This window comes from Helianthus annuus, chromosome 13, assembly GCF_002127325.2.
Source record: "Helianthus annuus cultivar XRQ/B chromosome 13, HanXRQr2.0-SUNRISE, whole genome shotgun sequence".
Classification (NCBI taxonomy): Eukaryota; Viridiplantae; Streptophyta; class Magnoliopsida; order Asterales; family Asteraceae; genus Helianthus; species Helianthus annuus.
In genome coordinates this window covers 141,578,366-141,650,454 of record NC_035445.2, presented here as the reverse complement: position 1 = coordinate 141,650,454, position 72,089 = coordinate 141,578,366, and the positions used below count along the sequence as shown (strand labels likewise).

General features: G+C 37.3%; 4 protein-coding genes across 4 annotated transcripts; all 4 read left to right on the top strand.

Annotated features, from left to right (window-relative positions):
* Nucleotides 1–20,827: 20,827 nt before the first annotated feature.
* Nucleotides 20,828–23,359, top strand: LOC110899555 (ubiquitin-conjugating enzyme E2 28). Its single transcript, XM_022146440.2, has 5 exons — nt 20,828–20,981; nt 21,084–21,162; nt 22,356–22,483; nt 22,587–22,691; nt 22,994–23,359. Exons 2-5 carry the CDS (start codon nt 21,093–21,095, stop codon nt 23,135–23,137), a joined length of 447 nt encoding a protein of 148 aa, XP_022002132.1. The 5' UTR covers nt 20,828–20,981; nt 21,084–21,092; the 3' UTR covers nt 23,138–23,359.
* A 3,757-nt stretch (nt 23,360–27,116) lies between these two features.
* LOC110899557 (SUMO-conjugating enzyme UBC9) lies at nt 27,117–29,901 on the top strand. Its single transcript, XM_022146442.2, has 5 exons — nt 27,117–27,141; nt 27,235–27,318; nt 28,687–28,814; nt 29,189–29,293; nt 29,555–29,901. The coding sequence occupies exons 2-5, from the start codon at nt 27,249–27,251 to the stop codon at nt 29,696–29,698; spliced, it is 447 nt and encodes a 148-aa protein (XP_022002134.1). The 5' UTR covers nt 27,117–27,141; nt 27,235–27,248; the 3' UTR covers nt 29,699–29,901.
* A 3,978-nt stretch (nt 29,902–33,879) lies between these two features.
* Nucleotides 33,880–37,320, top strand: LOC110899556 (ubiquitin-conjugating enzyme E2 28). Its single transcript, XM_022146441.2, has 5 exons — nt 33,880–34,021; nt 34,151–34,229; nt 35,628–35,755; nt 35,902–36,006; nt 37,000–37,320. Exons 2-5 carry the CDS (start codon nt 34,160–34,162, stop codon nt 37,141–37,143), a joined length of 447 nt encoding a protein of 148 aa, XP_022002133.1. The 5' UTR covers nt 33,880–34,021; nt 34,151–34,159; the 3' UTR covers nt 37,144–37,320.
* A 2,170-nt stretch (nt 37,321–39,490) lies between these two features.
* LOC110899554 (SUMO-conjugating enzyme UBC9) lies at nt 39,491–43,875 on the top strand. Its single transcript, XM_022146439.2, has 5 exons — nt 39,491–39,581; nt 39,645–39,734; nt 41,370–41,497; nt 42,793–42,897; nt 43,474–43,875. The coding sequence occupies exons 2-5, from the start codon at nt 39,665–39,667 to the stop codon at nt 43,615–43,617; spliced, it is 447 nt and encodes a 148-aa protein (XP_022002131.1). The 5' UTR covers nt 39,491–39,581; nt 39,645–39,664; the 3' UTR covers nt 43,618–43,875.
* Nucleotides 43,876–72,089: the final 28,214 nt, after the last annotated feature.

The window sequence follows — 72,089 nt, the reverse complement described above, 5'->3', positions numbered from 1 at the left end:
AATGTCTATCAGACGAATCCCTGGTAGTACCTCTTCAAGATGTAGAGGTAAACGAAAAGCTGAAATTCAAAGAGAAACCTTTACAAATAGAAGACCGAAAAGTTAAGTTTCTCAAACACAAGCGACTGGTATTGGTGAAAGTCAAATGGAATTCAAAGAGAGGACCGGAATACACTTGGGAACTGGAGTCAGAAATGAAGCAGAAATACCCTCAGCTGTTTCAATGAATCTCGAGGACGAGATTTTTCCTAAGGTGGGGAGGATGTAACAACTCTCATTAAAATTAATAATTAGAATGATAATTAGTCGATAAGGAAAACCTAATTGAGACACCCAAGTAATTCCGCATTAACCCTAAAATTTTCGGAACAATCGGAATTAGGATCAGGGCCCCTAAAACTCAGGGGGGATAAACCCTAATTGATATTTATCTATTCAATTTGCTGTCTAAAATTCGTTTAAGAAAAATGTTGAGTCACCCAAGCTAGTCCCGAAACCAGCTAGGCTAGGTAAATAGACTGCACCCTTTACGGGCCGTAAGGGTAAGTCCTTACGGACCGTAAGCCTACCGGTTTCCTTACGGACCGTAAGGGTTAAGTCATACGGTCCGTAAGCATGACTATTTTCTGGCTATAAATAGCCGACATTGGAACTTGAATTTTGGAATGAAAACGATGTTGATACGCTCTGTGCACGTCGAATTAGCTCAGTACATCATAATTAAACACACACTGTATTCGAATCGCTGCCGCGGAACAGGGTAATTACTCGATCGCTATTACGATTCATTTTCCGAGATCAATATATCCAAAGAATGTTTAAGTGCCGCTCACATTGGGTTATACTTTGTCGTTCGTCGTTAAATCGATGAATGTTTAAGTATTGCACTTTGTCGTTCATTGTGAGAATTTGATCTCGTGAGTTATCGTAACTGCTGTATTGATCACTAACCCTGTTTTGTGTGTATTATTGTTGAAATTAGGTTAACAGGGCTAAATCATATTCTATCCATACTAAATCTGCAATGTGAGTCATTCCTCTTTTATAAACTCTTTTCTCACAGTTTGTGAGTCATTCTCTCTTTTTATCAAATATGTTTTACAATACTCCAAATCATTTTTCAGAGTTATAATTAAAGTGATTAAGTTTATGTAATCACCAAATTACAGCCGGTATGTGGGGTATTGTGCACATTACTATTGTTTTAATCACATTAGGTGGGCGAGCCTAAAAATAAGTGATATACGTCACTCATTGGGACAGCCAATGGTGATATGACCACAGTCACAGAGCTGGTCGTGTGACAAATACCTATTCTTGAAAGTTGGTTGATAATAAACATATGTAAAAACCCTTAATACTGTGAATTATAACAAAAGTGTCGTTTTAGTAAATAGAATGATTCACTCAGTATTTCCCCGCTGACAAAACCTTTTTCAAACATGTTTCAGGTGATCTACTGTAAATCAGGAAAAGTGCTGAGGAGCATTTCAAGGCTTAAAATAGTGGCTCATTATAAAATAAAGAGATATGTTTCGAAACAAGGATTTATCACTAAAACTTATGTATTGTAAATTATCGGGGTTTTATCCCAAATTGTAAAATAAAAATAATCGGGAAAAGTTTTTAGCTTTACAACGATCCTGATGTTAAAATTCCGCTGCTAAAATCACATAAATAAATATCACGGGATTTCTGTCCCGCGGCTCCTGAAACGGGTAAAACCGGGTCGGGGGCCGTGACATGCTGACCCAGAAGACGTGAACTACTTGATCAGAGAAATACATGAGGGAATCTGTGGCATACATGCCAGACCAAGAATGGTGGTAGCAAAGGTGGTGAATGTCGGGTACTACTGGCCCGGAATGCACCTAGACGCGGTGAAGATTTTGAGAAAATGCAGTGGCTGCCAGAGGCATGCACCAAAAACGATGCGCCCCAAAAATGAACTAGTCCCAGTAACGACGGCATGGCCTTTTCAGCAGTGGGGGATAGATATGGTTGGCCCCTTCCTAGAAGCCCCAGGCGCAGTCAAATTCATAATAGTCGAAGTTGACTATTTTACAAAATGGGTAGAAGCAAAAGCACTCGCGTCAGCCACATCTACCGTAGTCAGAAGGTTCATCTGGGAGCAGATCATATGTCGTTTCGAGCTGCTAGTACGAATCATCACCGACAATGGGACGAACTTTGCTGCAGAAGATCTTCAACGATGATTCAAAGAATTACAGATTGAACATACCTTCTCCTCGGTTGCGCACCTGCAGGGGAATGGGCAAGTGGAAGCCATTAACAAAAGCATTGTCGACGGTATCAAAGCACGGCTTGGAGAGCAAAGAAGGGGTCGGGTTGACGAATTGCCAAGCATATTATGGGCCCATAGGACAATGCCCAAAACAAGCAACGGAGAGACACCGTTCAGCTTAGTCTATGGGTCCGAGGCTGTCATACCAGCAGAGATCGGATTGTCGTCACCAAGAGTGCTCTCCATGAATATGATCAACAACGAAGAAGAAAGGAGGTTAGACCTTGACCTCCTAGAAGAAAGGATAGAGATGGCAACAATCAATGAAGCAAAATACAAAACAAAGCTGGAAAAGTATTATAACTCCAAAGTCTGAATCTGCGCTTTCAATTCGGGAGATTACGTCCTGAGGGATAATGAGGCGTCTAACGCCGAAAAACCCAGAAAATTAGCTCCCAAATGGGAGGGGCCTTACGTGATAGACGAAGTACTCGGAAAAGGGGCATATAAGCTACGCACCCTGGACAACAAAGAAGTCCCAAGAACCTGGAATGCTCAACAGTTAAGAAGATGCTACATGTAAACAACCAAAATTTTATGTACTTGTAACGGCCGCGCGCCAACACATTTAGCACTAATACAAGAAGTGTTTGGCTATACTTTTTCCATGCGAATTTCTTGTCACAACTGCATATATTACTTCGGGCATACACGAAAACATCAATGGCTCGACCTTAGGAAACGTTGTAGACCTCCAAGGCCTGTCACAAACGAGTGCACAAGTCGGGTCAAAAACACAACCAAAGCCTAGAAAACGCCAAATAAATACTTCGTGCCCATATAAACACGAAAACATCGAACACACAGTCAACAAACATTGTAAAGACCCCCAAAGCTGAACATAGCTGGGTCCACACAATAACCTATAACTCGATCACTTCGTATTCACGAACCAACATGCGCATACAAACGACAGAATAAATGTTGTAACTAACAGAACACAACCTGTCAGCGCCATCATTCATTCGTGATACCTAATCAAAGTAGTTACACATGCACATATTGTAACAACGGAAAAATTCACAACAAACAAAATGAAAAGGATGAATAATAGCACAAAAGCAGCCAAACATGGCTAAATATTCACAAAACAACTACAGGCAAGTTGTTCACAAAACATAAAGCAAATTGTTAGTAAGATTGTCAATTACAAGGCTAGCAAGGCCTATACGCGGCACGCAGGCTGGAAACCTTCAATCCTGATGACTAGGGCCAGCACCCCATGCCCCATGCCCTTCGTCACCAAGAGCTTTCTTTAGAAGTTCAACAGCGTTGGCTTTCCGAGACAACTTTTCAACAGCTTTCACAACACCAAATTCAATAAACTCTTACTCACGACGTTTGGTGGCATACTTACCAGAACAATCCTCCTTGAACAATTCAAAATGGTAATCTTTCTCACCACTCGCCGCAGCAGCCCTGCCCTCACTATAACCCTCCTTGCGACCGCTATTATACGCCGCTTGACCCAACTCAAACATGTAGGTGGCAAGCTCATGAGATTTCACAATACGCTCAGCAATCTACAAGAAACATTCAGAAACATAAGAGAAACAATAAACACAAAACAAAAGTGAACATGTATAAGAGAAGTTACCAAAGGGACCGCGCGAGAAAAGAGCCATTTGCGGTCAGCAGAAATTTCCTCAGAAAGGAGTTCAGCAGCTTTACACTCCACAACCTTCTTTTCACCAAATTCCTCCAACCTAGCTATACGCTGAACATACTCTTTTTCCTTCTTCTCATATGCAACACGCGCTTGCTCAGCTTCTTCGCTAATCTTCTTCTTTTCCCCAGATAGCCTGACGATAGCATCGCGCTGAGATTGCATTTCTGCATTATCACGCTCGCAAGCAGCCTCCCGATCTTTTTGCTTCTGAACATTGACCTGCTTCTCTTGCGCAAGTTTCTGCTCAGCATCCGAAACCCTCCATAATAACCCCTTCTTCTCAGTATTAAATTTCTCTCTCTCCTCAGCAAAAGCCTTCTTCTCATTCTCAAACTCAAGAGTCTCTTCCCCCCATCGACTTCCATTCGCGGACAATCTCCTGGGAGGTGGCAAAGAAGTTAACCCCAACATGAATGTGATCATCTAAGAGATCAAATCGGTTACGCTTTTTCTGGAACAACCTCTCAGTAGGGGGAAGAGACAAGTTGAAGAATTCCTTATAGTTGACATGGTCATTCATCCGGGAACCCTGGGTTAAATGCCATCGAGGGGCATGCGGTAAATCATCACACGCCGGGTTATGGGTATCCCAAGACCCGGCTTGAACGTGTTCAAAATCCTGACCATGAGGAACCCCAGAAGTGCCACCACCACCAGGGGCCGGATGACGTCTGGTATAAATGGTCTGACGGTGCGTAGCCTTACTAGACTCCGCCTCCGTTACAATACCTTTACCTCGGCCACCACCAGCATCGTCACCGGCACCATCAGCATCACCACCACCACCCTCCCCTACCTGCTCTACTCCCACAGGAACCTGTTTCTCTTTCTCAACTGGAACTTCAGGAGGAGTGGACAAACCAAAAGTCCTCGAGGGAGGAGAAGAGGGAGGAGTAATCTGAGAAATATCAAACCTCCGAGCAGCCTTAACCGGCTTCACACTCACTGCAATACAGACAAAACAATAAAAAAAGGGCAAAGAAAAGACAACCCAAGCAAACAAACAAAAATTTTGTACCTCTAGAACCGGAAGCCTCATAAATTTTCTCCAACAAGTTCCCATGAGTAGCAGTGAAAACCCCAAGATCAATCTCAGACTCAGAAGGGGCAGGAGGACGCAAGCATAGCAGCAGCATGCTCATCAAGCTTACGTTTCTTATCTTCAAGAGCTTTCTTCCTCATCATCTCCGTCAACGTAGCGCGGTCATCAGGATCAGACCCACGATGTTTCTCTCCGACCTCTAAACCAGACAATGTATCAGAAACGACAACGTAATCTAAGACAGGAAGGGTAGAGGTAGAGGGTCGCTTACAAGGAGTCTCAGTGGTTTTTCCCTCAACCCTCTTCTCCTTCCCCTCTGGCTTGCCAGCCTTTGTCTTCTTCCTCGTTTCCAACTGAGCAGTAGTTTCAACCGGAACTTCGACATCATCATCAACGGGCTCACTAACGGGCTCATTAACAGCCCCTTGCGCCGGACATGCACGCGCGTAACGAGAAGTTAGAGCTTCAAGAGATCTGCCAGAACTTCCACTCGAGAGAACAACAACTTCCTCTCGGGTGGGATCAATAGCGTCATCTTCATCAGCTTCACCTAGAACAACGTTGGCATAAGCAACAAAACTCTCGTTCGTAGGATGCAAAAAACGGGGGCGAATCTGATCCAACCATGTTGGTTTCCCATCTTCCTGGATCGCTTCAACCATGGCACTAGCGGCCTTCGGGTCCAAAACATTTAACAAGTTGTACCCAACTGTGAAAAACAAGAAGATAAGGAATGACACACACAAAAAAAAATAATAATAATATAATAATAATAATAATAATAATAATAATAATAATAATAACAATACACTATGAAACATTACATACGTTTGCCTTGGTAACCATAAACAGGAATACCCAGAGGGTTCTTCGGGAACCACCGCAAACTCATACCAGCGCCAACCAAAGCCATCTCTTCCAACTGAGAAATAGCAGTAGCTTTCTGCGTCACCTTCTTGTACCACTCCTGCTTTGCAAAATCCACCAACACGTCTATCTTTGGGATCCCTTCACTCACTGACCGGTAATGCATATCCACAGGAATAACACCACGACGGATGTAGAAAAACTTTTGCTTCCAATCATGCAAGCTTTTCAGATGAGTAGAACAACAGGGGATAACACCACCAGTCCGGGAGTTAAAAGAATAGAAACCACTGGTGTAAGTCACAGTGTAGAAAACGTTAAACATTTCAAAAGTCGGCTCAACACGGTTAGCTCTGCAAACAAATTCAAAATGTGTAACACGGGGAAGCCCAATAGCGTTGATTTGGGAGATATGGAGCCCATAATTCCTCAACACCTCAGCAGTAAACTTGGTCATCGGAAGTCTGAAGTTACCCTCCTGGAAAAAAGCAGCATACAATGTGAGATAACCGGGAGGTGCGTCCATGGCGGTAGAACCAGGAGTCGGAAACTGGGCACCCCAATCTGGAAGGAAACCCATCTCCCTAACCAAGTTATGGAACTCTTCATCTTTCCACCCTATCGTGGCTTGATCAGGACCCGGAAGGTTTCTGCCTTTGTTCCTTTTCTTTTTTAACGAAGGATTCGCTCCGGACATATTGAAAAATCAGAAAGATACTATGAATATAGTCAAGAAAAGGAAGAAACAAGATAAAGGATCAAGAGAGAAAACAAGAGTTCAAATTTTGAAAAGTGAAGGAAGCCAAGGAAACCGCCTTATATTTATACCCATCGCATTTAATGCAAGGGTAGTGGGTCGTCAAAAATTCAGAAGGTCATCTAATAAGAAGGAGACACATTAGCAAGGAGAGAAACCGTCACCTCTATTCATGGGAGCGTGGGCGGCACACACCTGACAAACGTAGAAAAAAGTAACTGACACCACTGAAAAAGCGCCTGTTCACCTCCGATAAGACAGGGACATCAGACAGTCACATCAGTTGTCCTTCTCCCAAGACAAGAAACTTCTTCAGAAGAAAAAACCAACACGCCACGCGCCATGCATCCAGTTGGCTCAACTTTACAAGGTACCAACAAACCATGCGCCATGCGTCCAGTTGACTCAACCTTGCCAGCACGCCATGCGCCATACGTCCAGTTGGCTCAACTTTGCAAGGTACCAACAAACCATGTGCCATGCGTCCAATTGACTCAACCTTGCCAGCACGCCATGCGCCATACGTCTAGTTGGCTCAACTTTGCAAGGTACCAACAAACCATGCGCCATGCGTCCAGTTGACTCAACCTGGCCAGCAAGCCATGCGTCCAATCGGCTCAACTTCGCAAAGATAAGTAAGACACAGCAAACAAAAACCACTCACTTAAAAGTCCAGAATCCCTCCTAGATGATCAACTCAACTAGAAGGCACACTGGACTGGGGGGACTTGAAGAGGTATGGTCCCAAATCCTTGCCTACATGGCAAGGACCACACCACTTTTACATCTTACATGGCGCACACATCAGCAAGCGAATCCAGAAGCTTCTAGAATATGGCAAGGTGGCACCAAAGATGCTCCCTCCGACCAAAAGGACAAAACATGTCACCATTCATCAAGCGCCATGTAGGCCTGTAACAAATCAAGGAGCAGACCGACATCAGTAGTACGATGTTCCTAGCATGAGCAAATACAGGTGCGCCACGTGTACCACTACCCTGACCACGGCAGAGGAGACCAAGAGGATATTCCCCTTGGTCGGACAGCTGGCGCCCTATAACAGCTGGCAACACTGCTCCTCCTTCTTCCAGCATCCGGCTATAAATAGGACCCTTCATCATTCAGGCTGAATCATCTTACCCTCTATACTCTCACACTTAACACACACTGTTTATTCCTCTGAGAACAATACTTATTATCACGCCAGAGCCTGGTTAAGAGGGAAACCCCCATATTCCCCTCTTAACGAGACTAACGGTGTTGCTGTTTTGCAGGATCGTGGCCATTTCACGAGTAGAGAAGGAGATTGAACCCACAGAAGAGACAATCCCACATATTAACCTTAGTGTTAACCTGTGTTTCGTCAAGGGTAAATTACACTTTTCGTCATTTATGTTTGTAGCAGGTTGCAATGGATGACCTTTAACTTCAATAATTACAGTCACATTCTTTTATTTGGAAAACTCATTACACTCTACGTCCTTTGACCCTAACCAGGTTATAATTTTCATTTAAATCTATTCACATGTGGGTAGTTTTGTAATTTTATCTATTTAGTTAAAAGATATATTTAAAAAAAAGGAAAAAACAAGAAAATTTATTTATATTTATAAACCAGACACTTACATTCACACAATCTGAACTCTCTCCCTTTCTACAACTCTCTGTAACCTAAGCTCTCACCAACACCATGCTTGCTGCCGACCACCACCACCACTACAACTACCACCACCATCACAACCAGCTACAAAAATGTACCACACCCTCCTCTCTATCACCTACACAACAAGGATGCGTCAGACGAAGATCTGCAACAACGAAGATCTGCAACATCGAAGATCTGCAACAATCGAAGATCTGCAAAATCGAAGGTCTGCAAAATCGAAGATCTGCAACAACGCACAACACCACCTCTTTGTCACCTACACAACCACTGCCCTAGCACCACCCCCGCCGTAAGCACCGCCGCCGCCACATTTGTAGATCTGCAAAATCAAAGAACTGTATAATCGAAGTTTTTATTTTGGTTGTCTCCCCTTGATTGTGTTTATTTTTGTTTTTTGTGATGTCATAGATCGGTGTCTGGTCCTGCCGGAGGTATGCTCGTGTTCAAACATGCTCTATGAGATAGATTTGTTGTAGATTTGTGGTGGATCTTATTGTATACATTTGATTTGTGTTATGTGGAGGATTTAGGTTTTAGGACATGTGGATGTTAGGGGAAAAATCATGGCCTCTGTTGCATAAACACTTGTGATCCCTGTTCAGTTTTGGTATTCCACAATGAAATTTGAGTTATGATTTAACGCTTTTGTTGTGAATCTTTCTTCAGTTTTGTGATTCCATGTTGGTGGTGGTCGGAGTTCTCGCCGGAGCAGGCAACTCGCCGGCTCGAGAGCTGTGGTGGTGGTAGGTGTTACAAATGAGGGATGATTTTATTATAATATATTTATTTGATGCGCAAAATGACTAGAATACCCTCACGTGCAATGCACATGTCATATTTAACGGAAAATTGTAACCTGGTTAGGGCCAAAGGACGTAGAGTGTAATGAGTTTTTCCAAATAAAGGACTGTGACTGTAATTATTGAAGTTAAAGGTCATCCATTGCAATCCGCTACAAACATAAAGGACGAAAAGTCTAACTTACCTTTTTCTTCTATAAGTTTCGTTCGTTAATTTTTTTTTTACAAAAACTAAACGGTGATATATTTTGTTTGAAAACGGATAAAAAACACGTGTTGACCACCTTTTGGACTTGTCATGGCTTTATTTTTTTAATTTTCCTATTTCAATTTCTATATCGACTATCGGCACCTATCATGATGAACGAACCAATGTCAACCGAATTCCTGCTATTAACGCTATTATCGCCCCCGTCGCGAAACACGGATCTAAACTCACTAGTTTTGCACTATTACACAAAAAAATTAATATGATATCACTAGTTTGCACTATTAGACTATGGGGTGTAGGGCGTCAGTTTTGGCGTTGAAGGGTGTTTAACGCCGGCTACACCACCCCGCGAGCAATGACCCCAACCCAAGCTAGGGCTGTTCAAAACGCTCACGGCTCGGAGCTCGCTTGGATTTAGCTCGGAAAAAGCTTGCTTGATATAGCTCGGTTTGAAAGTGAGCCGAGCCAGCTCGGATCAGTTAGAAAGTGAGCCTAGCTCGGCTCGGCTCATGACGAGCCAAATTGGCTCGGTTTGGCTCGCTTGGTAGCTCGGCTTAGCTCGAATTATTTTACTTATAATATATTTTATTTTTATATACATATAATATATTACAAAAAAATGATTATTATTTACATGTATTTAGGCTTGTAGTTTGATATTTATGACATATTTAAAGGTTGATTACCGTGCTAATGAATAACTATTGTATTTACTTGAAATATAAAACTTATTTTGCGTTGTTGAACGTGATTTTGGCTTGTAATATATTAGGTTGAACTTATTTTGAATATGTTCTTTTGAAGTATTGAATAATATTTTAGAATACTGAATTTTGAGAGCTATGTATTAATTTTTATTTTTAAAATTGAGTCAAAACAAGCCGAGCCGAGCCAGCCCGGTTTAAAACCAAGCTAAACCCGAGCTTAGATTTTCAGCTTGATTTCAAATCCGAGCCAAGCCGAGTCAGCTCGGCTTGACTCGTGAACACCCCTAACCCAAGCCCCTCTACACCTCGGTGATCTTAGACAAAAATTTAAGAGTGAATTTCAAATTTTGTCATTTATCTTTATACCTCTTTTCAGGCGGTGCCCTTTATCTTTAAAATTGCCGAGTTTTGTACTTTATGTTTTCAAATTTTGCACGTTATGTCCTTTAAGCCTAACCCAGTTATTTTTTAACGTTAAATAAGATCATGTGCTTGTCACATGAGGGTACTTTTGTAATTTTGTCTATTTCATTAAAATATATGTTAATTAAAAAAATTAGAATATAAATAAACCCAAAACTCTCAAGATCTGTCAAGCCCTTTCTCTCACTAGTCACCACTAAGCTCTCTTCCTCTTCTCTCCCTCACACAGGAAACTCCACCAAGCACCAATCCTCCATTAAAAGACCTGCAATTACAAGCCCAACCCTAACCCTTACCAATCGCCCACCTAATCACATGTTAGCGGTCACCTCATTCAGATATGGTTAAAGGGGAGCGGTGGTGGCGAGGAGGCGGGTGAACGAAGGACAGATCTGGAGGTGTTCGGACATTACTTGTTCTGGAAACATACTCCAACTTGTTCTTGCGGTTGTTTGGTGGTGGAGATCGGATGGGTGGTGGCAGTAGTGTAACAACTCTCACTAAAATTAATAATTTAAAATGATAATTAGGCTATAAGAAAACCCTAATTGAGATTCCCAAGTAATTCTGCACTAACCCTAAAAATTTTCGTAACAATCGGAATCAGGATCAGGACCCCTAAAATTCAGGGGGGCTAAACCCTAAATCATAATTATCTTCGAAATTCGTTGTCTGAAATAGGAATTCGTTGAACGACGACTCAGCAGGCCTATACCCACAACAAGGCTACCCTAGGCCATAGGGGTGTGCCCCGCGACACGCGACAGGCACGGGCAAACCTGTCGCGACACGCGGGTGGGTCCCATTTTCAGTATAAATAGAGGGGTTCGGGACTTGATTTCAGACGTTAATTCGACGCAAAAACTCATAACACACACTGAGTTAGACGTAAATTACTATTAAACACACACTATTATCGAGGTGCTGCCGCGGAACAGGGTAATTACTCGATCGCTATTACGATTCAGTTTCCGGGATCAATATACCCAAAGAATGCCTAAGTGCCGCTCACATTGGGCTATGCTTTATCGTTGTCGATAATTCGATAATGAGCCGAAGCATTGTACTTTGTCGTTGTCGATAATTCGATATACGAGTTGAAGTACTATACTTTATCGTTTGTCATTTTGATAAATGAGCCGAAGTATTGCACTTGGACATTCATTGTCAAAATTGATCTCGGGGAATTATCGTAATCGTTGTATTGATCACTAATCCTGTTTTGTGTGCTTTATTGTGAAATTAGGTTAACAGGGATTAAATCTAATTCTATCAATACTAAATCTGCAATGTGAGTTATTCTCTTTTTATAAATTCTTTTATCACAGTTTGTGATTAATTTACAATACTCCAAATTCATTTTCCGGGATTATAATACCAGTGATTAAGTTGATGTAATCACCAAATTGCAGCCAGTATGTGGGGTATTGTGCACAATATTACAGTTTAAATCATTTTAGGTGGGCGTACCTAATTTAATTGATTTACGTCATTCATTGGGGCAGCCAATGGTGATATGACCACTGTCATAGATTCGGTCGAGTGACAAATACTGTGGGTAATTGGTTGATATCAGAAACATGCGTAAAAGATCTTAACACTGTGAATAATCATAAAATGTGTCATTTTCATTAACTAGAATAATTCACTCAGTATTTCCCCGCTGACAAAATCTTTTTCAAACATGTTTCAGGTGATCTGCTGTAATTCAGTAAAAATGCAGGGGAAGCATTTCAAGCTTAAGATAGTGGCTCGATATAAAATAAAGAAATGTGCTTTATTACTAAAAACTTGTTATTGTAAATTACCCGGGGTTTTATCCCGAATTGTGAAATAAAAATAATCGGGAAAAGTTTTAACTTAGCCGATCCTGTGAAATAAATTTTCCGCTGCTAAACTCACAATAAATAGATTACCGCAGACTTTCTGTTCCGCGGGTCCTGAAACGGGTCAAACCAAGTCAGGGGCCGTGACAGAAATAAGGTGGTATCAGAGCCACTAAGTTAAGCTAATTAAGTATTTAAACGATACTTAATTTTTCCTGATTACTATATGTGATTATGTGTTTATATGCTTCTAACTGATTATTTGTTAGTTACAGTATGGGTAAACAGAAGTTGCAAGATATCTATCTTAAATTAGATAGATCAATTTACGAAAAGGGTAGTTCTTCTAAAACTAAAATTTCAAAGCTCCCTACGATTCCTGAGGAAGGAATATTTGTGCAAAAAGCGAATTACGAAAATCCGCTTTCTCCTAGAAAAAGGAGTATGATTATTAAGAAAAGTAAGGAGCAAATCAGGGAAAAGAAAATTAAAAAGGAAACCCTGGAATTACTTAAGAAATCCCCTTGGGAGGATAAACTTGATGAAAAATGGGCTAATTTATATATGTTAGCTACTGTAGCAGAAAATGCTAATCTTTAAAAAGTATCTTGAATACAGTACTAGTAATTCTCAGTAAGTAGATAAATAAAACTGAGTGTTTCCTGTATTTTGTACAAATAAGTATGCAATAAAACTTCTGTGTTTATTTGGTAAACTTTGTTCCAAAGTTTTAACTTGATATTTTGTGCATTTTGCATATATGCTACACAGCATGAACGAGATCTCTGAAGCTTTTCAGAACCTCAATCTGTACCCAGTAAATATTGAAGTTTCTCATGAATTTACGGGATACGTTGCTGATGTGGATGAACCTGTAAAACTCCCTACTCCACCAGTGACTAAACCAAAAAGAAAGCCAAAGAAAAATTATGTTTGGGGAAGCCGTATACGTAAGAGAAAGACAGTTACAAAAACCCCTAAAACTAGTAAACCCTTAGACAAAGGAAAAGCAATTATAATTCAGGAAAACCCTAATCCACAAGAACAGGAAACTGAAGCTAATAATGAGTCTAGGCAAATGGAGAAGCAGTTTGATCAGTATTCTCAGGAAATAGAATTAGAAATAGGAAAAGATTCTAACCCAACTCAGGTAGAAGTCGGAGAGAGTTCTAATCAAACCAGGAGAGTTACTTTTCAGGATCAAATAGATATTTTACTAGAAAAGTGTGAAACTATGCAACCTATTAACTCAGGTATCTTTACCTATCCTGTCGGAAACCCAATACCAATGAACCTTACACCAACAATCACTGAACCAATAGTCCATGACCAACCTATAGAACCAGAAGAATGGTGGACTAACGATTGGCAATTCCAAAACATTGTCAACAGTCCTAACTCGTTTCTTCCACAATTCGACCCAGAACCCCTACCTAATCCACCGATGAGCAATGAAAACCTGGCTGAACTTCGCCACTTTGGTGAAGAGTTAATGGATGCAGGGAATAGAATTAGGGAAATAGGGGGACAGATTGCCTGGAAATACGACGAGAGGGAATTCCGTTTCTGAGATGACGAATAGGAGGGTGGTGGAATTATCCTTGTATAATAGTAAAAGAACGTAGAAAAACCAGTTGTACATAATGAATAAAACGTTGTAAGATATCTGTGTGTAATGATGCATATTATACGGATATAACATGAAATCGAGAAATCGATAATTTTGGCTTTATGTGTTGCAAATTGTTCAAATTACTTGTATAAATTGCTAATTGCTAATTATTCATAATTAATTATCATCAGATGGCAAATAACGATAACGAACCAGTAAATGAAGTTAACCAGTCAGAGCAACATCCAGAGGATCAATATATGACTAAACAAGATATCGAAAATATGGTTGCCCAAGGAATAGCCAACGCAATTCCAATATTCGTTGCTGCTATGAAAAATCCAAGTAATCCGCAACATACTGTACCTAGCAAACATACTACTGAAGATAATTTCAGTAATAGCATCAACAGGGGCAATGACCATATAAATCATGACAATGAATCTCAGCACACCCAGCGCCCTAAGAAGCGAAAGTCTGCAATGCCTGGTTGCACTTTCAAAGAATTTCTTGCTTGTAAACCCGCTGAATTTGCAGGCAACGAAGGAGCAACTGCAACACTGCGATGGTTGGAGAAAACCGAAGCAGTAATTGCAATAAGTAAATGTGCTGAAGAAGATCAAGTCATGTATGCCTCAAACTTGTTTAAAGAAGGAGCACTAGAGTGGTGGAACACAGTGCTACAGGCAAAAGGCAGACGGGTAGCATATGCTATGACTTGGGACGAATTTAAAAGTCTGGTCGAAAGAAAATTCTGTCCTGAGTATGAAAAGGAACAAATGGCAAATAAATTCCTAAATCATCGAATGACCGGGGTGGATTGTCGTGGTTATACTTCGACATTCTTCGAATATGCGAGAGTGGTACCTAACTTGGCTTCGCCAGAACCGGTACTCATTTCTCGATATATTTGGGGATTAATTAGCGAAATTCGCAATATCGTTAAAGCTGCGAGACCTCGCACTATTGACGATGCAGTCGAATTAGCTAACACCTTAACTGATGAGCTGATACGCACACGAGATGAAGATAGAAAGAAGGAATTAGCTCAGAAAATTACCCAAGGATTCAGGATGGGTAATAGTAATAATTTCAAGAAAAGAGGGACAGGGCGATCTGCAACTTTGCCATTCTGCAAAGTTTGCCGTAAGAACCATTTTGGAAGATGCAACAGAATTTGCAATTATTGCAAAACAGCAGGACATAGTGAAGAAAACTGTAAGAAGAAAACTGTAACTTGTTTTCACTGTGAAGAAACGGGACATTACAAAACCGAATGTCCTAAACTGAACAAAGTCACTGATAACAAACCCAAGACGGCTGAAGGAACTACTAAGAAGAATGTTAGAGCATTTCAGCTAACTACTCAAGAAGCAGAACTCATTCCAGATGTGATCGCCGGTACGTTTTTAGTTCACAACGTTTATGCCAAAGTATTGTTTGACTCTGGTGCAAACCAAAGTTTTATCAATACTTCGTTCTGTCAAGCTCTTAAGTTACCATTATCTACCGTTAGACAGATCTTTATAGTCGAAACTGCAGACGGGAAATCAGTAGAAATCAATCAGGTTTTGCAGAAAGTAGACATAGAATTTTTAGGTCATAAATTTACTGCAAACCTATTTCCTATGAAATTAGCTGAATTCGATGTGGTGTTAGGAATGGATTGGTTAATAGCCAACCATGCGCAAATCATTTGTGATAAGAATTCTATAGAAATTCAAACACCTACAGGAGAGATAATTAAGATTTTAGGAGATAAACCTCGGAAACCATTGAAGTTCATATCAGTAATGAAAGTTGCTAGTTATGAACGAAACCAAGGAATAGTATATATGATTTCTGTAATCATCTGTACTAAGGACAAGGAACTCAAGGAAATTCCTGTAGTTTCAGAATACCCAGATGTCTTTCCCGAAGAATTACCTGGGTTACCACCTGATAGAGAGGTAGAATTTAGAATTCATCTAATTCCAGGAACTACACCAATAGCCAAAGCACCTTATCGATTAGCTCCTACCGAAATGTTAGAATTGAAAAAGCAATTAGATGAATTACTAAGCAAAGGATTTATACAACCTAGTTCATCCCCTTGGGGTGCACCAGTGTTGTTTGTAAAAAAGAAAGATGGATCAATGCGAATGTGTATTGATTATAGAGAATTGAATAAAGTCACAATTAAGAATCGATACCCATTACCAAGGATTGATGATCTTTTCGATCAATTGCAAGGAGCTAGGTATTTCTCTAAGATAGACTTAAGGTCCGGATACCATCAATTGAAAGTACAAGAGGAAGACATACCTAAAACTGCTTTCAGAACTAGGTATGGTCACTATGAGTTTACAGTCATGCCCTTCGGGTTAACCAATGCCCCAGCTGCATTCATGGACATGATGAACAGAATCTGTAAACCCTATTTGGATAAATTTGTAATCGTGTTCATTGACGATATACTTATTTACTCCAAAAGTCAAACCGAGCATTGTCAACATTTGCATGCACTCTTAACTTTGTTAAGAAAAGAAAAGTTGTATGCTAAATTCTCAAAGTGTGAATTTTGGTTACAAGAAGTGCAATTCTTAGGCCACATGGTGAATCACGAAGGTATTCATGTAGATCCTGCTAAGATCGAAGCAATTATCAACTGGAAGGTTCCACAAACTGCGATGGAAATTAGAAGTTTTATAGGTTTAGCTGGTTATTATAGACGGTTTATTAAGGATTTTTCCAAAATAGCTGTACCATTAACTAAGCTAACCTGTAAAGCCACTAAGTTTGAGTGGGGTCCAAAGCAAGAAGAAGCCTTTAGAATCTTAAAGCAGAAATTAACCAATGCACCAATCTTAGCCTTACCAGAAGGAACAGAAGATTTTGAAGTATATTGTGATGCTTCAAAATTAGGATACGGATGTGTATTGATGCAACGCAAAAAGGTAATCGCATATGCTTCAAGACAATTGAAAAAGCACGAAGAAAACTATACGACTCATGATTTAGAATTAGGAGCTATAGTTTTTGCCCTTAAGATTTGGAGACATTATCTATATGGAAGTAAGTTTGCTGTTTATACAGATCATAAGAGTTTAAGGTATATATTCGGGCAAAAAGAGTTAAACATGAGGCAAAGAAGATGGATGGAAGTTTTGAGTGATTACGACTGTGATATTCAATATCACGAAGGAAAAGCTAACGTAGTAGCAGATGCCTTAAGTCGTAAGTATAATGAAAAACAAAAGCGAGTCCGTACTCTTAGAATAAATCTACAAGTAGATTTAAGAGAACAAGTGAAAGAAATTCAGAAAACAGCAATCAAGGACGATGCCGAAGGAATGAAAGGTTACCTAAAAGAAGTAGAACAAGGAAATGATGGAATTTGGAAATTCCACAAAAGCAGAATTTGGGTACCTAAACGAGGAAATTTAAGATCAAAAATCTTAGAAGAAGCTCATAAATCTAGGTATACTGTGCACCCAGGAAATAACAAAATGTACCAAGATTTAAAGAAGAATTTCTGGTGGATCGGAATGAAAAAGGACATAGCTGAATATGTATCTAAGTGTTTAACTTGTTCACAAGTTAAAGCCGAACACCAGAAACCCTCAGGCTTACTGCAACAATTAGAAATGCCTGTATGGAAATGGGAACTTATAACAATGGACTTTGTTACTAAGTTACCCAAAACCAGAAAAGGTAATGATGCTATTTGGGTAATCGTGGACCGATTAACCAAATCAGCTCATTTTCTACCAATCAAGGAAACCTTTAGCATGGAAAGATTAGCCAAGCTATATGTGGATGAAATAGTATCCTTACATGGAGTCCCGCTCTCCATTGTATCGGATAGAGATAGTCGTTTCACTTCCCGATTTTGGACAAGTTTCCAAGAATCCATGGGAACTCGACTTAATCTCAGTACTGCATATCATCCACAGACCGACGGACAAAGTGAAAGGACAATTCAAACTCTGGAAGACATGCTCAGAGCATGTGTAATTGACTTTGGAGGTAATTGGGATAACCATTTACCATTAATTGAATTCTCCTATAACAATAGTTATCATTCAAGCATTGAAACCGCTCCATTTGAAGCACTATACGGACGTAAGTGCAGAACTCCAGTATGTTGGGCAGAAATCGGAGAAAGTCAATTATCAGGTCCAGACATTGTACAAGAAACTACAGACAAGATCACTCAAATCAAAGAAAGATTGAAAACAGCTAGAGATCGTCAGAAGAGCTATGCAGACAATCGACGCAAACTTCTCGAATTTCAAGTAGGAGACAAAGTATTATTGAAAGTATCTCCTTGGAAAGGAATAGCCAGATTCGGTAAGAAAGGGAAACTGAGTCCCCGATATGTTGGACCATTCCCAGTGATTCAACGAATCGGACCAGTTGCTTATCGATTACAACTACCAGAAGAACTTGCTGAAGTACATGATGTATTTCATGTATCCAACCTCAAGAAATGTTTATCAGATGAATCTCTGGTAATACCTCTTCAAGACATAGAAGTGAATGAAAAGCTGAAATTCATAGAAAAACCTCTACAGATAGAAGATAGGAAAATCAAGTTTCTCAAACACAAACGACTAGTACTAGTAAAAGTCAAATGGAATTCCAAAAGAGGACCAGAATATACGTGGGAACTGGAGTCAGAAATGAAGCGCAAATATCCTCATTTATTCCAGTAAATCTCGAGGACGAGATTTTTCTTAAGGTGGGGAGGATGTAACAACTCTCACTAAAATTAATAATTTAAAATGATAATTAGGCTATAAGAAAACCCTAATTGAGATTCCCAAGTAATTCTGCACTAACCCTAAAAATTTTCGTAACAATCGGAATCAGGATCAGGACCCCTAAAATTCAGGGGGGCTAAACCCTAAATCATAATTATCTTCGAAATTCGTTGTCTGAAATAGGAATTCGTTGAACGACGACTCAGCAGGCCTATACCCACAACAAGGCTACCCTAGGCCATAGGGGTGTGCCCCGCGACACGCGACAGGCACGGGCAAACCTGTCGCGACACGCGGGTGGGTCCCATTTTCAGTATAAATAGAGGGGTTCGGGACTTGATTTCAGACGTTAATTCGACGCAAAAACTCATAACACACACTGAGTTAGACGTAAATTACTATTAAACACACACTATTATCGAGGTGCTGCCGCGGAACAGGGTAATTACTCGATCGCTATTACGATTCAGTTTCCGGGATCAATATACCCAAAGAATGCCTAAGTGCCGCCCACATTGGGCTATGCTTTATCGTTGTCGATAATTCGATAATGAGCCGAAGCATTGTACTTTGTCGTTGTCGATAATTCGATATACGAGTTGAAGTACTATACTTTATCGTTTGTCATTTTGATAAATGAGCCGAAGTATTGCACTTGGACATTCATTGTCAAAATTGATCTCGGGGAATTATCGTAATCGTTGTATTGATCACTAATCCTGTTTTGTGTGCTTTATTGTGAAATTAGGTTAACAGGGATTAAATCTAATTCTATCAATACTAAATCTGCAATGTGAGTTATTCTCTTTTTATAAATTCTTTTATCACAGTTTGTGATTAATTTACAATACTCCAAATTCATTTTCCGGGATTATAATACCAGTGATTAAGTTGATGTAATCACCAAATTGCAGCCAGTATGTGGGGTATTGTGCACAATATTACAGTTTAAATCATTTTAGGTGGGCGTACCTAATTTAATTGATTTACGTCATTCATTGGGGCAGCCAATGGTGATATGACCACTGTCATAGATTCGGTCGAGTGACAAATACTGTGGGTAATTGGTTGATATCAGAAACATGCGTAAAAGATCTTAACACTGTGAATAATCATAAAATGTGTCATTTTCATTAACTAGAATAATTCACTCAGTATTTCCCCGCTGACAAAATCTTTTTCAAACATGTTTCAGGTGATCTGCTGTAATTCAGTAAAAATGCAGGGGAAGCATTTCAAGCTTAAGATAGTGGCTCGATATAAAATAAAGAAATGTGCTTTATTACTAAAAACTTGTTATTGTAAATTACTCGGGGTTTTATCCCGAATTGTGAAATAAAAATAATCGGGAAAAGTTTTAACTTAGCCGATCCTGTGAAATAAATTTTCCGCTGCTAAACTCACAATAAATAGATTACCGCAGACTTTCTGTTCCGCGGGTCCTGAAACGGGTCAAACCAAGTCAGGGGCCGTGACAAGTAGTGTGGCAGGGGTGGATGTGTGGTGGTGGTGGTTGTGACGAGTAGGTGTCAAGATTCAACAAACCCAGCTGGCTGGCTCCCGTACGCTTACGGTTGATCTAGATCGAGTTATTCGCAGATACTTTTGGTCGTTGAATTCGAACAATCTGTTATCGGAATTTAATGAAATGAATCCTTTTTCTGGGTTTAATACGACGACCGTTTGTGAGTAGCCACATCCAATTTTGGGCTGAGATAATTGAGGTGGGTTTGAATTAGGATTTTGAAATTGGGGATTTGTGGGTTTTTAAATTGGGGAGAGGGTGTGAGCTGTGTTGTGTTGGTCGGCTGGTGGCGGTGAACTGGTGGTGGTGGTGGTCGTCGAGTGGTGGTGCCTGGTTGTTAGGGTGGGTGGTGGTAACACTAATGGGTGGTGGTGGCATTAGGTAGTGGCAGGTGGGAGTGGTGGTTGAGAGGGAGAAAAGATAAGAAAGAGTGTTTTAGTTTTTATTATAATTGACAAAAATGCCCTTATGTGTAAAGCATATGACCAAATTTAACTGAAAAAACTAACTAGGTTAGGCCTAAAGGACAAAACGTGTATGATATGAAAACATAAAAGATAAAACTCGTCAATTTTGAACATAAAGGAAAACGTCAGAAAATTGTTATAAAGATAAAGGATAATCCTTGAAATTCACTCAAAATTTAATAAGATATTTTAGTTGGCGTGGCCAATTATTTTAGGTTTTTCTGTAAAAGAATATTTAACAGATAAAATATCTGTTTATGCATATATAAATCTCATTCATCCAAACACCATTGATTCCTCCGACTTTTCACAGAGATTACAACTCCAATTGCACACAAGGGAGGTTGAGGATCTTCAAGGTAATCATCCCCCTTCCGTCCGATCTTCTCTTTTCTCGTGATATTATTGTTTCTATATACCTTCAGATTCAAAATTAGGGTTTTTATTTTTGTAAACTATAGGAATTCCTGATGGCTTCGAAACGGATCTTGAAAGAACTCAAGGATCTCCAGAAGGATCCTCCTACCTCTTGCAGTGCAGGTATTCTTTCGATTTTGATCTCTTAGATCCTGATTTGTTTTTTGTTTTTTTTTTTAGGGTTTTGCTTTTGATCTGTTATTTTCTAGGGTTATAAGTTGTTTTGTTTGTGAGTTTATGTTTTGTGGTTGATAAGTCAGGATTGGTGGCTTGATGTTTAGGTAAATAAGTTTGTTGATCATAATTGGGAATTGCCAAAGGTTTTGGTTCAAATATGAGGTTTTTGGTAGACTATTATTAGTTTGTAGATGAGATCTTGTTATTGATTATTATGGTTAGGGTTTATACTTTATAGCTATGAGAATTCTGTCTATATTGGTATATCTGAGCCTAAGTGTAAGAATTCTATGTTATGATTCATGGTTGTTGGAAAATTATGATACGTTATAACAAAAGTTTCGATTCTTTCTTATTTCGGATGTTCTTAACTGAGCGATAAAAAAGAATATCAAAAGATCTATGTAAAGAACTTGATTTCTTGCAGGATCACCATTTTTAGAAAAATCATGCATAGTGCTTACCGGACTGAGCGATAAAAGAAGAATATCAAAAAATCTATATAAAGAACTTGATTTATTGCAGGATAACTTTAGGAAATAATTCATGGTGCAATTTTACCAAATCGAGCGATAAAGAAGAATATTTATGTAAGGAACCTTGATCTCTTGTAGGATCACCACTTTAGAAAATCATGCATAGTTGGTGCTTACCAGAGCGATAAAAGAAGAATATCAAAAGATCTATGTAAAGAAGTGGATCTATTGCAGGATCGTCACTTTAGAAAATCATGCATATTACAAATTGACCCGAGCGAGTGATAAAGTAGAATATTAAAGATCTATGCAAAGAATTTGATTACGAGTATTTATTCCTTAGTTGCTGTAATGGGAAACATGATTTCTGTTTCACAAGCTATTTAATACGAGTATTTATTCGTTAGAATTAGAAACATGATTTCTGTTTCACAAGCTATTTTAAGACACATAATTGCCTGAATAAACAATCAATACCAACAATATCTAAATTTTAAATACGGATTATAAACCCTTCCGCCACTATGTTCCTGATGGAAAATGTTCACGCACACGAGTATTTTTTATTTAATTTTTTTTACATATATGGATCTTTATTGTAACTAAAAATGAAAAGCATGAGTTCTTCATTGCGTTTACCTTAATTCTGTATTGTGTTTTTAGGCCCAGTGGCAGAAGACATGTTTCACTGGCAAGCAACTATTATGGGTCCACCTGACAGTCCTTACTCGGGTGGAGTGTTTCTAGTTACTATCCATTTCCCTCCGGACTATCCGTTTAAGCCACCCAAGGTAATAATTTTTGTTTATATGTTCAAACCATTTGAGGCTTGAAGATTTAACCTAAATGTCAATAGCATTTGTTGCTTGAATGTACACTTCTGTCCGTCCTTAGGTGGCTTTCAGGACGAAGGTTTTCCACCCAAACATCAACAGCAACGGTAGCATTTGTCTTGATATCTTGAAGGAACAGTGGAGCCCGGCTCTTACTATTTCCAAGGTTAGTTTTTTTAACACTACAATGTTACTCAAATACCTAAAATGATTATGCCCAATATTCTTGAACGGTATTGTGATATCATCCATATTGTCGGCTTTACTTCAAGTAAATATTTCTTGTGACTGGGCTTTCCATTTTTATATAAATGTTATCCGCAAACTGTAAGTTATATTAATGAATATGACTTTATGATTTGCGTTACAAGTGACTAATTGAGAAGGAAAAACCGGAAGTAGTTTATAAAATAAGGGTTGTCTTTTTATCTGCAATGCCAATGAGCACTTTTGGAACGTGATATGTAGGTTTTGCTGTCGATATGCTCCTTGTTAACAGACCCGAACCCAGATGACCCTCTGGTGCCGGAGATTGCTCACATGTACAAGGTTGACAGGAGCAAGTACGAGACAACGGCTAGAAGCTGGACCCAGAAGTATGCCATGGGTTAGTTGTAGTGTGAACGGAGGAAAGGAACAGGCTCCTTTCTTCTCTTATGGTTTCTGATTTTCTGTTTTATATAAATGTATGAATGGAAACTCATCTAATTAAGTTGGTGTTGTAAGATAGACTTTAAAAGGGAAAGGTAACTAGTTTCCCTCTTATGCTTTATTTGTTTTGGGAGGATTTGTTTTCAAAGAAGATTTTATGTTCATTTGCACTTTTCTTTTGCATCTTTTATGTTCATTTTGCACTTTTCTTTTGCCTTGTTTTTGTTAGGTTTGATTCAAATCAGACTTCAACTAGTTTTCTAGCGTAAGCAGCCTTGACAAGTTGAAAGAAAACATTTTAGGTTGGTCTTTTGCATCATGGACAAAATGGAGTTTCTTTATGTTAGTTTTATTTAGTTATTGGTGTAGTGTTATAAATACTAGTAATCTTTTCTTTTGATCTATTAACCTTGTTAAATGTTAATGTTTCTTTTAAGTTCAATATGATTACAATTTTTTTTTGTTCTTATAGAAATATAAAATCCTAACAAAATCACCAAGTGGGTTATATGTACAAAAAATAGAAATATAAAATCCTAACAAAATCATCAAGTGGGTTATATGTACAAAAAATAGATGATGGATTACTCTTCAACTTTTAATTTTTAATCTGATTGATTTGCTATTTATATTGAAGTATTTTTGTTTATTCGGTTTGAGATAAATATGTCTCGCGGCCCTAGGTATTCTCTATCTACCCACTTGTGTCGGTTTTGGGTACATGTACCCTTTTGTTGAAGGTCGTTCGAGCTTTTATTGGCAGTATGACATGGGTTACTACCGTATCGCCTGGTACTCGAACATTGGCTCGAGACGTTTTATCTACCCCTTCTTACCCTGAAAAAGCAGGGTCATCTTACGTTCTTTAAACGATATCCATCTTTCAGCTAATCTAGACTCCTCCGTCGATAAATATGAACTGAACTCAACTTGTTTTTCAAATAAACGAGTTTGAATTAACATAAATGCTAATAGACTGTTGGTGGGTGTCATAGCGCATCTAGTGGCGGAGCCATAATTTTTTTCTTATGGTGTCATTTTTTATGGATACCCCGGTTTATAGTAACCCGGAGTCGAACTTTTTTGGATCGGTTCGGATCTAGTCGGGTCAAATCACATAATAAAAGCATATATCACAGTAAAAGTATAATGTCATTGAATTAAAACACATAATAAAATTACAAAGTCATTTGAAATATATAATAAAATGCATTTAATAGTTGCTCTGTATGCATTTTCATGTTTTGAAAACGATTCATAATGTTTTCAATCACAACTTGAAAAAAAAACCCTCTTTTTCATTATAACAAACAAGTGGACGCATCATTCAGATGATCATCAAACATCTTGTTAGGTTAAACAATTGAAAGAAAACCAATTAGACATAGGGCTATAATGCTTACTAGATTAGAAAAAATAAAAATTAAGCATGGACCTTTAATGATTTAAAATATACTAATTAAATTCAAGTAGTTGGGCTTAATTCTTGAAATATAAATTTGTTTATTATGTAATTGTTTTAGAAGAAAGCAAAACAATGGTGTCGTTTGTAAAAACACAATGGTATCGCTCGTAAAAAGTAATGGTGTCGCTCGAATTTTTCCTATTATACGTTGTATTTAAAATACAAAATTCAATGGTGTCGGACGACACCGTTGTTCAAAGTGTGGCTCCGCCACTGAGCGCATCCACGAGTATCACGCATTCTACATGCGGTTCCAAAGGTGGGGTGGTGTTCCTACTCGTTCTGAAGTGTCACATCACACGTTCATCCCGTTGAGCCTCTCTCTATCCTATTTCTTTAATTTGGCTCGGAGATCCTGCTAAACCATCACCTCTATCCCACATCAGTGCCACATTCCTTATGAGAGATTGTTAAATATCATGTAAAATAATGTCCTATTTTAATAGAAAATTATAAAAGTTCAAAAACCAGTTACGAGTTTAGGGCTATAAAACTATAAACTATCTATACAAAAAAAATTGTATAGATTGTATATTTTTATGTAATATTTTCATTAATCCTAGACGACATAAATTGCAATTATACATTATACAATATATGACACAAAAGAAGGTTTAATAGTGTGATGCTGGTAAGATACACATAAGTAATGGATAGTAGAGGTGTGGAAAAAAAAAAAAAAAAACCGTACTCGGAACCGGACCTGGTAAAAAAACCCGGAACTGGTTTTTTAATACCCGGGTATTCTTTACCTGAAACCGGAACCGACCCTACCCGTAGGATATAGATAGGGTATGCATTTTGATCTCAATACCTAAAACCGGAACCGATCATACCCGATTAATACCCGGAACCGGACAAAAACCGAAGCTGGAACCTATTATACCCGGCTATACCTAATACATGATTATAATATCTTTCTTTTAAATTTATGTTAGTGCATTTATTTTAGTTTTCTTACATTATACAATGCTTATTTAATAATAATAAACAAAAAATACGAGAAAATAGGGTAACAAAAACGCAATAGAGTATTAAAAAATACGAAAATACAGAACTAAAAACTCGGAAATAGGGTATAAAAACCCGAAAATAGGGTATTTTAATCCCAGTTTCTTAAGAACCGGAACCAAACCCTACCTAGAACCGAACACATAGGGTATGTTTTTTTGTCAAATAACTAGAACCGAAACCGAACGATTCCAACCCTTAAAACAAGAAACCGAAACCAGTTCCATAACCAGAACCGGTTATTAAAAATACCCGATTTATGCACCTCTAATGGATGTGTTTCATGTGTTTTTTTTTTCATTGCATATCTTTTTACTATTTCCAAATATCTTTTTTTCCCATTCTTTCTAATTTTTTTTTATCATTTTTGTTAATCTTTTTTCAGTCCCAAGGCTACGAGGATACTGAAAAATTGAAACGATACTGATCAAAATTTCTATGGTAAGAAATCGGAACGACACCGACCGAATGATCACTACATCATATAGAAAAATCACTCGTTAGAAAAAGCTCATATTTAATAAAAAATCTTGTTTGGTTGAAGGTAGGTTAGGAGTTTAAAGCTTGAAGCTTTTGGTTGAACGCTTCTACTAGTAGCGTTTAAAAGAAACTACAAGCTTTTACGGAAAAAATGACCATTTTAACCTTTAAAGATAATGAACTTTTTAATGCACAAGCTTTTTAAATTTTTAGTTATGTCCATTTTGGTCATTTTATACATTTTATTAAAAGCTCCGGCTACTCTGCCAAACACCAAATATATCTAAAAAGCTACAGCTACTAGCTACCAGGCACAAGTTAACAGCTTCCAGTCACGAGCTACTTTTGCCAAACATACCCTAAAAAGAAATTTGTAAAAACTTTTGCCCAATAATTGTAGCGGGCCAAAAAGAAATTTGTAAAAGCTTTTGGCCAATAATGGTGTTTGGGATTGCTTATTTTAAGCCAACTTATAACTTATTGATTTTTTTAAAAGTTAAATAATGTTTGGGATTAAAAGCGTATGTGAGATGAAAAGTCACAAGCTTTTTAAATTTTTAGTTATGTCCATTTTGGTCATTTTATACATTTTGTTAAAAGCTCCGGCTACTCTGCCAAACACCAAATATATCTAAAAAGCTACAGCTACTAGCTACCAGGCACAAGCTAACAGCTTCCAGTCACCAGCTACTTTTGCCAAACATACCCTAAAAAGAAATTTGTAAAAACTTTTGCCCAATAATTGTAGCGGGCCAAAAAGAAAATTGTAAAAGCTTTTGGCCAATAATGGTGTTTGGGATTGCTTATTTTAAGCCAACTTATAACTTATTGATTTTTTAAAAAGTTAAATAATGTTTGGGATTAAAAGCGTATGTGAGATGAAAAGTCAATAAGTCACGCCACCGTGACTTGTTATAAAGAGTTTGGAAAAGTCAAGCCAAACACCCCGAAAACCGAGTATATATAACCCATTTCTACAAACACCATCATTTTGTTCCGGATCTTTGAGGTGATTCATTGCGCACTTTTCTCTCTTGATTCTCCTTCTTTTCGCATTACGTCATCTAACTTTCGTTAGGGTTTCTGTTTGCTCAAATTTTAGGGTTTCATTGAGCGATGGCTTCGAAGCGGATCTTGAAGGAGCTCAAGGATCTTCAGAAAGATCCTCCTACCTCTTGCAGCGCTGGTACCGATCTCTTAGATCCTCTTTTCGATGCTTTTTTTACGAACGTTTCATTTGATTTCTCGTCTTTTTGTGTTGATTCGTTGAATTTGGCTTTGATTTGTTGTTTGATCGGGTGATAAGATGCATTATTTGGAAATTGTGAGGAACATGATCTGATCTTTTTTAGAAAAGTTAATTTGTGATGTAAATGTTCTTGTTTGTTGATATATATTGTTGATCAAGTATAACTTTATAGCTAGGGCTGCAAACGAACTGAACGCGTTCGTTTGTTAAGAAATATATGTGTTCACGAACTCTTCATGAGTTTATGAACACTCAATGAATGAGGTGTTATGTTTGTATTCGTTTGTTAAGGGAATGAACTTGTTGGTGTTCGTTTGTGTTTGTTTGTTAAATTTAGTCAACGAACGAAAATGAACGTTGATGAACACAAATGAGCACAAACTAATGTTCATGAACATAAATGGAAACAAATGAACACAAACAAGCGTTCATGAACAAAATATATAATACACTAACACTTATTAAATATTTTATTTGTCGAAATTTTGAAGTATTTAAATAAAATATAAAACCTAAAAACAGTAATGAACTATCGAACACAATCGAACATGTTACCAAACGTTCACGAACATAAACGAACGAACACGGCATCTATTCATGTTCGTTCGTTTAACCGAACGAACGGAATTTCTTGTTTGTGTTTGTTTGTTTAATAAACGAACGAACACAAACGAACTTCCTACCGAACGGTTCACAAACTGTTCGCCGAATGTTTGTTTCGTTTGCAGCCCTATTTTATAACAATATAACATCAGAACGTACTTTTCTTAGCAATTCAGTTCGTTTGATATGATTAGCAAACTTGTATAGTTGCTGGTTATATTGCAGATTAACATGACTGAATTTTTATCGTATCTTGTTCTGCGTGGTGTGTTTTTCTGGTACTTTTAAGACCCGGTCATCCAGGCATTATTATGCAATAATGCATGTGGGATTGTGGTGCATATAGAGTAAGATTTATGCTATGTGCTATTTAGCCAACCCGTTCGACCCGTTTGACCCTTTTCACTTTTAGCTATTGTTTTCTTTGACCCACTTGAATTGTTTGAGACGAAAAAAAAGATAGTGACCTCCTATTACTAAATGCGCTGGAATCTCTACCTCTAAGCTAAACGTATATGATACATTCAGATTATTCACCCATCTGATGAAACAGGTTTCATGCAAACAATAATCATAAAGTTCATCATTTTTTTTTTCGTATACGATACCTCTAACCTAAACATATACGATTTTAGATACCTATGCATTTGATGGAAGTTGTTTCATTTATGGTTTACCCAAGTTTTGTTACTCTAATTTTAGGCCCCGTGGGAGAAGACATGTTTCACTGGCAAGCAACAATCATGGGTCCTCCCGACAGTCCTTATTCCGGTGGGGTCTTTCTAGTTACTATCCATTTCCCTCCAGATTACCCTTTTAAGCCACCTAAGGTAAACATTAACTTTTCTGCATACTCATCATATTCAGTATTCAATCATTTTAACTTCTGACTTAATGTTAAGTTTTCTCTCTGCACGTATATATGTTAACAAGGTGTGATATACTAATACTGCAAGAAAAAGAAAATCTTTAATTAAATAGTTTCTATGATGGTAAAAGAACAATTTAAAGGTGCGTGCATTAACTTTCTTCATTGGTGTTCATGATTAAACTACACTTCAAAGGCATAATAGTAGATAGAATGGCTAATAATTTGGTTTCGCCTCTATGCATCAAGTAAGGTGACACTGTATCATATTCCGGTTATGATTCATACATAGTTTCCATTTGTTGCTTAATATGCATTTGTGGTCAACTTCTTTAGGTAGCTTTCAAGACGAAAGTTTTCCACCCGAATATCAATAGCAATGGCAGCATATGTCTTGACATTCTTAAAGAACAATGGAGCCCAGCTCTTACCATCTCCAAGGTTTGTGCTTACTACTCAAGTTAAGTTAGATATTTAGATTATTACCGTAACAAGAGATATATACTCAGACTTACAAAAATATAGAATGAAAAGTTAGTGGGTAGACACAATCCGGCCTGAACCTTTTTGACCCTTTTTAAATTTCTACCATCTTTGACCGATAACAGCACCCGTCCGTTTTGCCACCTACGCAAATAATTTAATGGCTTCGCAATTGTTTCATATGTAGTGATGATTTGTTATTGCATACATGATATGTAGGTGTTGCTGTCAATATGCTCCTTGTTGACGGACCCGAACCCAGATGACCCTTTGGTGCCGGAGATTGCGCACATGTACAAAACGGACCGGAACAAGTACGAGACGACTGCGAGAAGCTGGACTCAGAAGTATGCCATGGGCTAACAATGCTGCTTGACCCCCAAAGGTGAGATAGAGATATGAAGAAGGGCTCCTTTTCTTTGTGGTTTCTGCTTCTGTTATTGTCCTAAAATGTGTGGAATTGAATTGAATTGAATTGTAAGATAAAGTTTGAAAAGGAAACATGCCCTCCTTCCATACTCGTGTGCTTTCATTTTCTTTGGGAATATATTATGCCTTCTCTAAAATGTGATTGCGGGTCGGGTCGGGTTACCCGTTTGTAGTGATTATTAATTTATCTTTTTCTTTAATCTCATTACAAGCAACTTGGTACTTGAATTTTGTACACTAGCACATGTTTTGTTTACTGTAGATTCCACAAGTTGTATCTAAGCTTTTTTGAAAGTCAATGACGGCAATGATACAGTTGTTAAGAGATCAAGTTGAAGTTGTTTGAAATCAAATAACTGTCAAAGATTCACATTTTTCATTTTTGCATGTGTAAAACTGTGTTTTTTTTCAAATCCAAAAAGGTAAAACTTTTATTCCTAAAAGTAGTTTTGAAGCAAAAAAAGAGTAAACAATCCGAGTTTTACTTTCTGAATTTGAAGCAATTTTTTTTCCTTATACGATTTGGCCTAAAAAGGTTATTTTCGGATCATATAATAAGAAATTTTGTGAAAATGATTTTTATTTGTGTGTTGGCTTATACCTAATAGTTATTTTGTAACAAATTTCACATCTATAACCGGACATGTTTTATCCACTACATGTGTGTAAACCTAACTATCATTGATACATACTTAAAGTAAGTCATTTTTGACATTTTCGATATCGTTATTATCGGTATCGGTACCAGTTCGGTACGGTACCGGTAAAAGACTGATTTTTATCTTCAAATACCGGTACCGTACTGGTCCCGTACCGACACCGGTACCCAGTTTTGGCGAATTTGGGTATCGGTATTTTCAGTATCGGTACCGGTTCAGTACGGTACCGGTACCACGCTCATCCCTCCTTAAAGCTAGGTGATACACGGCTGCTTTATTTCGTGTATCATCATCGATCATCTCTTTCATGTTATTCATTTTTCCATGATCATGGCAATACAACTCTTGTGAAGTATGTTTGTCCAAGAAGCATCCGATAATTTATTCCAATTGAGTATTATCCAAATAAACTAATTTAAACCAACTCGTATGACTATGAACATACAAGGAATGTATAAAAGGTTGGTTAGTAAGGGTGGTGATCCGGAAACACTATAGGAGGTCTTTAAAATCACAACATCGATCACTTATAACTGGTTTAGATACTATTCATGTGAGACATATGTTGCTTTAGAAACTACCACCCTATCGATAGACATATATGTAAGTATCGAATGATGAGTTATGAAGATCCAAACATACATATAACAAACAATGACCTTGCAAATTTTTAACTGCTTGAAAAACTACAACCCTGGAATATTTTTAACCTTAGTTTGATATGGTTATTCCAGAAACCGAAAAATTAACCGATGACTTCGGTTACAACTAGACCAGAGGGTGTGGATACCGCCTCTGGCCATGTCACCATTGATGGCGCCCTATAGCGCCCCTCCCCCTTTCCCGTCCGTCAAAGGGGGGCCATAGATTAATCGCTAGCCCAGTAACAAGCGTGCCAACAACTCTATTTTGGTGGTCCCCATATACAATACCATTTGGCAACAATATTTTTATATTAAAAAAAAGATATTAACTTGTATTTTTAAATTTTAACACTATATTTTTACTCAAACCATACCATTTCTACCATCTATTCTCCATAAATTTTATACATTCTATCGTACTCACGCAATGCTTCTCAACAATCAAAACGCGTGGACCCCAATAATCCGTTTGGGGCAATTTAGCGAACAATGAGCAAGAAGAACGGTACCGAAGAGACCCGCGAACGGGCGAGATTGGGTATTATCCGATGCCACCCACCACCCCTACCTCCCCTCATCCGACAACGCCACCACCGCTTCCTAGTTTTTTATGGCAAACTATTCCGCACCACCATTTTTCCACAAACCCAAAACATACCCGAAACCCAACCCACTTCCTCAAAAGGTGGACGATCGAGAAGGCACCATAAGAAGGGAGAGAATGTCGAACGTGCTCCTAAAACGATCGAGATGTGGACGCCTACCGAAGAACTTGCATTTTCACAAGCATGGCTTGACGTGTCGGAGGATCTGATTCTTGTATTTTTTTTTCTCCATTAACTTTTTATAAATATATTTTTATTTTGTTGGTTCTAAATTTTATTTTTTCAAATTATAGCAACCAACCAAGATATAACAATCTTTTGGAGGCGTATACGTGAGAAGTTTTCCGCCGCGATGGGTCGTGGTGAATATCGTATTTCTGATTCATTTGGGCAAGTGGATCGCAATGCGCACCGAGATTAACAACTTCAACAACATACACAATAGTCTCGTCAACAATTACACAAGAAGAAGCGGTTCAAGCGACGTGGACATCATGACCGCCGCCCCCAACGAATATAGAATTTATCATGGCCATCCGTTTACGATGATACCTTCATGGGAGCTTCTACGCAAATCTTCAAAGTGGCATCTTGTACCACTGTTTGACCTAACAACCCATATGTCAAAACGACCCAAATTAACAACGACTAGCAAGCCATCCGAGTCTGATGCTCGTACTACTATTAACTTAAACGACAACTTGGATAAATTGCATTTCGAGGATTTTAAGAGCTACCACGACCAAAGGGTAGGGATAGAAGCAATGCAGCAACACGAGCACGAGACACCTCCTCTTCAACGCCATCAGATGGCCCATCAAGATTGGATGAGTTCGACAATAGACTCAGACGGCTACTCTCGATCAAGGAAAAGAAGCATGAATTTAAAATGGAGAAACAAATCGAGAAAGATATGAAGTTTTTCCAGAAAGACTTTTCCAACCTACCAGAGGAGGACCAAGTCATTTTAGAGGCTCATAAGGCAAAAATCTGAGGAAAATATATGTAGTTTTATAGTAGGTTTTTATTTTTATTTTTAAGTTGGTTGTTTTTTAAGTAACCTTACAGCGTTTTGTTTTGGCTTAGCTTTTTGAAACAATATAATAAGGTGGAAAAAGTCATTTTGAAAATTCAAGGTTTCCTAGCTTTTCAAAATGATTTTTTTCACCTTATAAAAAAGTTATTTAAAAAGTCTTTTTCACGTGTTCAAACATTATTGTGACTTATTGGCTTGAAAAAACCAATACGTTGTTTCAAAAAGCTAAGCCAAACACCCCTCCTAAGTAGTTTGTAATCTTTTATTTATTTTATTGAAATTATGTTTCTTAAAATTTGGTTTTAAATTAAAATAGTATATAAATTAAAAAATACAAATTAAAAATAAAACAAATAATTAGGTGACCATGATAGGAGCTTTAAACCATTGCAAAGATGTTAAAAAGGGGCTTTAAAGCCCCTTCATATGAGGCGTCGCTAGATGACGCTGACTTGGCATAACACAACCCATAGAGGCTTAAAACCACACCAACCAGCCTTACACTTAATGCTAAGACCGAACGTAATAGGCGTTTTTAGCCCCCAATCTCGCCCAAACACGTCGGGGGCGTGTTTGGCTGGTTTTTGAGTTTTTGCGTGTTTAAAATCACGCTTGGAGCAAATTTGAAGGGCCAATCACATTTAATCTTTCTTTCTTTTTTTTTGACCAATAACTTTTTTTTTGTTTTTTTATTTTTATTTAATTCTCTACACTGAATGTTGTGTGTGCTCTATGTAACTCGGACGAAGAGACGACGCTTCACTTATTTACTGGTTGTTTCTATGCGACTGAGATGTGGTCGGGGATTCAAGATTGGTGTCGGTTGGCTCCTATTTTTGCTCTCAAAGTTTCGGACCTTATAAAGATGGTGGATTTAAAAACTACTACGAAGCAGTCTAGATACATTTTGAGAGGGATTATTATTACCACTATGTGGGAGTTATGGAATGAAAGAAATAATAGAATCTTCAAAGGTAAAAGTCGGAGAGCACTTGAAGTCGTGGAGAACATAAAAACAACATCGTATTTTTGGATTCGGAATAGGTTCAGATTTAAAGATATAGATTAGAATGTTTGGTGTAATTTTCCTTTGAACTTGATGTAATGCCGTTTTTGTGCCCTTGGGTCCTTGCTTTGAGGCCCCTCTGTAGCGTTTTTTGAATGAAATTTACCTTTAAAAAAAAAAAAAAATTCCCCACTACAACCATCAACATCAACAGAAAATATCTACAATTAACTACTGTATATAAACTCTTCTCTCGAAACGCCGTTGATTCCTCCCAACTTTCACAAGGAGGTTGAGGATCTTCAAGGTTCCCCTTTCGATTTCTTATTTTCTCTTCTATCTGTATACCTATAACCACTGTTATGTGCGCAATTTCATTGTTTCTAGATGTTGTTTTCTGATTAAAATTAGGGTTTTTTACTTTTGTAAACGTCAGGAATTCCTGATGGCTTCGAAGCGGATCTTGAAAGAACTCAAGGATCTCCAGAAGGATCCTCCTACCTCTTGCAGTGCAGGTATTCTTTTGATTTTGATCTGTTAGATCCTGAATGATTTTGTTGTTTTTTTTAGGTTTTTGGTTTGAATTTTGATCTCTAGGGTTTAATTGTTTTGCGTGTCGTGTTTGGTTGAAAATTAGGGATTCGTGGTTTGATCTGTAGGGAAAATTAAATTAGTAGGCTGTGGATGAAGGATTTTGATGTGAAAGTTTGTTGATTATGGTTTTGAGTAATGAGTACATCATCATTAGGGTTCATCACTATAAGGCTACACGGTATGGAGGTTAGTCCTCCACCGTCCCGGACCGGCAACGAACCAAACACCACGCCGCCGCGGCCCCCCCCCCCCCCACCCCCCCTTCTGGACGTTGGAGCCGATCCACTAGATGACAAAAATGACTCCTCCCCCTCTCTCACACACCTATACATACACTATATACATATACATTTTAGGTCCATCCCCCATTTCCATGCCTCAATCCTCTTTGCCCCATCCTACGTGGCGGACCATCCTCCAAGGGAGGACCATCACCATACCGTGTAGCCTAAGAATTTAGCTGATGTTTGTGTATCAGATTATCAGTCATCAGAGCATATTATCTCATGAAATGAATGGTTCATATTTAGAAAAAAAATGATTTTTCTTTTAACAGAAGTTTGGATTTTTTTTTTTTTTTAAATTTGGGATGCCCCTAATTAGGCTGTATTTTTTCGTAAAAAAGGAAATTTGTAATTAATTGTGAAACTGTACGTAGTGCAATTTGACCCGACGGAGGCTTTAAAGAAGCGTATCAAGTAAAGTACTTGATCTAATGCACATTAAAGAAGCGTTTCGAACGTTCTAGAGAAAGAAATTGATTCATTGCAGAATATCGAGTGTTCGGTAGTCAATCTAATGGGAAACATGCAACTCAATCTCATTTCTAAATTATTGTTTGGTACCATAGTTGTTAATAGCAACCATAGCGGTCGCTATAGCGCGCTTTATGGCGATGCGACTATGTGTTGCTATGTTGGTTATGGCGATGAATAGCGAGCTTAGCGACAGTTTGGTTTTTTTTTATGTTAATATCAATTAGATATAGCTATAAAATAGCTGGATTTATAGGTTTTTGTTAAATATACATGTAAAATATCATATATACGAGGGTATTTTGATGTAATATACATATACAAATTTTCAAAATTCTTTTTCTAGTGTAATCGCTATTTATAAAATAGCCGTCGCTATTTGTCTCTATTCGCTACGTAGCCTATAGGTGCCTTGTCGCTATTTGTCGCTATTCGCCATCGACAACTATGTTTGGTACACATTATCATCTGATTAAGTAATAAATACCGATACATAATAGCTAAGTTTGAAATACGCATCATAATCTTCTTTGTGTTTACCTTAACTCCGTAATGTGTTTTTAGGCCCAGTGGCAGAAGACATGTTTCACTGGCAAGCAACTATTATGGGTCCGCCTGACAGTCCGTACACCGGTGGAGTGTTTCTAGTTACTATTCATTTCCCTCCAGACTATCCGTTTAAGCCACCTAAGGTAATAATTATCAGCCACTAGTTGTTTTGGACGAGATGTATTATCTTCGTTTTACATGCTCAATTTATTTAAAGGTTTCAAGATTTAAAGATAATTCTTTTCGAGTGTTTGTTACTTAAATGTGCACATCATCTATCTTTTCTTAGGTGGCTTTCAGGACAAAGGTTTTCCATCCGAACATCAACAGCAATGGCAGCATTTGTCTTGATATTTTGAAGGAACAGTGGAGCCCGGCTCTGACTATTTCCAAGGTTAGTGTTTTTTACACCGCAATTTGACCTGAATATCTGAATAATTATGCATAAGATTCGTGACTGTTTTTGTGATATCCTCTGTAGTGTAGGAATTATTTCAATTTTTTTTCACTTGAATTAATTATTTTATGTAATTGAGTCTTCCATTTTTCTCTCTCATATGCATGCGATCTACAAATTGAAAACTTATTAACTATAAAACAAATATGATCTGATTAGATACTATGTGCGAGTATTGATCATGGAGGAATCGTCTCAAGTAGGTAACTCGTTACCGGTTAAAAAAGTGCGACTTTTTTACAGATGGCCGATGGGTTGGGTTGACCCGGGACGCTATTTGTTCAGATTTTTCATTTGTCCTATCTGTAATCTATATAATCTTTTCATTCTTTTAACATTAGATCCATTATTGATAAAAGCATAACTTGTATTGTCCCACTAGTAAGAAAATGGGTCAAAGTGGACACCTTCTAATTGTGAAGTTCCAGTTTACTTCATTGCAAATGATTGGATGAGACACAATTTTAGAGCAGCATCCTCATCATCATCATCATACTCAGTAAATCCCACCAATAACAAAGCTAAGGTAGGGTCTGAGGAGGGTAAGATGTAGACAGCTTTACCTCTACCCCGTAGGAATAGAGAGGCTGTATCCAGTGAGACCCTCAGCTCGATAGTAGTTTTGCATCAAGCCTTGGACATAAGGCACATAACACTCAAGCAATCGGGACAAAAGCCGATTTAGTGCATGTACCCCCTTGTCTTTTGGCAATCAACGCCACCACATGATGCATGATTAACCGTCCCCCGCTTTTTAACGTTATTTTCACGAAATCAGTAATATTAGTGCACTTTCACTTTTGCCTCGCAGGGCCCACACATATATAATTATATGCGCACACGTCAACCTGGGCGTTTATCAGTTTGTTAAATAGAGAAACCCGACAGTTTGTTAAATAAAAGTTTACTGTTTTTTTACTTTTTTTGTAGGTGTTGCTGTCAATTTGCTCTCTGTTAACAGACCCGAACCCAGATGACCCTCTGGTGCCGGAGATTGCTCACATGTACAAGGTTGATAGGAGCAAGTACGAGACAACGGCTAGAAGCTGGACCCAGAAGTATGCCATGGGTTAGTTGTAGTGTGAACTGAAGAAGGAAAAGGCTCCTTTCTTCTTTTATGTTTTCTGTTTTATAAAATGTATGAATGAAAAATCTTCTAAGGAGCTGTTGTAAGATATACTTTAAAAGGGAAATGTAACAATTTCCCTTTTGTGCTTGCGTTTATTACCTGGAAGATTTTTGTTCAGTTCACTTTCTATGTTATCGTTTATTAGTCTCATTTAGGGATGGGCTCGAAAGGAGTCGCATACCGTAAAAAGAATGGGTACCGGCAGGGTATAGTATTCGAATGTAAAAAGTGGGTAAAATACTATCTCGTACTGAACCGGTACCTAACAGAAAGTACCCATTTTGAAAAATGCCAAAAATGGGTACCGAATTTCAATCGGTAAGGTACGGTTCGGTACCGGTAGTTTGGTGGTTTGGCACTAGGGATGCCAGTAGGTCAGGTATGAGACTGTATATGATAATTTTAGTTCCATACATATCCTAAAATTATGTCCCGTACCCGATCTCAAGACAACTACAAGCGAAGTGGTTGATTTTTTTTTGTTTGAATGGTTGGATTTTATGATTAAAGATTAGGACCAACATATGCTGCTGTAAAAAGAACGTACAACACGAAATAAAAATGACATACATGTAACACCCCCAATCTAAACTAGTTTATTATGTCTTTTACATTGAAATCCACCTATCTAACCCAGTTAATGTTCTCAAACTTCGAACGACTTTTTAACCAGATGAACGAATCTGCCTTCATCTCCTCCACCCCTTTACTACCCGAAGCTTGAATTCCGTTGAAGTCCTGTTCGTTCCGCGCCTTCCAAATGTGCCAAATACCGATTGTAGTCCCTGAGCCCAGCTTTTAGCAAGCTAAAAAAGTTTGACCTGAGCGTACTCTGCGAAGAAGAGAGAAGGAAAATACAGATGGCAAAAAGCAATTCTTCCGGCTGCTGAGTTGAACGCAACACTTTCGTTGGTCGGGTTTTTATACGTGACTCCAGGCTTGAGTTGGGCTGCGTCTTTAGCCTAAGGCTTCATTTATGAGCCTATACATTAACTACAGTATAGTCTATAGGTCTACAAAAAACCCAGTATTAACCCTACCCAATAAAAAGCCTGAAATTGGGCATTAAAAAATCACTTCTAATATCGATTGTACCGAAAGATCTAATATAAACTCAATAAACATCGTTTTTTATTTATTTACATGTATGTGTGTATGTATGTAAATGGGCTTAAAAACTTAACAGTTAACTCTAAATATCATAACCGGTTTCTAACCTACAGTTATTTTCGAACCTACACCGGTTTATTATATATTGGTTAGTAACCTCTAGTTCCAACCATGTTATACCTGACCCGAACCAATCAACCCCATGAAACCGTAACCCAAAAAACCAATCGCTTTATCTTCAAAACCTAGCTCCATACCCAAACTGGTTATTTAAATAAATGCTTTTTACCCTCTTGACCATACCCAGAACCGAGATTTGTGCAACTCAATGGACACGAGAGGTGTAGAAGAACTAGGTTTAGGCCCAAACCGGATCGGTTTTTCTTAATGCGGGTCCAAATCACTTTAAAAAAAACCGGTTCTAGTTACGAATCAATTTTAGATTAAAAAGCCTAACCTTATAGGAATAGATTAGGTTCGGGCCCAAACCTTATAAACCGGTTTAATAAAGCTGAACCCGGCTGAGTTTAAAACCCGTATTAGTTATATATATATATATATATCAAACGATGAAGCTTCTTATGAATATTGCTCTTTTTTTTTTGTCTTGTAGTGGCTTTTTTCTTTCATTATTTATGTCTTGTAGTGAGTTTGTATGTATTTTACGCTAACTTACGGCATAAATTCGTGTTTGCCTTTGTTATGTCACGTAGCGGTACAAATTCATGTTTTTGTTTTATGGTTTTCCCAGTTTGGTTATCTTTTGTTTAATACTTAGCACAATTTTACAACTCTCGCGTCCGCAACACGGGGGTCAACATCGGTACCTGTACCGTATTCGTTTTTTTGGTTTTTATCGATGTAGCGGTATAAAATTCGTTGAACACAAAGTTGTATACGCACGAAAGTATTATTTTGGTATCGTAAGCTATATCGAGTGTAGGTACCATAATGAACCGAACCAACACCAATTGAACTACATCGATACCAATACATGTATTTGTTTTTATAGTTTTCAATCGATATAAAAAACATGACGATTGTTATGCCGAGTATCGGTATCATGCTAGTAGTGTAATGAAACGAAGTGATACTAACCGAAAACCGGCGGGCCGGGGTCTAGCTCAAACCTGTTTCTGTTTTGCACTGGGCCGGGTTATAACCCAAATCGATTTTTTGTAGGTATGTATAAAAGCCCATTTGTACGTACAAACAAAGAGCATCATTTTCCTCACAGAATCCTGATATCCAGAGAGAGGTCAGGATCTTTGAGGTGAGATTCATTGCGCACTTTTTCTCTTTTGATTCTCCTCCTTTTCTCATTACCTTTCGTTAGGGTTTCTTTTTGCTCGAGCGATGGCTTCGAAGCGGATCTTGAAGGAGCTCAAGGATCTTCAGAAAGATCCTCCTACCTCTTGCAGCGCTGGTACCGATCTCTTAGATCCAACTTTTGATTCAATCTCTCGTCTTTTTGTTGATTTTTGCATTGTGTGTGTTGAATTACGTTCTTGTTGCCTGAATTTGGCTTTGATTTGTTGTTTGATGTGGTGAAAAGCTGAATTATGTGGAATTTGTGAAGAATATGGCTTCATCTTTCTCTAGAAAAGTTAGGTTAAGTTTTTTTTTTTTTTTTTTTTTTTTTTTAGTAATTTTCTGTATAGTTTGCCCATTTGTTGATTAGTGTTGTAGATCATGAATGCTTTGTATAGGGCGTATTGTTGTTTGTATAGGTAGGATCCCATGGATCTTAAAAAGGAAGTTGAACATGAAAGTGTTTGAGTTGGATCTGTGTGCATGGACTTTTTGAATGATATTGAGTTTACGATAATACGATCTGATTTTATATGTAGCGTATTTGTCTCACTGAATGATATGGAGGTTTAAATAAGTGAATTTTCTTTTTTCTGTTAATTTATGACCACAATGAGTGGGAAATTGCGATAATGCAAGTGATTTATGTCAAAGTTAATGGTTTGAAACAGCAGAAGAAAAACATGCTATGAACAATTGAGCATCACAACAAGAAACTTCAGATATTTCCAAATGCACAATCACCAGACCGCAAGTGTGTTAACATGTAAAAACCTAAAACAATACTACGCAGTTAAAAATGAATTGTACAAGAACAAGAAGAGCGTATGCTATAAGCTGCACAATTGGGTGCTTTAAATATGTTTTAGGCAAAAATGTAAAATACAAGTGTATTAGCATGTTAAAATAACATAACACAACTATGCAATTGTTAAAAAAGGTTATTTTCTTGTTGCCAAGTGCTCACATAACACCAGCGCCTACTTTGGTCATCATATAGATTCTGTTAGCCAATCCACATCGTTTGATACAATTAGCACATTTGTATTGTTGAAGCATCTCTTTGCATTTGCATATTAGTATGACTGAATCTATCTTGTTCTGCATGTGCTTTCTTTGGTATTTTTAAGATCCAAGCATCACTATTAGCACCAGGCCCATTATAGTAATTTCCGTCAATCTAAAAAACGCACCAGTTCATCCGTTCTACTGTATATGGGCCGTTTAGAGTAGACGTTAGGCTACTTCGCTATTCAGCTAATCAAAATTTGGGAGGTCATAAGTCAATATCTTGAGATGAATACACTCCAACGCTGGAAACAACTAAAGTAGAGGTGGCAATATGGCAGGGCCAGCAGGTTGGGTAACGGGTCCAAACTCCAAACTATATTGGGTCAAACGTTCAAAGCAATTCATTTTTGTTAGGGTTTGGTCAGGTTGACCTGGAACACCTTTTATTCCATTTTTAGACTTCTAAATAAATAGTTCACAATAACTATGATTACAAAAACACACTATTACTATAGGAATCTTAGATTTGAATAAACAGATTTAGGAACCTGTGAATTTACATGCTTTAAAAATACACACAAGCAACTTTGATGTTTGAACCCATGCGGCACATTTTATATGTGCTAATTTTTCTAATTTTACTCCCACTTGTACCAATATGGATGTTAATTGTAATGAAAATCATATATCTATATTATTTCATTTATGGTTTACCCAAGTTTTGTTACTGTAATTTTAGGTCCGGTGGCAGAAGACATGTTTCACTGGCAAGCAACAATCATGGGTCCTCCCGACAGTCCTTATTCCGGTGGGGTTTTCCTAGTTACCATTCATTTCCCTCCAGATTATCCTTTTAAGCCACCTAAGGTAAACATTAACTTTTCTACATACTCATCATATTCAGTGCTCCAAAATTTTAACTTCGAGTAAAATGCCATTTTCGTCCCTGAGGTTTGGCCAGTTTTGCGACTTTCGTCCAAAGGTTTGTTTTTCCGTATCTGGATCTAAAAGGTTTGAAATCTTGCCATTTTCATCCGGCTTGTAACTCCATCCATTTTTTTCCGTTAAGTCAGTGGTATCCCCGTCTTTTTTGCTAGCTTAAAGGGCAATTTGGTCTTTTCACTTTATGTAAAAAAATTGAATACCCCTGAAAAAGACTGAATTGCCCTTTAAGTTAACAAAAAGACAGAAATACCCCTGACTTAACGGAGAAAAATGGATGGAGTTATCGGGCTGGATGAAAATGACCATAGTTATTAAAGGCACTAGGCGCACTCAAGGCGCATAGACCTCGCCTGGGGCCTAGGCGCAAAGCGCAAAAAAAGCGAGAGCCTGAGAAAAATAAAGCGCTTAATGAAAAAATTTTAAAAATATATTATGTATTAGAAAATATATTACATAATAAACAAAGTCTATTAATGTAACACTTTATATCATCTAATTAGTACCAAAATATTAGTGTATTAGTGTAGGAAAGTAGTTTTCCTTGATTAAAAGTAGAAATTAGGCTAGAATCTTGTCAGAATTTAGCCAGAAACTCTCCGTAATCTAGGAATCTTGCCGGAAATGTGCGTCTGAATCGTCACCTGGAGGGTTAATGCGCAATTTCCTCGACTTAAAGCGCAACTGCCTCGCCTCGCCTGAAAAATGGGCCTAGGCGCAAGAGGCGATGGCTTTTAACAACTATGAAAATGACAAGATTTTAAACATTTTGGATCCAGATGCTAGAAAAACAAACCTTTGGGCGAAAGTCGCAAAACTGGCCAAACCTCAGGGTCGAAAATGACATTTTACTCTCTTAACTTCTGACTTTATGTCAAGTTTTCTCTCACCAAGTATATATGTTAACAAATATCGAATATACTAAACCGCCAAAAAAAATTACATAAATAGGTTCTATAATGCTAAAGATTTGAAGGTATCACCTGGTTTTATGGTAAAAATCACATAAAACTGAAGTCGAAGGAACAATATTCTATTACTTAAAGTAACAGATGCTTTCATTCACTTCTTTCATTGGCGTAACACACTTTACAAACATTATTGTAAATAAATTAGTTAATAATCTGCTTTTACCTTTATGCATCAGTGTTATCTAGTTATAATTCATATATATTGTTCGCTTCTGTTTCTTAAATTGCGTTTGTGTCCAACTTCTTTAGGTAGCTTTCAGGACGAAAGTTTTCCACCCGAATATCAATAGCAATGGCAGCATATGTCTTGATATTCTTAAAGAACAATGGAGCCCAGCTCTTACCATCTCCAAGGTTCTTCTTTATTTCTTAAAGTTAAAACTAGATCATTATCGTAACAAAAGATTTTATAATCAGACTTAACATATAATTTATAAAAAGTTTCAGCGGGTCAACCCTAACCTTTTTGACCCATTTAGATTTCTACCTTTCTTGACCACCACCGTTTTTCCACCTACACAAATAGCTTGATGGCCTCACATCTGTTTTAGTGTAAAGTACACAGATGGTCAATGTGGTTTACCAAAATTTTGGATTTGGTCCATAGTTTTCCAAAAGTATGCAGATGGTCCATGTGGTTTGCACTTTGGAACACATTTAGTCCCTAGGTTTTTCGAAAAGTACATGGATAGTACCTGTGGTTTGAAATTTATAACGCGTTTAGTCCGTAACTTGGACATGCTAAAACCTTTCAATTTGTTAGCTGGGGATTAAATGCGTTACAAAGTGCAAACCACAGGGATCATCCGTGTACTTTTGAAAAGCTAGGGACCAAATCCAAAAATTGGGTGTATCACAGGGACCATCTGTTTACTTTACTCTTTATTTTATCTGTAGTGATGATTTATGTGTTTGGGGACATGGTAATAGGTGTTGCTGTCAATATGCTCATTGTTGACGGACCCCAACCCAGATGACCCTTTGGTGCCGGAGATTGCCCACATGTACAAAACAGACAGGAACAAGTACGAGACGACTGCGCGAAGCTGGACTCAGAAGTATGCCATGGGCTAGTAGTGATGTGCTGCTGGACCCCCAAAGGTATGATGGAGATATGAAGAAGTGTTCCTTTTCTTTGTGTTTTCTTTATTCTCCTGAAATGTGATCAATGAGTGAAAGTGTTGTCAAACTGTAAGATAGAGATGGAAAAGGAAACATGCCCCGTTCAATACTCTTATGCTTTCGTTTTCTTTGGGAATATGTTATGCGTTTGTTGTGTTTTTACATTGTAGAGAATTATGTATATTCAGGGTTGGGGACCACTTGTGACAAGTATCTCATATATTTCAAGTGTTAGAACGTGGGGTATGGTGGGGCTTGGGTTGGGCATTTGGTGACACGTGTAAAGGGAGCCAGCCCACTGCCAGGTTATGTGTCCGCGGGGTATGGCGGGGCGTGGGTTGGGCTTGGGTTGGGTGCACCGCGTGGCATAAATGTTTTAAAAAAAAATACAAAAAATTTATAAAAAATCATACAACATTTATAAAAAAACCTACAACTTCATTAAAATTTTAAAAATTACATAATCCTAAAAATTACATAATTTCTAAAAATTACAAAATAAGAAAACCTAGAGCGTTAAAAAAATTTCAAAAAGGTCGATCTTGTCGAACACTTTGTTTTCCTTGCCTCGAAACTCTATGTTCGCCACCACCAGCCGGTCCTCGTGGCTTAACTCGTCACCGGGAACCGCTTCGTAGTAAGCCTTGAAACACTCGAGCTTGGGCCGTAGCTCGCGCCATTTATGTTGGCACACGTTGAGGTTGTGGCGGTCGTTACCGACGTTATGTCGGTAGGCCACGAATGCTTCCGCCCAATATTTTGTTTGGCCCGGTGGCCGCCCCTTCATAGCGTCGACGAAGCTAGTTACGAGTGTCATTTCTTCTTGACGGGTCCAGGATGCCATAGTGGTGTTGGGTTCGTGGGATGGGGGGGGACCAGCGGGGTAGCGGGTTCAAGACAGTGGGTAGCCGGTGGGGGTTTTGGTTCGTGGGATGGGGGGACCAGTGGGGTTGGGGTTGCAATATATAGGGCCTTTGGGCGACCCGGGTGGCGATTATAGAAGATGGGGGGATGGGGGGACCAGTTTGAATTTTAAAATTCAAAATTTTAAAACAACCGCCTGACGTGGCGGGTGACCCAATGAGAATCAGCCAGCTCGCTTCGCCATACCGCCCCACGCCCGGCTTGAAAGCCAAGCCCCAAGGGGCCACGCCACAACCCAAGCCCACCCGGGGTGGTGACTTGGGCGTTTTCCCCCAACCCTCGCCCAAACTCCCGCCCCATACCCCATGGCCTTAGGGTGTGTTTGGGATTGCTTATTTAAGCTCAAAAGACTTATTAACTTATGGCTTTTAAAAAAGGAGTTTCTAAAAAAGTGTTTGTCTTATCTTATAAGCCAATAAGTCAATAAATAGTTTTTTAAAAAGTGTTTGGTTTAGCTTATTTATATAAAATGACAAAAAAAAGACATAATCTGATAGATGGCAATCAAACAATGAAGCAAATACAATGGATTGGACCAAGTAACCAAGTCAGATTACCTTAAGCTGCATTTTTTGTCTGTTAGAATAATAGTCAAAGATCTCATATTGGATGCTTTATAGAGCATAACACCTCATGCTCTATAGGGCATAACATCTCAAATGAACATAAGAGTAGTGCATGCCTCAATCTCTCAAATGACCATTGTCCTTCAATCAATCAAGGTGCCAACCATTTGTTTTATTGTATTTCCAGATATGGGTCTCTCTACCCATCTATTTAACGAAAACATAGGATATGGCGATGGAGGCTGGGTATGCGAGAGCAATTATGGGGATGAATCGGCATATGGGGGTAATGTTAGATAAATGGAGTAATGGTAGATGGGGAGTAATGGAGATGGAGTAAATGATGGAGTTGGGTAGATGGGGTGATCTGGAGATAAAGGGTGTAATGGAAAGTTCATCACAATACAATTTCTAACTTCTTAAAACTCTGTTTTTTCAATATAATTGGTGTTTGAGATTGCTTATGAAAAACTACTTTTCCATTTCTCTTTTTCAAAACCTTAAAACATCCTTTTCAACCCAAGACTCATCATTTTCTAAAAAACTTATTTTCTAAAAAGTTACAAGTCAATAAGTTGTTTTATAAGCAATCCCAAACACCCCTTAGAAGTCAATATAAAAAGAGTTATAGCATTTGTCAAATACTACAAAATGACTTATTAACTTAGAAAAGTAAGAGCTAAAAAAATAAGCAATCTCAAACACCCACTTAATACTCGTAGTTGAAGGAACAAGTATCTCACAAGTCACAACAATATATATTAGTTACTAAATGCTGTTACAAAATAAAGATGTTTAAATTAAATGAAAATCGGAAATTACCAAATATCGAATCAACCATGATGTTAAAATTTGAGTAAAAGCAATACAACCATAATATATATAACCGCAACGATAGTTAAGGACTAAATTACAAGTTTTGTCCTTTATGTATGTCCCAAATTGCAGGCGCTGTCCTTTAAACCAAAATTTGACAGGCGGTGTCCTTTGTGTTTTCAAAATCTTGCATGTTTTGTCCTTTAGGCCAAACTTAGTTAGATTTTTTAGTTAAATCTGGTATCAAGAGGCTATTTTGTAAAAAAAAAATTATTCAGGGACTAAATTGTACAAAACTTAATATTATTATTATTACTATTACTACTACTACTACTATTACTACTACTACTACTACTATTATTATTGAGTAAATTACTAACCACCATCACCACCACCCTTCATCACCATCACCACCACCCTCCACCGCCGCCACCACCACCACCGCCGCCACCACCACCACAAAACCAAACTCTCATCATCTTATTACAACTATTTACATGTTTCAAAAATCCATATGCTAAACAGATCAACAATGTAGATGAACAAAAGCTACAAAATAACACATTTATCATCAAATCAGCTTCAACATTTAACCATCAACCGACACAAATCCAGTTCAACTCAAGAAGCCTAAATCTAAAACAACTGCATTCATATAACAAATCATTTCCACATAACACAACAAAAACAAAATCAAACAAAACTCCAAACAAATTAATCAATTTAATCACACCAAAACACAATAAACACCTGGAAAAACCTTCTTTCTCATGCCAGAAAATCCTTCATCTGGTGGAATATTTCCACCTCCAACCCCTCCAATTCCTCCAGATCGTCCTCCTGATATAGCCAAATCAACCCTTGTTAATAGTCCTAGTTCTGTGCTTGATGAAGATAATATAGCCCAGCAGCCACCCTCTTTAGTGGAGATTAGGTCTGCCCCTGGTGTGGCCGCTCATCCCTATCCCCCTAAAATTGAAATCTCCTCTCAAATTGGGAGTGAATCACGCTCAAATCTGTATGAGCGACCTCCCCTATGTGTGAATGGCAGTCAATCGATTCCTCAGCAAACCCAAAAACCGAAAGCAAGAGATGGAGTAGAGAGAGAGAGAATAGATACAGGAGAGAGAGAGAGGCAGTGGTGGTTGAGGGCGGAGTGGTGTGGCGTCGGTAATGGCGGTGGTTGAAGTCGGTGGGTGACTGACGGTGGTGTGAATCGGTGGATGGTCGTGATGAGGGAAGGTGATGGTTGAGCGGCGGAGGGCGGTGGGTGTGGTGGTAATGGCGGTGGTGGTTGCAGGTGTTTGGGGGCGGTGGTGAATGGGGATAAATGGGGAAGAAGACCTAATTTGGGGGTTTTATATTTTTAAGTTTTGTACAATTTAGTCTCTGAATAATTTTTTTTTTTTACAAAATAGCCCCTTGATACCAGATTTAACTAACAAATCTAACTAAGTTTGGCCTAAAGGACAAAACGTGCAAGATTTTGTAAACACAAAGGACACCGCCTGTCAAGTTTTGGTTTAAAGGACAGCGCCTGCAATTTGGGACATACATAAAGGACAAAACTTGTAATTTAGTCATAGTTAAGTATAAAAATGTTTTCTATGTATTAAACATACACCAAAGGGATATGTTGTAGGGTGTCAAGTATATGACAAATGTGTTTCTCTTCATTTGGTTAAGACCATGGAGTATGATGGGGCTTGGGTTGGCGTTTGGGTTGGGCATTAGTTGACACGTGGAATGGGTGGCAGACATGGGTAAACTCACAAGAACACACGGTATGGTGGGGCAGGGGTTTGGGGGGCGTGGGTTTGGTGGGCTTGTGGGTTGACCGGCTGGGCTGACCCGCTGGGCAGACCCAATATGATTTAAAACACAAATTTAATTTTTTTAATATTTTTAAATAAAGAAAATTACAAAAAAAAAAAATTCCTAACTTTTATATTTGTTTTTTTATCTCTTCTCTCAACGCCAAGACTATTTCTAACTCGTCACCCTGTAGGTGATCAATCGGCTGGGATAGAATTTTCAAATCATCCCGTCTTTGTTTCAGGGCATCTCTAGCGACATCTCTAGCTTCTTTGCTCCTTCGTATTTCGGCCCTTTGTTGTTGGAATACGTTGAATGTATCCAACTTGCATGAAATGTCATCCAACTGGTCGCTGTATATTCCCCTACACGAGCCAGAACTCCCAGCTGAAGGCGATGCCGTTTGTTTTTGAGCACGCCTTCTTGAGGCATTTCTTCCATGCTCAGGCCGGTTTGGGCTTGGTGAATCGTCCAAAAGGTCCTCAAACTCTTGATCTCGTGCATCAGATTGGGCTTGGGACGAGGCCCTTGACCTTTTACTAGGCGAGTTAGTTTCGCTACCAGTGGGGATAATCGCCCACTTTGGATGGAATTTACAAATCTCCCAACAATGCATGAAACGGAAGTCGGTGTTCATATTTGATTTGAATGCATTTACTGCATTTGTCAAAACGTCGGCTTCGGTTTCACCACTTTTAGGGTTTTGTTTTGCTTTATTTAAAAAACCACTAAATTTTGTAAGTTGGGTGCTTATCTCGCTCCACTTTGAGGATAAGCTATCGTTTTCACGATAAGTCCCCCTACCCATTTCTTCATGGAATAGTCTACTAACCGATTCCCACAGGGCGGTTCGATGTTGCGAATTTCCTATTTTAATAAAAAAATATTAATATATTAAAAGTTATATAAAAAATAACCATTCCATTAATATAAACAAAGGTTAAGAATACCTAAAGTTGAATGTTGAGATTGTTCACACCAAGCCCTCGCCAATGCAACTTCTTCAGCATAGACCCATTTTTGTTGTTTTTGTTTGGCGGTTTCCACTACTTTATCCTCCTCGGTTTTTTTCTTATGACTCCTCTTTTTGATGGGTTTCGATGCGGAAGGACCATCATTGGGTGGTTGAGTTTCGGGAACGGTTTCGTTTTGTGAAAGGTTGATGGAGGTTGGTGAAAGGTTGATGGGCGATTGTATAAACGGGGTAGGTATCGAATCATCGGAGTGTGGGAAGTTAGTAAATACACGATTCCCAAGAAGCGATGCATAACTCGCTTCATGGGGCATAGAAGAGTGTATGAAAAATGGAGGAGGAATTGGACGATTGGGTGGTGGGCTAGGATTAGCTTCTTGGAATGCATACGGATTGGTCGGGTCATAAGCACGGTTATAAGGATGTATTTTTTCGTATTGTAGAAGGAGAATTTGAAGATGTATAGAAGATGTGGTTGAATGTGGTAAAAAATGGAAGAAAAATGTGAGTTTTATAGTGAAAAAATGGAAGAAATAAATTAAATTTTTTTTTTCATATAGCCGTTGGCCAACGGCTATTTTCTTTTAGCCATTCACAAACCGCCATGTCACCTTGCTCCCCTGCCCCACGCCCGGCTTGAAACCCAAGCCCTAAGGGGCCACGCCCCAACCCAAGCCCACCCGGGGTGGTGCCTTGGGCGTTTTCCCCCAACCCACGCCCCAACCCAAGCCCCATACCCACGGCCTAAGCATTTGAGTCTCACGATGATAAAAAGATATATTTAGGAGTACAACCAGAGGTTGTGTGCTACCTATTAAAAAGATAATAAAAGAAATGGAATGTATGATTGGTGACCTGCTATTCAGGTAAAACATATAAAATTAGAACATCAAAATAAATTTGAACTTGATTGAAACAATTTTTTTTATGAGTGATTTAATTGGAACACTTCTAAAACTTGATTACTATTATGTGAAATATTGCCTTAAAAATATTGTCAGAACTGTAAAATGTATTTTATTTAGTATCATGGTTGAAGACTAACTTACATAAGTCTAGTTTGTTTGGATCAGGGGTCGAGTTTAGTGATCTTGAAATATATGCTAAAGTTTCATGTGGTCGACCTATAAAAAGTTAGTTATTTATTTAGATGTGGACGTGAAAGATGTTTTTACTGTAAAAACATTGAGAAATCACATTGATGGCACAAGTTTATTAAGAGAAAAGTGCACAATTATCTTGGAGTCATGTTGGATCACGTTTCTACTAGACAAAGCTTGGAGATTATAGGTATTGGTGGTCCTAGCTAGCGATTTGCTAATTAGTTGTATTTTATAGAATTCTACTTGTTGGAAAACAAAATGAAACGAGAGTAAATACGTTTTTGGAAAAAAAAAAAAGAAAGCTGTGTTTAAATCTTGAAAATATTGTATACAGTTTATCATCTTAATCTTTTTGTCTTCGTCTTTGTTTTACTCAAAAAATATCAAATATAACTTTGTGATAAAATTTATAAGTGAGATTGAGTGCTTGATTGATTCGTATAGCAAATGCAATAACGAAAGCAATGATATGACACAGTTTGTTATTAGGAAAGTCTTTGATCCTTGGTTAAAAAGTATTTATTTGTACTAGCGGTATTCACAGTGTATTTTGTTCTCGTAGTACAGCCAAATTCAAAGTTTATTAACTTATGGTGCGATAATCGGAGGGCTCTATAAATCAGAAAGAACGGAAATATTTATCCATTAGAATTGTTACGGGTCTGGTTAACTTAGAATTATAGCAAAAGGTGAGCTCAAGAAATCAAGAAAAGTGTCCTAGAGGCTCTTAGAGACCGATTAGTGTCAAGGTATGTGTCAAAACCAGAGTTATGGTGGCAAGTTTTGAAGAAAGGTGGCAGAGATGCAACAAAAGAGGCTACCAACGATTTACTAGCTGTATGAGGAACCCTTACAGACCGTATCCCACATACAGTCCGCAAGGACCTTCAGTGCGTAAGAAATTTAAACACCCCTTGCGGACCGCAAAGGAATGTTGATACGGCCTGTAAGGACCTCCAACTACTATATTTTTTTTGGATTTTAACACTTTCAACCTCTCAACTCTTTATGCCCTTTTAATAAGTATAACCCATCTCCTTCAACATTGTAAATTATGTGGAGGGTTTTGGGACACGTGTCACGTTAAGATTCGATTGGAAAATATCAGGTTGTTACACTAGCCTCTTGGAAGGTATGGGTATTTATAATCATCCCTGATTTTAACAATTATGCCATGTGGCACGACAGATAGTACCGAAATCAGTACTAAAATAAAAAAAAAATTGTTTCTTTCTAATATTGTAGCTTTGAGCATTTGTGATATAACATTCATATGCAGGGGCGGAGGTTAATGGTGGCCCGGGGGTGCCCTGGCCCCTACCGGTTTTTCTCGCTCGTAATATTAATTTTACTGAAAATAACTGATTATTTTTGTATTGTAGAATATTGTTTTTAAGAATCTGCCTCCCACCAATTTGGATTTTAAAAGTCCGTCTCTCACCGAGTTTTTGTTCAATCTCTGCCCCTGTTCATATGGTATATTAACAAAACAACAAATGCTTAACAAAATTACATTTGTTTCCAAGTCCATTAAAAACATAGAAATCTTTAGAATCATAGAAGCAGGATATAATAGGAATTTTTTTGGATAGAAAGGTTATGGAGCAATCATATCCATTAGATTTAATATAAATGATCAAAATTCAATAGGTGGAATGGAAAAAAAAGTGAGTTTGTGTAAGGGTATTTTAGTCCATCCAAAGCAATAGTTTCTCCCTCCTCTAATTCCCCCATTTTTAAAATGTTAATAACTCTTTCCTACGAAATTATTTTTTTTTTATAAAGTTGCACCATAAAAACGAACGTTTTTTATCTTTAAAACGAGTATACTATTGCTATATTTTTTTTATTTTTTTTCCGAAAACCCGAATCGTAAAACGTAATGGTAAAACCCAGTCCATAAAACGCAATTCAAAATGGTAAAACCCATATTGTAATACGCAATACGAAAACCCAGGTCGTTAAACGCAATTCCCAATGGCATAAAACCCAGATCGTAAAACACAATTCAAAATGGTAAAACCCAGAACGTAAAACGCAATTCACAATGATAAAACCCAAATCGTAAAACGCAATGGTAAAACCCAGGTCGTAAAACGCAATTCACAATGGTAAAACCCAGATCGTAAAACGCAATTCGAAAACCCAGGTCGTAAAACGCAACTCGAAAACCAAGATCGTAAAACGCAATGATTGACGAAATTCTTCAGATTTCTTACACAGGTTGAAGCCGACTTCTTAGGATTTCTTCAACGATTGATAAACATTAAATGTTAGAAACATTAACAAACGAATCGATTGATTCGCTTAAAACAAGGAGAAAAAATGAGAAATTATGTAAAATTGAACTGGGTTTCTTCAAAAAAGTTGAAGAACACGTTAATTGAGTGTTTGAATCATTGATTGATGAAGAAAATGAGATAAGATTGACTAAGATAACATTCGAATTTGTTTTTCAATTTTGCCACATGTCACCACCTCATTCCTTGCTACCCTTCCTACCCGAACTATATGTCCTATTTGAACATTTCCCTAGAATCATATTGGCATACGTATTCACTACTCAAAGCTAAGATTCATATATATAAGAGAAAAAGTATTGGTATGAAAACATGAATCAAAATTCAACCTTCTTATACAATTTTTAGCAGCTTTTTTATTTTTTATTACTGTATTTACTTCTTTATGGTCTGATATAGGGGTGCAAACTAGTGGTGCACAAATCGGGTTTTTTTAAAAACCGGGTTTCGGGTAGGATTGGGTTCGGGTAGGATCGGGTTTTAAAAATCGGGTTTTTTTAAAAACCGGGTCGGGTCCGGGTCCGGGTTTTCTACCAAAAATGTATACCCTATATACCCGGGTTCGGGTCGGGTTTTATAAAACCCGGGTATTATAATACCCTATTTCCGGGTTCGGGTCCGGTTCGGGTATTCATCGGGTAGGGTTCGGGTATGCGTCGGGTTGAGAAAAAACCCGCACCGGGTATTAAAAAACCCGCATCGGGTTGGGAAAAAACCGCATCGGGTAGTGCGGTTGTGGCTGGAGAAGGCTAGACGAGTGATGCAGGTGGCTGGAGAAGGCTAGACGAGTGATGCAGGTGGCTCAAGCAATTGCATGTTGAGCCGAAAAAAATCAAATGAGAACAACCAGGACCAGCCATGCATTGTCACGAGATTTAGTGGGGTTTTGGTTTAGTTCTTTTGGGCTTTGAAAAGAAATATGTGGATTACATAATTTTGTTTATCATAAGAACTAGAAACCTAATACTTAAACAAGATTCATTACATCAAAGTGCATACATAATTTTGTAAAATCATAAGAACTAGAAGTCTTAACGCATACATCATTAAACAAGATTACATCAAAATCGGGTTTTTTTAAACCGGGTTTCGGGTATAAACCGGGTTTTGGGTATAAACCGGTTCCGGGTTCGGGTTCGGGTATTTATAAAACCGGGTTTCGGGTATAAACCGGGTATAAAAAAAACCGGTTCCGGGTTTTAGATCAAATATGCATACCCGGTCCCTACCCTACGGGTAGGGTCGGGTTCGGGTATAAAAAACCCGGGTTTTATAATACCCGGTTCCGGGTTTTTTTTTCGGGTCCGGGTCCGGGTTCGGGTTTTTTGTGCACCACTAGTGCAAACGAGCCGAGCTACTCGCGAGCTACTCGAGCTCGGCTCGAAAAAAAGCTCGAACGAGCCGAGCTTAAACGAGCTCGAGCTCGAGCTCGAGCCCGAGCCTAAAAACAAGCTCGTTTAGTAAACGAGCCCGAGCCCGAGCTTCGCTTATCGAGCTCGAGCCGGCTCGCGAGCCTAGTCGAGCTTTCTATATATATTTTTTTATTAATATATTAAACATATATTTATATAATAATAATTACCATTTATATAAATATAAAAAATAACTAAATTATATATATATTTATTATTATTATTAATATAAATTAATTAAAAAATACTAAATGAGCCGAGCTCGAGCTTGAAGAATTACATTCGAGCCGAGCTCGAGTTTCAGAAATAAAGCTCGAATCGAGCCGAGCTCAAGCTCGAGCTTTCATATGTTAAACGAGCTCGAGCTCGAGCCTGGTCGAGCTCGGGCTCGGCTCGACTCGTTTGCACCCCTAGTCTGATAGAGACAGATTAATGGGGCAACAAAGTTATTTTGACCGTACTCAAAAGAGAGATATGGGGCAAATTGTAGATCTTTGTTTTTGTTCTTTGTATAGATATTCTTCTTTAAGAGACAAGAATTGACCATTGAATCATCCAATTTGCAAATAATCAAGTTACATCTCTCTCTCTCTCTCTCTCTCTCTCTCTCTCTCTCTCTCTCTCTCTAATATATATATGTGTGTGTGTGATACACACATTGGAATATCGTTGTCGAAAATATACACGGGTAGTATTAGTCACAAGTCTCGGACCATGTCTACACATCCTTCTTAACCATTTAGATCAGAGTTAGGGGCTGTTTGTTTACCTCTTAATGGTCTGTTTGTTTCGCGAGCCAATGTCTGAATGGTTCAGACATTTGCCTCTGAATGGTTAAGCATTATACTGAGTCTGAATGGTTAATACCTCTAATCTGAATTGGTTAGACATTTGCCTCTAAACGATTAAATATTATACTGGCTCTTAATGGTTCAGACCTCTTACTGATTCAACACTTAATGGTTCAGACCTCTTACTCGTTTAGCACTTAACCATTCTGAAGCTGTCAAACAACCCCTTAGTAACATAGTCGAGCAAAATGCATTCAAGCACACATAATTATGCTATGTGTGTCGAGACATTGGAAATACTAAAAAGTTGTCCCTGAGGTTAAGGATTCACATCACATCTATATTAAACAAATGTGTAGGTTTAGAAGTAGAATTAAAGGGTGTCTGAGTTAGCCAGTAAAAAAATCTAGACTCAGAATCTCAAGGCTCCAACTCATGTCCCCTACAACGTTCATGTTCTATTTATTTGTCTTTACACAACTAGAGCATAGATCATCCTTTACAAGACTCCTAACCCGACGTAATAGAGATATGAGCCGTGAGCAGAAATACCATCAAATGGCGTCATTCGTAGAAAAAAAATATTCGTTTTGACACAATTCTTTCAATGCCCAAATTCCATTTAGTAAATAACTGAAAACTGAAAGCAGCATAATTTTGGCACCTGATAGCAAAGACTTCCCTTTCATACTAACAGGTTAAGAGTACGAAAACTATCTAAAAATAAATAGAACTGAGATAACTGGTTTCAAAGAACATGCAGAAGCCAATCACAAAGGTCAATTTCGCTCGATAAAAGATTCCATTGCGTCACAAAATCTGAGACACGCCGTTGATAATTCTTCACTAACATAAGCAAAGCAATTAAATAATTACTAGACTAGCGTTATAGGAGTGTATCGAGTTCATCATTGATAATTAACTAAGGCTAAGAGGAGTGTCATTGGTGTGGATGATGTATGTGAGCACCAAAGCCAGTATCATCAGCAAATATGCTATCCCCTGGTCAATTGATGTCCCTGAATCAAGAGTTAAAACATGTGTTAATCCTAAATATATTACTAAAACAACCATTCACATTTCAGTCTTTAAAGTTTATCAACTTGACCACCCTGATAATAAAAGGAAACCCAATCAATACCAGACACATGCACAGTTTTTGTGCAACCCCCCCCCCCCCCCCCCCCCCCCCCCCCCCGTCCTTCTAATCTGTGCCCCTGACACACGTGACACGTTTTTTTTTTAATCACATGTAATGGTCAAATTGATAACAAAAAAATTAATTAATGGCTAATTGGGTGGTCAAAATGGTTATTCGAGTGATTTTAAGTACCATAAACGAAACAAGAAGAAAAAGACCAAGAAAATTCTCTATTTCTAGATCATATTCGTCAACGCAAGATGCTTATGGTAACACAACTTGTTTGAGGTGTAGTATTATCTTCAATCTTCTGTTTAGATATAAAGCATATTATTGCTTAAAAAAATATTAGGAGGAATTAATGAAATATAATGATCAAAGATGAACAAGAATTTCAAAATGTGGTTCTGGGTCATGCGACCCTTGGTTTAAAAAGCTAGATGTGCTCCGAGGCGTTTTGGTCCCAAACACACATCATGTATGTGAGGTGCGTGTCTATGTCTATGTACAACCAAATAAGCTTTATTTAATTAAAACCATAACCTGCATCTTACTTACATATCAACTAAACATTTTATAATTTCTTCATTACGTTGGTTGCTTTTACACAAACTTCCTACAGACCTTACTTTTTACCAACTTTACGCACCTTTTTTAAACCGAGATGTGACCCTGAAGTCTTTCTACATGAGATATAAAATACCGAAAGTTTATTAGCCCGTAGATTTTCTAACAATCACCCGATATGAATATGCAGGGACTGAATGAAATTATGCCCCCAAAATCACTAAAATCTAAATCAAAGGGACTGAATGAAATTATGCCCCAAAATCAATAAACACTAATGGTACTACTACATTCCTTCATAATTAGGGGTGTAAACAAGCCCAGAGGCTCGAGAGCTACTCGTGATCGGCTTGGTTAAAAGCTCGAACGAGCCGAGCCTTAACGAGCCCGAGCCCGAGCTCGAGCCTGAAATAGAGCTCGTTTTGTTATCGAGCCCGAGCTCGTTTTGTCCCTAGGAACTTCTTAGGGACAAATTCTCCCTAGGAACTTCTTAGGGAACAAAACTCTGACTAACAAAAACTCTTTCAAAACTTGGACAAGTTGTCCCTAGGAACTTCTTAGGGACAAATTCTCCCTAAGAACTTCTTAGGGAACAAAACTCTGACTAACAAAAACTCTTTCAAACCTTGGACAAGTTGTCCCTAGGAACTTCTTAGGGACAAATTCTCCCTAGGAACTTCTTAGGGAACAAAACTCTGACTAACAAAAACTCTTTCAAACCTTGGACAAGTTGTCCCTAGGAACTTCTTAGGGACAAATTCTCCCTAGGAACTTCTTAGGGACTAAGTTTGGACACTTGTTCAATAAAGACCCTAAATATTGGAAGCCATGCACTTTTCACCCAAAGTGCATTAACAACTCCCCCTTGATCAATGCAGGTCTTCATGTGGTCTTGAATTCTTCGTTATGGTTGACTTTAACTTGGACTTCTGCTTTGGTTGACCAGAACTGATAAGCGACAGTTACCCGGCAGGAACTGCACTTGCACTTACAGTCTCCCCCTTAACTGTTGCATCAGTTCTGTGTGGCATCGATAATCTTCAATCACCGGATACTGCACTTAGAGACTCCCCTTTAAATGAAGATATCATGTCAGCTTTCAACTTTGGCTGAGACTTGATCTTTTAGGTAGAGCATAGTGATCTTCAACCCTTCTAATTAAAGACTTGCTGACGATCACTTAAAGCCGCTTTGAGAAACCCGAAGAATCCAACATCAAACACTGTAGATCCTCCCCCTCAAACTACTTCCGAATCAAATTAACGCGAACCGACCTACAACCACATGTAGGAATATCGCTCGATACATTAATCTTCAAACCTAACCGGTAGCAGAAAGAAACATTGGATTTCCAATGCCCAATCTTGAACACTTCAAACTTCACAAAGACATGAAGCTCAGTTCGATAAGTTAATAACAAACTGAACTTTGTAAAAGTACATCCACCATCTTGATCAGAGTCTTCACCCGAGTGTCTGAAATCATTTCATCTCGAATCTTCAAGATCCAATCCCGTATCTTCACAAATCCACCAATTACCCGTTGACTTTCGTCTCTCATCTCCCTCTCAATGTAAGAACCCCTATTTCGAGAATCCGATCAGTCACCAACTTGGAAGAGGTACCAAGAAGACTAATCTTCTCTATTCTAACCGGCATACGATAAAGGCTTGACCTTCAACTAGTTGCCAAATGAACAATTTGCTTCATCACGTCAACACTTGATTGAACCTCGAACAAACTTGACAAAACTCAATCATACACTAGCTCTAACTTGCTTCATGTTAAAAACACTTCCCCATCGGTAAGATTAACACTAAGTTAATCTCAAAGATAGTAAACAAGAACTTGTTTCGAAGTAGCACCACGAGCTTTTGATTTACAAAGAAAACAGGAATTTCAAAATTTTTTACTCCCCCTTTTTCTTTGTAAACAATACAAAATTCCAAGCAAGTCGTATTCTCTTCACCTCCTCACTTGATCCGGACAACATAAGTACCATAAAACTTTTCGATAATCCAAAACCGACTTCAAGTTTCCAAACTACACATAATTCTGACTCTTAGTTGGTTATCCGGTACCCCAGGTAACCCGGAATAACTAGAAAGACTCGGAACATGCACAACTCGAAACTTCCGAACAACACAAACTTTTGAATTTAGCTATAAATCTGGTACCCCAGGTAACCCGGAATTCTAGAAAATTCAGAACTCGTAAAACCCGAAAGCTCTTGAAACCTCGGATCAGATCATCTGAGCAGTATTTAGAGTACAAAGGAATTCGAAACAAGCAAGGAAATAAAGGAAACTCTGCGGACAACAAATGTTCTTGGACCAAGCGAAGCGAATCTCAGAGTTTAAAAAGAATCTTGAAAATTGAGGCCAAAATTTGGACTATACTTGTAAAATTCGGATTTTTTTTTTTTTTTTTTTTTTTGCAAAACTCGGACAAAAAGTCAAACTTCGGACAAAAGGTCAAAACTCGGACTAAAACTCGGAAATTTTTTTTTTTTTTTTTTTTTTTTTTTGCAAAACTCAGACATTGTTATGGAAACTCGGACTATCTATAAAATTCGGACTTAATAATATATATATTTTTTTTTTTTTTTTTTTGCAAAAACTCAGACATTTGTAAAACTCAGACTATGATCTTCTGAAACTCGGACATTGCGATACTGGTGAAGATCAGAAACAAGTCTCCGGACTTTCTCCCTAGTGTGACTTCACACTAGTTCACCAAAACCCCGGAAACAACAAACACAGAGTTTTAAAAACTCAGACAAGTTTAACACTAAGAAAAACTCGGACAAAGAAATTTTTGGATCAAACCTCATATTTGCAACAACTTGGAGAACAAAATAACCACGAACAGCTTCATTTTCTTCAAGTTTTCTTCAAAATCTTCAAGTCTTCAAGATGTTTGGTGGAAACAAACATCAAATCAAGAGCAATGGTGATTCAGAAGGCGGTTAGACCATTCTGAATCGGTAACCAGGCTCTGATACCACTGTGAAAGCACCGGATCGATGACATACATCAAACATTGCACTTGATTCAAGACATGAAGAACAAAATATGAAGAACATGATAGAAAGATGTAGAAGATGAACTCTTTATTATGAATCAGTCATCACAGATTACACAAACCAAAGGAGTATACATCATCTACAAGCTGGTTTAGATCACAAAGATCTAAACCCTAGCTTTCTCTCACTAACACATAGTCTCTCTCTCTCTAGAATTCACACACAGGAGGAACAAGTTGGGAGAGGAGCACAAAGCTTTCTCTCAAAATCGTTGCCCTAATCTACACAATACACACATATATATAGGCTAGGACTAAACCTCGGACAAACCAATTCTCCACCAAAACTCAGACAAAAGTTTTCACAAAACTTGGACAAGTTGTCCCTAGGAACTTCTTAGGGACAAATTCTCCCTAGGAACTTCTTAGGGAACAAAACTCTGACTAACAAAAACTCTTTCAAAACTTGGACAAGTTGTCCCTAGGAACTTCTTAGGGACAAATTCTCCCTAGAAACTTCTTAGGGAACAAAACTCTGACTAACAAAAACTCTTTCAAACCTTGGACAAGTTGTCCCTAGGAACTTCTTAGGGACAAATTCTCCCTAGGAACTTCTTAGGGACTAAGTTTGGACACTTGTTCAATAAAGACCCTAAATATTGGAAGCCATGCACTTTTCACCCAAAGTGCATTAACAACTCCCCCTTGATCAATGCAGGTCTTCATGTGGTCTTGAATTCTTCGTTATGGTTGACTTTAACTTGGACTTCTGCTTTGGTTGACCAGAACTGATAAGCGACAGTTACCCGGCAGGAACTGCACTTACAGTTTAGGCTCGCGAGCCTAAACGAACCCATACAAAATTTTAATTTTTTAATATATAATATATTAATAATGATGATAACATTGATGAGCCGAGCTTTGGCCGTTTAAACGATGTTGAAGTGAGCTCGAGCCGAGCTTTTAGCTCGTTTAAGGTTGTTCTCAAAATAGTTCGAGCCGAGCTCGAGCTTTGGATTTTACTCGCGAGCCGAGAGCTCGAGCTCAAAGAAGTTGGCTCTAACCGAGCCGAGTTTCATAAAAACCTAACAGCTCGTTTACACCCCTACCTGTTAGTTTTCAGTTATTCATCATAATTACAAAAAAAAAAAAAAACGAGTATAAAATATAATTAAAACTTCCATAATTCCTGAAACATCATCGTTAACATTCAATCAATTCTCAACGTCAGCCATAAATTTCTGAATAATAATAACCGGATTGATGCAAACTTTTGGTTAACGTAATAAAAAACCTAACCCATCTCAACATCAATCAAATCAATAAAAACAGGGTGTAAATATACGAAATAATTAAAAAATGAGAAACTGACCGTCGCTGACCGGAGCGGGAGCGGGAGCGAAAGGCTGACCGTGAACGTGAGGCAACGTGATGGCGAAAACGAGGGCAAATGCGGAAAGTATACCATTGGATGACGTCATTATCGGCTTCTGGTTATCTCCGACGATGTGTACCGGAGAATGATTTCCGAGTATGTGGATGTACAAGTAGATCTACAGACTCGGATACGGGGACCGAACGACCGATCTTGTTTTTGTTTTTTTTTTTTTTCATTTATTATATTTCAATTTTACTATTAAAATTACCGTAACGTTTTTTTTAACGTTACAACAAATTAATCCCGAGTATTATCGGAGCACCCACTGAACAAACAGGGTACTCCGAGAGTAACCCAAGTCGGCCACCACCACTTCTGGGGAAAACCCGGTAACCCATATGCCCATAGGCACGGCGGTGAAATTACCGGTAAAACCCGTTTGACTCAAGGATCGAACTCAGGTTTCTCTGGGTCTTCTATTATTGTCCACCAGTACCTCACTCATTTTTTACATCAAATGGGAATCGAAATTGAGTCTACACAGAAGAACTCAAGTCCTCCTACCACTTGAGCTCGAGGTCATTGGCAAAATTACCATAACTATATATTTTCTTAGAAAACCAAAGGGATGGTGCCCGAGCAGTATCCGGATAACTTTCTTTAGGGGAGATCGCTGATTAGAGTCTTATTTGTGACAAAATATCATACGCGAGCAAGGATTTTACCACAGCAAGCCTTGTTGTACCCGAATGACTAGGCTAATAAGAGGGTGTTTGGAATTGAGTTTGGAAATGACTTATTGTCAATAAATTAAAAAAGTGTTTGACAATGATAAAAGTGCTTTTCATTTTGGTTTTTTGAGGACTAAAAATTTGTTTTTCAAAAGATACAAAAACCTGAACTTTTTAAAAGATTTTTTTATTTTTTGAACATTAAATTACCAATCTAACCCCACTCTTTAAAATGACAGCTAAATATGGAAATTTATTAAAAACTTGTTGAATATTTTACCTTTTCCACCACAAAAACTAATTAAAACACTTTTTAAATACTTCTTTCGAAAAAGTCATAAGTTGATAAATACGTTTAAAGTTAAATAAGCAATCCCAAACACCCTCGGCATATTAGCCTAACTAGAACCTAAGAAGGTCATTGATGAAGGACAAATAACCAAATTAGCAACTAGCTTGGCTAGAGTGTTGTAGACGTGTGAAAATGACGATAAATCTTAAACTGATTTTGAAGATTTTTTTACTTTTCATTTAGTAGTGAAATCGTGAGTTGTCATCAACTTATGCTATTAGTTGCCACGTCGATTTCTTAATTCTCAATTTGATAATTTTTTCCTATAAAAGAGAACTCCATGTAGTGGTTTCCATATCAAAATAATGTATCACTTTTTCTCTTAATGATTATTACTCTCTATATGTTTATTTTTTTATGCTTCTGCCTCTTGTGATACATGATGGGTTACAATTTTATCTTACGTCAGCAATGTATTTAGAGCTGAGTTCCTTACAATTTTGTCATTAGTTATCAATCACATTGCCTTTTGTTGGGCAATGGCGGACCCGGAAAATATTTTCAGGGATGCGTACGAGAGGTTTAACCAAATTTTCAAGGGGTGTGATCAGAATTTTACCTGATAAAACACACTATTTTTTTCAAGAGGTGCGCCCCCCCGCCCGCCCAGACCTCTACCTAGGTCCGCCCCTGATTGGAAACGCCATTCGCAAAGCGGCCAAGGCCCAAATCATACACCATTCTCCTACCCACATGCATATCTTATCAAGGCGTTTTTGACTTTTGTCGCTAGCAAGTAAATAAGACGTTTAATTCTTCGTATTGGGCTTGGTAATATCTCATATGAACTAGGTTTGAAAATCTACAAAACGTGTCGGATGAAACGCCTACATATATTTGTTTGTTGTTGATTTTTCTAGATAATTGATACACAAGAAATTATGATAAGCGCCATGTAACCAAAACAATAACGTAATTGCTTTTTACTATCTACCTTGTGTGACACTTATCAAAAGAATACAACCTAAATAGTTTTTAGTGAACATAAATCTAAATAAACCATCTTTTAATATTAGCAAGTTAAAATTTCCCTCTTTACCCAAAAAAAAAAGTTAAAATTTCCCTCTTTATAGCAAACTGATATTAGTGGTTGAGAGGTTGGCTAATCGTACCCTACCATCTAAATTTTCATTTTACCCTTCCTTGAAAACATAAAATCAAGGGGTTCTTCTTTTATCTTTTAACATGAAAAGGAGGAACATTAGTGATTTGATAACTTATAAGGGGGCGAGGAAGATGTGTCAGGCAGAAAAATAAAAGACTGGAGTAGACATTTATCGATTATCAGTCTCTACATGTCACCATGATGGTCGTCGGTTTCAAGTTGAACTTACTTACAAAAGAACTCCGCTAATGAATGGTGTGTTTTGAATGGGTTGTGTATGGGAGGAAGATAGCTTTGGGTTATGGACAGTAGCAGATCCATGGTTTTTTTTCATCGAGAAAATTAACCAATTTTTAATGAGGATGTAAATAAACTTGGGTCATCACGGGTTAACACATTACTCTCATAATTTAAAACATGTTTGATACATTTATTATATGTGTAACATATTTAATTTATCATATTGAATAAGTTAAATGAATGTATATAGGATCCAAAATGCTCATAATTAATTCAACCATCAGTGGTCACTGAAGGTCTCTTTTGACCAAAAAAATATGAGAGGTCGAGGAGGCTTAGGAGAATTCAACCACATATCATGCCAATTCTAGTTGGGGATGTATGGCTGTCCTATAAGAAGACACTACACTTTTAACTTATATCAAAACGGTGTAGTTATATAAATAATTAAATATCATTCATGACTTTTTGGTAACGTTTATTTTATCATATTAACGTGTTCTTGGAGTGCTTATATTTAATCATGTTTAAGGTGTCGTGTCATTAATGTTATTGAATTAATTGGTTACTCTTAATCGGGTTGCGTTAGTGTTTAAAGATGTGGCACCTTTAGCTAAACGTGTTGTGTTTGTGTTCAATAGTTATGTTAAACATGTGATGTAGAAGATGATCCGTTTAGTACAACTATAACATGTTTGAGAGCTCTAATTTTAAAGTGCATGTATGCAATTTTATCTTTTGTGTAATGTATTAATTTGCAGATTTTTTAATTCTTTTACTTGTTTTATAATTAGTTAAATATTTGTCTTCAAAGTAATAATTCAATATATAAATGACTGCATTATGTATTGATCATTTCAAAAATGTTGTAGGAAAATCAAGTGAAGATTTGTAAGAATTTGTAACCCAAATTAGGTGACTTATAGTTGCTATAGTTATTATTTTTATTTATTTGATAGACTTTTTTTTTTTTTACAACAATATGTTTAATCCTAGACTCATTTAAGTGGTTTAGCCAAAACCCGTACCTAATTGGTACTTTTCAAAACCGCTAGTTTGACATGAACATGTTTTGACACGTCACCAGAAGTCCAAAACTTGACTATACTCACCATTTTCGAGCCAACCATCATACATCATCAAGGTAAATACTTTAATTTTCTCCATAAGTATCATGACACCATGAATTTTATTACATCACTGAATCAACGTGTTTGCAAACGGATCCAAACAGAAGTCCAAGTTTTATCACTGTCACGTATGGCATCCAAAGACCGATTCGTGAATGTTCGATGGAGAAAATGACACGAAACAACGTTATAGTTTACATCAATCTTTTTTTGCAGTTTAGATGCAAACATTGCAAGCATCGTCAGATCATTATGTTACATGTAACACTTCAACTACTACATGCCAATTATAGAAAACATCATAACAAAAACAACTATCTCCATAAAAAGTTTCTTGGTCCTAATTGAGGTAGTTGCAATTGAATTAAGCCTGCTTGTTTTTGTTGTTATATACTTAATTGTGTCAATATAGGGTAAGATAACTTTACTTAAACGGCAAGAAACTTAAAAATGTGACCAGTATATTGTGCGAGAAATAATTATTTAAGTTACAACACCTTCGTGTGTGTAATTGTAAAGGTTGCATTATGATTACAAGAGAGGGGTGTGTGTATATATATAATACCCATATATACACAAAATACCATCTAACAATGACTAATTACAAATGTAATCTAATAATTTACGATAAATTAATTGTTTTACCACTCGTTAATGGCATCACACACCAAGCAAAACAAATTTTGTTTTACCACCCGTTAAAAGTATACATCACGCCCCAAGCAAAAAAAACGATTTAAATACACCTATAAGACCAAGCATAGTTATGTGTTTAGCAGGCGGTTTTTTGCCCAAACCTGTCCAACAACGCCCACCCCTCGGCCCCCCGGGGCGTTTTTCTTTAATTTTTTTGAATGGCGTTCTAAAAACAACGCTTGTGCCCGGCTCAAATTTCAAAACTTTACCCTTGAGAAACGATAACATCAGTTAAAAATTATTTTTTTTAAATCAACATTTAACCCTATTTAAATCCCACTTTTCATTCATTTTTTATAAACTTTTCACATGTACTCTCCATTGTGTAATGATTGACGGGGCATTATCACCACTATGCCCCTTTGTGAAAAACGCCCTTTTGATGACTAGGATTACACGTGGCGGACAACGTCCATGGGCGGGGCATTCTTTGTTGTCACCACTATACATAGTCTAAATACAAATCTATATATGATAAAAAACCAAATGAATGAACAGTGATTTAGTATTAATTAAATTAAAAATAGAATTAGAATTATTTAAAATTAACATCATTAAGAGATGAGTAAATGATATCGGGTATAGGTACCGGTATCAAATTTACCAAACCGGTGTATTTTCAGTACCGGTTCTGCACAGGTATTCACCGGTTTTTACCATCAAATACCGGTGCCGTACCAGTACCGACCGGTACCGAACCGTACCATACTAGGTATATTCGATACCGGTACCCACTTTTGGGGATTTCGGTAACGGTATTTTCGGTACCGGTTGGTAACGAGCTCATCAAATCCTGTAGCAACGCAACAATGCAAGTAATTGCACCGTTTAGATTACTTTTCATACACACAGTAAGTAAAGTGTATTTCGTTTGAATGAGCTTTTATATACACAACAACTTATTTTGCTTTATTTTTTGTCTTTTTCTGTAATGAATGAATTGTAGCATGTAAAATTAACTTGGATATTTAGAATATTGATGAGCAAATCGTATCAAATCCTGTAAACGAACCGGTATCGTATCGGTACCAAATTTACTATACCAAATCATTTTCGGTACCAATTTAGTACCCACCTTTTGGCGTTTTCAGAATCGTTACTTTCGGTTCGACACTGGTCTAGCACCATACCTGTATTTATTGATTTTTACCTTCAAATACCATACCGTATTGTACCGAGCATTTTCGGTGCCGGTAACTAATTTCGATGATTTTCTGGATCGATACTTTCGTTGTCGTTACCGGTACCGAGCTCATCCATATTTTAACGTGTTAGCACCGTAATAACTGAACTGAAAATAACCGAATTTCCAACGTGTAGGACGTGTGGGTCCTATTATTATATATTAGGTTATTTAAAATCGTTTTTTATGACGGAGTGACTATCCTTACCACATCATTTTATTTATGTTTTTATATTCGATATCTTTTTGCCGTTGCTGACACGCCTTTTGTAGTCATTGAGTCCAGCCGCAACGCGCAGGATGAAAATAACTAGTTATTATAACTTCTAAGACTATTGTTCATAGCATTATCATGCCATGTCTCATGAACTTTAAACATTTGTTGATTCAATTTAGTCGAATTTTAATCTTAATTAATATTTCATAACTAAGTAATTTACTTGAAACTATTTAATTTTTAATATATTATCATACACATATAGGGAAATTGGCCTATAACAATGTCACCTAGACCTTATTGGCCATTAATAATCTCATCTCAGAATATTCCCCCCACCAGTCCCACCTTTCACCTATTTTCCCTACAATGGTCCCCCTTTAAAAAAACTTAACGGAGTTAAGCTTTTTTCCAAATTACGAATAGATTTTTAGGGCTTTTGATTAGAACGACAATACGAGTCCATTGATGTAAAACTTGCCTCGAAACGGTGCTCCAAACGATGAAAACGACGCTTCAATTCGGGTGTTTAAATTTCCAATTAATCAAAATCAAGTCACTTAGAGCACTATTTCGAAGTAAGTTTTACATCAATGGACTCGTATCATCGTTCTGATCAAAAGCCCTAAAAAATATGTTTGTGATTTGGAAAAAAAACTTAACTCCGTTAAGTTTTTTTAACGGAGGACCATTGTAGGAAAAATAAGTGAAAGGTGGGACTGGTGGGCGGAATAATCTGAGGTGAGATTATTAATGATCAATAAGGTCTAGGTGAGATTATTACAGACCAATTCCCCTACATATATATAGTAAATTGTATCTAAATATCATCATCATCATACTCAGTAAATACAATTGTCAAATATAACAAATTAAAAACTAATTAGCTATTTTTATAAATATTTAAAGAAGTTGATCATATATTATTTAACTAACATAAATTATAAAAAGTCTATGTTTTATAAGTTTTACCAGCAGATTTTATAAGAATTTAACAAATATAATAAAATATGTTTTTAATTAAAAGTCTTAAGTGGAGGGGACTTGCCCTATGTTTGGTCGTCCCACCGTGTGGGGTGTTGATTTGTCATTGTCGATAAGTCTCAAATTGTGGATGCCCTAATATCACTCATTTTGTCTAAAAAGAGATAGTAATGCCTTTAAAAGTTGTCTAAATAACAATCCAATTTTATTATTTTGCTTACTAGCAATCCTTACATAACAATGATAACTTCAACCACAAAACCGGATTTGCATTTATAATAAGATAATCAAGTGCACTAATCTCCGGTGACCAAGAAACTACAAACACGACCCTTTACACACTACTGTACGAGTCTTATATCGTCGATAAATCTATAACTGAAACTAAAAATGACAATGAGACAGATAACTGCACCAGTACCAAAAGAAAACCATTTCGTAGAACTAATGATGTGATTGAGCTTGATCAATCCCAAAGAAAGGCTCCCATGGCAAACTTTCTCTTTTGGTTAACATCTCCAATATTGGTTGGGAGTCCATATTCTTCAAGAAGGCAATCAAGCTTCCATTCAGGCATCTTCTCATAGTCTTCTTTCTTGTACCTTGGATAATGAAGTGGCATCTGAAAGCCACATGTATTATTCTTTTGAGAGTCATTCTTCACCATTTCTTGATGATGATGCCCATTGACCTTTACACCTGTTGGAGAGTTGGAGCAAACTATTTGACCCATTTATATATGGGTTTCTATTAGATTGTGAATAAAAATATGTAGGAGAGTAGAGGCCAATTTATAGGGGGGTAATGGGCATTGTGTCCTCACTATTTACATTCCATTATTGTGGTAATCTTTATTGACACATCCATATGCACATTTTTTTGGGTGATATTACACATATGGCAAAAATACTATTCTTGTAACCAAATCGGGCCGGAGCAGGAACCAACTACATATTTTGTTTTAAAATATTTATGCATGTTTATTTTTTAAAGTTATTTTTGATATCACGCAATTTTCAAAATAGGTCCCGCTGATGAACTGATAAAAGTACAACGTGGTTGTTTGATGACCGGTAAAAAGTAACTTTGTGTTGGTTTTCGTAAGGGTGAAAATTAGGGGCGGTCGTTCTTGACACGACCCCCAACCCAACCCAACCTGACCCGAACCCGACACGAAAAAACAGGTTTGGGTCCACTAACACGACCCGTATAAAACGGGTTGAACCATTAACCCGTTTTACTATTTAGAAAAAAATCTTCTATATTTTTGTTTTTTTTCATTTCTATTTTACATGGTTAGTTATAATAATATTAGTTTTGACACATTATATTATTTATTTGTCACACTTATACTCATCATTAGACATACTATCCATAACCCACTTAAAACCTAACAACTCGCTTATAAATCGTCAACGTGTATGACTCATTTAAGAATATGGGTTAAACGGGTTGGGTTTGGGTTGGCCCGAATTTATATGGGTCGGGGTTGAAATCTTTGACCTGAATAATAATATGTGTCGGGTTCGGGTTGAACATTTTAACCCACCAACCCACAACTTGTCAACCCGTCAACCCATCAACCTGACATAATTGACTTCGTTAGTAAAAATAACTTTGGGTCAAAATCAATTACTTTTAAAATAAAAACACCGACTTAAAAATTATATATATCTTAAACAAAAAGGTTGGTGCACCGACCAAATTACTATTCTGTCCTCACCCAACCATCCAGACAGGTCTAGATTTTCGGCAGTAAAATGGAAGAAAAAGATGTTGATTGACAGGTGGTGACGGAGCTAGCCCATTAATTTAGGGGTATCCTGGGCTAACTTTAACAATTATATTTTGGGCTTCCTTTCAATTCTATTATTGTTAATTTGGGTTTTTTTTTTTTTTTATCATTCAGGCTTAATTATTCTACAAGTTCTTGGGTTGTAAATGTTTTGGCTTATAAAAAATTAGATTTTACTAAAATCAAGTATCATATTTTTTGGTTAGGGGTATCCTTATATTTTTAGGGGTATCTTTTGTATAAAACCGAAAAATAAAATAAAAAATAACACTACGAATACGGGGTTGAGTCATAGCCCGTATTACGGCTACTAACTCTATAGTTCTACCCCTCTTGAGAGGAGCTATAGAGAGAGGACAAAATGGTTTTAGATAGAGAGGTAGACAGATGTGGATCTTCATGTCTAATTCCAATCAATAAAGCCATCTCTCTACAATATTAATTCTAATCAATTTTTATGGATGACGTAATTTTTTTAATTACATATTTACAACTAAATTGTTTGATGCCTAATTTCTTATATGTGAAAAATAAAACAAAAATTTTAAAAGCCAGTCGAAGGCCATAACATATATTATTTTTCATTATACGTGTTTAATATGTTTTTATACTTTTTCAACGAAAAAAATTATATTTTTTCTTTTGAATTTCTCATCATTATAAAATACCTATTATGATATATTTAAGTTATACAACCAAATTACTAATAACATTTAAGGGTGACCAGATCACTATAACTAGCGTCACGTTATGTTATATTATAGTGATTTGTTTTTTTATATTTTAATTTTCTGTATTGACACTTAGATCTTTTCAGTTTTTTAAAAACTTGGTAAAAATAGTTTGATCATCTCGAGTTTTACATGCTTATTTTCATGTTCCTTAGGTAAATATAATATATACTTATACGTGATCTTTTTATCTACGTTTACGGTTGGTCTACGTTTTAACATAAATTTTTTACAGATTAAAAATCATACGTTTTCATTAAGCGGTATAAAATCAAGTTACTTTACGTTTCGACACCGCAACAACGTATGGTACCATTCTTTAACTTTAAAAAAAAACACTATCTCATTACATGGTTATTTTAGCACGTTTCGGCATAATCCACAATGGTTTACGTTTCAACGTAATTTTTCTCGGTAATAAGTCAAGTAAAATATAATATGTTTTCGTGCTTATTTTTATGTGCGTTTTTAGTTAGTATATATTTTTGACGTAGATTATATTTAGAAACGAGTCGCGTCAAAAATTTTATGGTACAAATTCGAGTTATATTAAGTTTGGATGCCGCCACAACGCGCGGCGGGTGAAAGTACTAGTATGTTATGAAAGATCAACCATATCTAGCCTTGCACAGAAAGTAACATGTTTTTATTTAATAGAGTAAACTTCCGTTTTGCTTCCTGTGGTTTGGTCATTTTAACGGTTTTGCTCCAATAGTTTAAAAATAGTCATTTTCCTCCCTGATTTTTCTAACTTATCTTCATTTTGCTCCCAGCCTCTAACTCCATCAGAGAGGAAACTGGCGACAAACTCGAAAGATTAGGGAGCAAACTGGCGACAAACTCAAAAGATCAAGGAGGAAAATGGCTATTTTTAAACTATTAGAGCAAACCGTTAAAATTACCAAACCATAGGGAGCAAAACGGAAGTTTACTCTATTTAATAATTTATCATTTTGTATTTTTTTCCCACGAATATGCAGAAAATAGACCACGTATTATTTCCACCCCTCTTGAAGTTGAAAGTAGGGGTGTGCAAAAAACCGAATTAACCGAACCATAACCGAATTAACCGACAAAACCGAACCGAAAAAACCGAACCAAATAAAAAACCGGTGGGTCGGTTAATGGTTTTTTTGAAAACCGAAAGTAGCGGGTCGGTTATGGTTATCATTTTTTCCATACCCACCATAACCGAACCGAACCGACATGTAATAAATCTTTGTAGGATTTAGGATTTTTCACCATATTTTTAATATTTGATGTTTTTGACTGAAAATTTTTAGTACTTATGGGTTTTTCATATCATTTTGTGGTTTTGGTTGAATGTTTATTTGAATTTATGAAATGTATCATATCACTTTATTTGAATATTCGATAATAATTGGTATTAATATTATATATTATATATATTTTTTAATACTATGTAATATACAAATATGCAAAAATTATTTATTCCATGTTAAAAAAATTAAGCTATTTTTAGCTAATCTAAATACACGGTTAACCACCCATAACCGACCCGCTATAACCATCAAAACCAAATAACCATAACCACCATAACCTATCGGTTATGGTTATAGTTATCCAATAACCGAAATCGCGGTTATGGTTATGGTTTTTGGTCAAAACCGACCCAAACCGACCCATGCACACCTCTAGTTGAAAGGGTGGCATTCATATGCCAAGGACAAAAAGGTAAATACAAAGGGTCCATTTCATGACTTATGTAATCTAGTTAATGGACACAATTGGGTTATGTAATCTAGTTGATGGACACAATTGGGAGCTAGAGGATTTGGATACACAATGTACATGTGTATTGGATTTTCTTCGCACAAATTAAGATGACAAGAGTTTAACAACTTGTTTATCAAGAAACCTATTTAAAACTTTAGACGCATTTAGTCATTTAGATTGAAAAGAGAGATAACAAACAATCGAGACTTGCATAAGGGGTAACTAAAAAGTTTAGCTAAAATACAAAGTGATGATGTTTCCTTTTTTTTTAAATAATTATAATTAGTAATTTAACTCATGTGTTGTTGCGGGACATGATAGGAATTCAATCGATATCAGTATCGGGTAAATAATAATTAAATTAATAATAATAATAATAATAATAATAATAATAATAATAATAATAATAATAATAATAATAATAATAATAATAATAATAATTGGAATTAACCATAAAAAAATGTTTGCTGATAAAACCTGAAATAGGTTTGAGTCAATATTGTTAAACTATTGAGGGAATAAAAGAAAGGGGAATTGGCCTATAATAATCCCACCTAGACCTTATTGGCCATTAATAATCCCACCTCAGAATATTCCCCCCACCAGTCCCACCTTTCACCTATTTTTCCTACAATGGTCCCCCGTTAAAAAAGCTTAACGGAGTTAAGCTTTTTTCCAAATTACAAACAGATTTTTTAGGGCTTTTGATCAGAA

Bases quoted from the DNA above. Each gene is read 5' to 3' on its own strand.
- LOC110899554 (XM_022146439.2), top strand. From the start codon at position 39,665: ATGGCTTCGAAGCGGATCTTGAAGGAGCTCAAGGATCTTCAGAAAGAT. The intron at 41,498-42,792 runs GTAAACATTAAC...CAACTTCTTTAG, and splicing joins ATCCTTTTAAGCCACCTAAG to GTAGCTTTCAGGACGAAAGT. The intron at 42,898-43,473 runs GTTCTTCTTTAT...ACATGGTAATAG, and splicing joins CAGCTCTTACCATCTCCAAG to GTGTTGCTGTCAATATGCTC.
- LOC110899557 (XM_022146442.2), top strand. From the start codon at position 27,249: ATGGCTTCGAAGCGGATCTTGAAGGAGCTCAAGGATCTTCAGAAAGAT. The intron at 27,319-28,686 runs GTACCGATCTCT...CTCTAATTTTAG, and splicing joins TCCTACCTCTTGCAGCGCTG to GCCCCGTGGGAGAAGACATG. The intron at 28,815-29,188 runs GTAAACATTAAC...CAACTTCTTTAG, and splicing joins ACCCTTTTAAGCCACCTAAG to GTAGCTTTCAAGACGAAAGT.
- LOC110899555 (XM_022146440.2), top strand. From the start codon at position 21,093: ATGGCTTCGAAACGGATCTTGAAAGAACTCAAGGATCTCCAGAAGGAT. The intron at 21,163-22,355 runs GTATTCTTTCGA...TTGTGTTTTTAG, and splicing joins TCCTACCTCTTGCAGTGCAG to GCCCAGTGGCAGAAGACATG. The intron at 22,484-22,586 runs GTAATAATTTTT...GTCCGTCCTTAG, and splicing joins ATCCGTTTAAGCCACCCAAG to GTGGCTTTCAGGACGAAGGT.
- LOC110899556 (XM_022146441.2), top strand. From the start codon at position 34,160: ATGGCTTCGAAGCGGATCTTGAAAGAACTCAAGGATCTCCAGAAGGAT. The intron at 34,230-35,627 runs GTATTCTTTTGA...ATGTGTTTTTAG, and splicing joins TCCTACCTCTTGCAGTGCAG to GCCCAGTGGCAGAAGACATG. The intron at 35,756-35,901 runs GTAATAATTATC...ATCTTTTCTTAG, and splicing joins ATCCGTTTAAGCCACCTAAG to GTGGCTTTCAGGACAAAGGT.